Here is a 72,089-nt window from a genome sequence, read left to right as displayed (position 1 = left end):
GTTTACTATTAATAAAATACATCGAAATTCCGTACTTTGTGTGTGTGTGTGGGGGGGGAGGGTCATACAGACCCCACGAGAGGCATTTAGTGAAATGAGAAGTATCTTCGATATCTATTTATGTATAAATGAGTCTGAGCCAAAGTGGACCCAAATAATTCGTATCTTTGTGATATGCAAATTAAGTCGTCACCAATATAAGTCGTTGTTAACTAACTTGAATTAAATTAGTTCTTCTGTACTCCGTAGTACTTTGAAATTGTCCATATGTAATTCAGTATAATGGTCTCACTTGTGCAACTGTTTATCTTTTTGTCCTTCCGAAATGACTCTTGAGAGCTATATTAAGAAGCATGTAAAGATCAGTACAACGTATTTTTATCAGGATTCCTTCGTGAGTGAGTCGGCAGACGTATCGCATTTGTGGCCAATTAGTCCTGGTTCCGAGTTCAAATGGAGGACAATTTCTATCGGATGTAACTTGAGAAGCAGTTTTTATTCCGCTTTAAGCTTATGTGACCCCTTCCAGCATAACCCGGCTGTTGCATAATAACATCAAGGCGAAACAAACTTATTTCTGTCCATATATGATATGAATATATAGAGCAAATTATTTAAACCAAATAAACCTGGTTTAAACCAAAAAAACCGGGTTTTTTTGGTTTTTTCAATAAAAACCATGGTTTTTGCCAACCCTGAAAAAAAGTGACTTAGTTGCGTTACGAAATATAGCTGAGCGAGCGAAAGGGGTGAGAAACCCCGCAGTTTTTTTTCTTTCTTTCATTAGCACAATGGTTCACTAAGCTGCAGTACCAGTTCCATGGATCGAGTTGGGGGAAATACTAAATGCCATCCCAGTTAGGCAACTCCACTCTTCACGCACCTTATTATATTTTATTCGCAAAATACGCAAACCTAATTTAATGCTAATATATTAAAATATACTAGTTTAGATTTTTTATGACAACGATTTGTAATATAAGAAAACATAAAAGTATTGCAGTAACTCAAATTGTAAAAGCTGAGCAAGGGTTGTATTCTGAAAAGAGGAGGAAAAGAGAAAAACAATATCTGTGAAGGGTAATATTGGCTGGAACATGTTACCTTATTCTTAATTTGCACGGTGTGATTTACGTAAAAGTGGTAATTCGCAAATATAATCGAAAAATATGGATGACTATCCCAGTCATGTGTTTCTTTTATTTATATATTTAGTCAGCTTAGACAAAAGGTCTAGTGAGCTTTTGTCCTACACCCGCCAGTGAGTGATGGAAGGCGGTGTTGGATGTAAAAGTAATGGAAAGCTACAACGTATTGTGCTTACTGCTCATAAATCCTTGTTATTGCCAGGGTTGGCAGAAACCATGTTTTGTCGAAAGAAAAGAATTTGATTAAACCATATTGTTTTCACATTGTTACTTTTTGTTCAAATTGATTTCTTTATTTATTTAGGTTACATATAACTAAGTTTGTGTAGCCTTAACATCCTTATGCAACAGGAGGTTGATGAGCCCTTTCACAACATAAAAGGCTGCTCCGAAAGTAGACATCAATAAAAATGACGTAATAAAGTTAAGTCATGCGCTTAAAATACAAGTTTTCGTAAAAAGCACCTTGTTCGGTTTGGTGCAATCAGTACATTAGCATAATTACAATCTGATTTTTTACTAGGGAACAACAGAATTTGGGCTTCGCCCACTTCACTTTATTCTAATACGGATAGTATTCTGTGAATCTGGATTGTCCAGTTTCAGTACAGAGCTGGGCGGTATATATATATTTTACATCGAAAAGCTCCCGCTTTAATCGTGCCGGTGTGATTTTTCATAAGCAGATATTTTGCATATTAATTTTCCTAGGGTTATGCCCTAGGCTAAAGGAGACTGATGATAATAATAAGTGAAATGGTGAAATGAAAGAAATGTAAGGAAATGGGAAAACCCCGAGGAAATCAACACACATGGTGTTAAAATTTATTTTATTGTCACTGTATAATAGCCAGTTCGCTAAAACCGACGTTTATTTCTTAAAAAAGGCTGGAACTTTAAAATTAAAACTGAAAAGTCCAATTGATAAGATGTGGATGTAGCCAATAAGGTTTCGCAACTTCTAGTTCTGAAACTTAGTCGACTATGATCCTGCCAAGTTCGGTCACCAAATACCTGGGACTAGTTCTGTTAAATAAAAAAAAAATAAATAAATAAAAAAAATAATAAAAAAAAGCTCGCCCACCTCAATAATCTGTATAGTGATTTGCCATTCCAAGTCTTGTCGAGTCCATGCCATTCCAAGTTGCTGCACTCGCCATGCTCGAGAAGGCATAGCACAATAGACCTATTATCTTTGTATCCCATAACTTTTGGAACCTCATTTCACCTATTGAAATGCATGTCGAATATTATATTTCATATTCCTTCTTGTTATAACACATATCTATTGCAGAAATTTGCCAGTTTTTCTCATTCAGAAATATTATATTTCCAGAGACAGTGAGGCAACACGCGTCCAGCAAATTTGCTACAGATGCTGAGATCAAAAGACCAGTTCAAAGCTGGCTTCGTCACGCAACGGAAAGAATGAAAAGAGAGAAACGTAAGTAACATATTGACACTTTTAGGTTTGTAAATTGCTTGCTCTTGCTTAGTCGACGTGGTGAACGGAAGCTTCAAGCAATCAATTATAATACATAAAATTATTCTGTATTATAATGTAATGTATTGTTGATGTCGCACCAAAGACACCATTGTGCGACCCTACTTAATAGTTAAGAAAAGTCGTTGTAAAATTAATAATACACTCTCTTTGCATGTGTAACGCACCCGCGATAGGCATGGAAACCCATTTACGAAGTGGGATGTGTCTACTAAATACGTTTTATGACTTTTAAATGGTGTAGATGGCTATTGTAATTATTATAGTTCTGTATTTTTATCTTCATACAGGTCAGGCAGTCTTCGTTTTTAATGTTATTTTGCCATGTCCCAAGAAATCCTACACGATATACTTTCACATAAACTATAAACATGCCAAAAGACTGCTTGGGGGCGATCGTCCTTCGGGATTCTACAGGGTGTTTACTGGAGTTGACTTCTTGACTTACAAATTTTCAAAACACCACCATGGATAAAAAAAAGGCATACTATGATATTCAAGAAGCTGTAAAATGTGTTGATAAAGCTAGTTCTTCAATATTCTGATGGAAAGAATGCATAGAAACTAGTGGGTTAAAAAAAAAAAGGAAACACTATTGATTTTCTTTCTCGAATTACCAAGTTGTTTCAATGTTTGACCAATTAATTTTATCATCACCTACACCCAGATAATGGGACTGCCATCTTGAAGGGTCTCAAAGGAAATCTTTATATTTCTCCAGTATTAGACAATAATTTCCAGTACATTCCAATATTTCCAGTAAGAAAATCAAATACCAGTATTTCAAGTACCAGTAGACACCCTGTTCTACACCACAGTTGATTCACATTATCTTCATTGTGTGTGTGTGTGTGTGTGTCCAGCGGAAATCTTGTTCTTTTTTGTACGGTTCGGGTAATTTTTGGTCATCCCATTGCAAATACTTGTATCAATATTGTATTTTGTTTATTACTTAGTTGCTCCTTTCTAACTTCTATCTCAAGGTTTGTAACAAAGTAATGCTAGTAATTTGGCTTCATATGTTCCGTTTTCCACTTTTTACATGACATCTGATACAAAAGAAAGTAAATGAATTCAATGGATAGAGTTTTTTTTCTTTCATTGAAACAATTTTTTACTTACGTCAAGGGATAGTAATGTTCAACAATGAATAAAAGAGACAAACATCATTATCCAAAGCTCGAACTGGAATGTGTGTGTGCCTCGATTGGCCTGGACAGTTAGCTATGTTGCTTGTCTTTGCCTTTTGGCTTGATTACTGATTTAAAGGCTAACTTTATATATTCATCGCTATGCGAACTAAATCCAAACTTGGTGTGCTTTCTCTGCTTTTTAATGTTCGTTGTTGGTTTATAATTAATACTTAGTATTATATTCACTTCTTGTCAGAAGCGCGACTGATTCGCAGCATCACATGTACTTACATATTTCTAGCGAAAATATTTTTCAATTCAAGCAAAACAGGTCTCATTGTCTTATGACTGGATCATAATAATAAAGCGAGTAATTCCAACAAGTGTCATCTCCCTACTACTTTCCATACATCCATACGTATTTAACGTAATTATTAGATTTTTCTCTGGCTAATTTTTTATGAATATTTGCACTCACTTCGTCTTTTAACAGAATTTTTTTCCTTTTCCATTTTGTAGGGAAAGGGGATGAACAAAGCGCGATGTTGACAGGCAAATGAATACACATAAAGTGCGATGTGACTGAAGCCGGGATGAACATGCAAATGCTCACATTATAAAACCCTAGATGTATATTTTGAAAGGGTGAAAAAATCCCTTCATGTATGATAGCTTTTGAATAAAAGATTGTACGTGTGTAACCCATTTGTTTTATTAAGCATATCTTTCTTTGCTACACAGATGCTAGATAACTACGATCCAAACGTGACCTTCGGTTATTAATGATTAATTAGGTTCATGTTTCAGAAAAGGCAGTTTTTTTTCCCCTAGTTGAATCATGTTCCATTCTTATTTTCTTTCTATCTCTTGAGGAGAAATTTACAGCTGAACAACACTAAGTTAGTTATTATTACAAGTAATGTGGAAAAATACTATATGCAGATAACTTATATATTGTAAATAGCTACATCTTCGCTCTTATTTCGCATAGTCCCATATATGACTATGTTGAATCGTACAGATCACTTTGTCACAAGGAAGACGTCTGAAGGATTTGATGATGATACAATGTGGCGTCAAGCATCCACTGGCTACATTTTGCAGTTTATCCCGCCAACAAGGAGATTGTCCAAAGGCACCAATTGATATATTTTCTCACGAAATTTAAATTGACCTAACCATAGCTAATATCATTGGAAACGTTACTGCGGTAATAGAGAGTGCAAGTCAACGAGTCAAACATTTGCTTTTGAAATGTTTACCTATAGCCAGTGGCGTATTTAGGGGGCTGGCTTCCGGGCTTAAGCCTCCCCCCCGAAATCTTACTTAGTATAGTAAAGTAAATGAAATATCTTGCAGAATTTTCACATTTCCAGGGAAAGCCCCCCCCGAAAGATAGCAAAGCCCCTCCCGAAACAAAATCGTAAATACGCCACTGCCTATAGCCTATAAATATGTACCTGACGGGACTCACTGGGACTTTGAAGCGGAAGTTCATGTACAGGCCACCCTGTGGTATTGCACGATAGCTCTATCGGTAATTACAGAGTGAAGCTATTGGTTATTTTTAGGCTCTGGCTTTTCAAAGGCGCCTCTCAAGTAGCTACACGTGAAATTACACATATTCCGTTTGATTTGCACTGTACATTGTGTTTGCAAATCTGAAACCAGAGCCTGAAAACAGTCAATAGATTCACATCGTCATTTCTGGTGCAATGCTACACGGTTACACATGAGCTTCCGTTTGAAGTCCCGTAGGATTCTCATCAGGATTTCACGGATGTCTCAGGAGTCCCACGGGATCGTCCCGGGATTATCCCATTCGCGTACGTGGTTCTGCCTGAGGATATCCTCTGGTTTCCTACGGGATTCTTCCTGCATGACTCCCGCTGGAGTCCCACGGGTCGTCCCGTTTCCCGGGACAAACGCGGACATCTGGAATTCGCGTGTCAGTCCCATGGATGTCGCAGGAGTCCTATGGGATCGTCCCGGGATAGTCCCGTTTTCCCGGGCGGGAGGGCCATGGGACATCCTAGGGAAGATTTTGTGCTGTTAGGGAATAACCCTGTAGCAAAAGATTTGGCCCAAAAATGTAGTTTTTGAGTTAGTAAAACACATCGAGAATTCAGGAAGAAATGTTTGATAATTATTTTTCGTCGGATTCATTAGCAAAGGAACTCCTTGCGAGAAGTTGACAACAGTTGGAACTTTAAAACACAACAAGAGAGAAGTTCCACCTATCATGAAAACAAACGAGGAAAGTCCAGATTAGTCGTCTGAATTTGTTTTCTGTGAAAATATGACAACTGTAAGTTATGACCTCAAACGACACAAGAGCGTAGTTTCTCGAAGCACAACACACAGAGACAAAAATATATTCCAGAGATGAAAAAAATGGGAAATAATCATGTATTACAATAATACGAAAAGGGCAGTAGATTGTTTGGACCAGACAAGAAGAAACTACACCACAAAACGAAGATAAAAAAGATGGCAATATATTTTGTTTTTGAACACACTAGATGTAGCATGTGTAAACGATTTCCTGGTGTATGAGTCTAATATGCATCTCTTTTCCAGGAATTCATCCTAGAGTAGAATTTTCCTTTAAAAAAAGCTGACAAAAGAACTAATGTTACTCAACATGCAAGAAGGAAATAAAAATGCCCATATTCCGAAAACAAGAAAAACTGCATTGAGAATCTGAGCACGTAATTTCCTTGAGGACTAACTCGAACCACTTCCGGGAAAACGAAAGAGAAAATTTTCAACCAAAATTGATATATATTAATACGGTTTGAATATATATCAGAGAGAGAGAGAGAGAGAGAGAGAGAGGCAAGAAGCAAAAAAACAGTCGTTTGACTTTTAGTTAAGTTAAACTTTGTTCTAGTTCGATATGTAATAAAAATTTCAGAATAAAAGCATATTTTTCGTTCATTTGAAATGCGGGCATGAGAGAGAACAATGTTATGCATTTCTGTAGGAAAAATTGGCCGTGCATTAGAGGGTTAAATAATTTGAAGGTTAAAAAATAAAATTCGCTGACTCTACTTTATATAACTAACAAATACGATTTTTTAAACTTCGATTTCCATTTTCACTACAGAGTAGCAGGATACTAATTTACAAATGATGAAAATGAACCAGTTTATGAAGTACTATCAATACACCCCGAAACTCCGTTAATAATAGACGTCGGTCTGTATTCTGCCTCTGACTCGAATTTCGGTGGCATTGATGAGATCCCAACACGATATCACCCCTCGGAAAACCTTCAGTAGACAATGGGAGTAGGGGATACATGTATGTTTTAGGACACTTTTCCCCTTCCACCCCCTAACTGTCAAAAAAAATTATGAAGCCACCACTGACTATTGTACTTTAACACAGAAGGATAACCCAAAGTGAGATTGCATAGGCTTTTATAACATTTAAAATTAAACAAAAAATGAGCTAACTATTTTAGATATTTTATATTTTATAAATCATGAAAAAGTGTGTAATTTGTGGAGAATTAAAACAATTCCGAGAGTTCGCTAGAAATGGAAACAAGAGGGCTGATAACTGTAAAAGATGTTATAGAGCAGAGAATCTCAATAAAGAAGCTGAACATGGTTTAAAATATTCTGGACCGTTGATAGATTATTCACTCTCATCAAAAGAACGAGTGGTTGAAATACAAAATAAAATGCTAGAGCATGACTTTATAAAAATAATGTATCTTTTCTTTAAGAATATAGACACACGATTTAAGATTTTAAGACCAGCTACATTATCAGAATGTAAGTTTGTAGATCCAACATATAACCCCGTAGGTTTTACATTACCAGCACCACAAGTTATTTTATTTAAATATATAATACGTGTTGGTTTCCCACCATATTTTACTAGAAGGAATGAAATTACATCTTGTTATGACTTAACTAATGAAAGAAATATTAATAATAAATGTGTTGTATGTGGAATTCCTGCATATTATAATGAGAACTTTTGTTCCATATCCCATATAAAACTTCATGATTGGATACAAAAAAGATTGCCAGAATTTAAAGAAAAGGGATATAATATCACTAACTATAAATCGCCACTAGATGACTAACGTAATTACTAAACATTTTCTTTGAATATTTTTTTTTTGCTTTAACATTAGTAGACTGACACAATTTTGACCCTTTTTTGTGACCAGATTATTTAGACATAAAAAATAATGAAGCTGTACTATGCGCAAAATATTCCCATAACTACAATGCTAAAGTGAGATTGCATAGGCTTTTATGACATTTAAAATCATAAAAACTTACATCTAAAATATTACAATGTAATCCTATACAAAATATATTTACTGCATCTTAATCTCCAGTTTCTAAGCTTTCATTTGACACTTGAATCATTAAAATCCGTTAAAAATTAACTTTAAAAAAGTTGATGAGAAGGAATGTATAATAAAATAGCATTTACTGGAATAGGTGATCTGTCACTGATTCATTTGAACGATTCCAGTACCAGCACAGGACCATCCAATCCGATTCTCTTTCCTTCTGTTCACGCCAACATACATATATACATTAGCAAATCTCTTCCTTCAACACAGCTTCTAGGTAGCAATGGTAAGAGGGCGCTATATACCAATGACGTAGTCTCCTCCAGGGAGATAACGCAATACATGACGTCATTGAATCCGTGACGAAATATCTCTCGAGTCTCTTTTTCTCTTTCCTTCCCATCAGCAATCAATGATATGCAACACCATATATTGAATCAGTGAGTAACTCTTCAAATATGGTCACCTAACCGGCAAATTTAGTTAAAGCATAAATGTTCAAAAAAGAAAAAAGTCAGTGTCTCCAACTCAATATTTTTTTCGGAACGTTCCAGGATTTTAATTTTTCAAGATATAGCTTTAAAACATATAGGGATGAATTCACCCCATTACTGATAAATATGAAAATTGTTAAAAGCGAGTTGGCAACACTGGCAGCCACGCCCCCAAATAACGTTAAAATTCAATAGCTCGGTCCTTAATTAACCGATTTCAAAAATTCAAACGGCAAATGAATACTAATAACATAACCAATTTTATAAAATGCATAAATAGTTGCATAACCCTCAGAATATGTTTCCCATTTTTAATATCTTTACAAAATTCCATTAAATCGAAAAAATAAAAAAAATACTACCATAATTTAAATAAAATTTATAGACTATTTTAATGAATAACATTTTCCCGAAAACTCAAAAATAAACCCATAAAAAAATCCCAAAATTTCGAATTTGCTATAACTTCATCAAAAATTACCGATTTTCAAAATTCAAACGGCAGTCAATAGACAAATAAATTTCCTATCTATCGAATGTCTTATAAATTACATAACTCTAAGCATGTAATTATTAAAAACTCAAATAAATCCCTTATTTATACATGTATCCTTAAAATCTAAATGACATTATGTTCTGTATATCCAAAGGTCTTAAGTTTTTATAGTATTGATACTATAAAAACACTTATACACTTAAAACATACTTAAAATTACAAGTTCGGATATAGATAATGAAACCATAAAAACACTTATACACTTAGAACATACTTAAAATTACAAGTTTTATTTTTGTTATTTTTTGGATTCATTTCTAAAGTAAAACTGATGTATTTTATAACCATTATCTAAATCTTTCAAACCCTCATACTTAACAAACAGCTTATACTTTTTCAAATCTTTCAATACTTGCTCAGTTTCGTCATTATATCTTTGTGGTAATAACGTCTTATATTTCCCATCTAAATGTACTAAAACTCTTTGAACATAACGCTGTGTTTGAATCAATTTCCATAATGTTATCTCGTACGCTTTACCTTTTTCTAACTCATCTATGCGAAGGAATCTCAATGCTTTAAAATCATTTTTTTATTCAAATAATTAGCCATAGCTTTATTTATTATAAGGAAAATGTTCGTTTTATGAGAAATTCATAAAACCGATTCTCATTTACATACAGAAAATTTACATAAAATTTACATACAGAACTCAACAGTTGGATAATTATCTTTTAGACCAGTGTATTTGATATTTATTCCAACTTTAACGATCTCATCATTCATTTTACCTGTTAAGTGTTTTGTAAATCTAGGTGGAAGAAAGACCTTAAACTCTTCACATTCAACTAAAATGCTCTTTCCAAACTTAGTTTTAATCTTTTCAATTTTCACAATCTTATATTCTGTATTTAATTTAATTCTCTTAAACCAATAACTTGTTTTTGTTCAAGACTTCCAAGTTTATTTAAAAGCTCAATATGACTCGACATCGTATTTATTATATAGAAAATCAATGAACACTTCAATTTTTATCTTCACCAAAATTATTTAGTCATTTTCTATCAATTTCGTTTATGGGAAAAACTTCCATAAAACAATACAAACATACATTTAACTATCTAAAACTCTTCTACTACTTTCTCATTCTTGGGATCATATGTAAAGTTCTTTTGTCCAATTAAAATCACATAACATATAGTATCAGCAGCCACAGCTTCTGCAAAGTCTACTACAATCTTTATGTTTGTTCTCTCATTTACCGATACATTCTTCCTCTTACTACAATTAATCACATACATTGGTATGTTATCTATAAACTCTTTAGGATCATAGTACATTTCGGTATTGCCACATTTTATTCTCTTAAATGCAGTATAATCTTCGTACATCTTAAAATAATCCTTGTTAGCAACATCTAAGTTTCTTGATTCTTTTGGAAATACCTCATTCCTCCCATTCTTAAGATAGATATTCTTTATCTTACAATGATCAAACTTACTCTCATCTGCTGTTTGTTTGCCACTTCTATCAGTTTGGAACATTACAACTACGAAATCAGACACATCAAATTGTCTAAATTTAAATTGAGTAGTAACATCAAACTCCAAGAAAGAACCTACAACAGTCTTCTGAACACATTGATAAGTATGGAAAGAAAACATGTTTTAGGTTCTTTAAGAATATTCAACTTTAACTTGTTTTTATAATTAGATTCGTATTCAACCATAAGTATTCTTATCTCCATACTTTTTATTGTTATTTTTCCATCATGAGGAGCTGCTGCACCTACTCCTGATCCAGTCCATTTGTACAAGACATCGTTATTGTTGTTAGCTTTTGGAAATGTTATTCTCAATCCACCTTTCCACATAACCTATTTATAATCACTTAAAAAGCCTGGAATTAATCTTAATAGATACAAAACGCTAAAGTCCTTTCTTAGACCAAGTTTATCATCTGTTTCAAATCCTGCTTGTTTTAGATATTCAACTTCTGGTTTGCAAATCCTTAATGTTCCAATAGCTGTAGATGTTATTCCAGGTAGCTCAATCTTATCTATAAAAACTCCATGTTTTCTAACCTCAATTTGGGAAAAGAAGAATAGTAAGAAGTTATCTACAAGTTTTATAGTATCATTTGCACCAAATGTTCCTCCAACTGATGCACCAAAAACTTCAAAAGTCATATGACAATCTGCTTTGTGTGGAAGTATGAACCCAGCGCCCACATCGAAATCAAACTCAATATCTTTGTTAGCTTCATTCAAATTATTAAATGTTCTTGTGTTCGCTTTAAAACTCTGTAACTCGTAACTCTCAACACTATCCATTTATGATGAAGAAAATCTTGAAACAACGCTTTTATGGGATATACCTATAAAAGAATCATACATAATAACATTTAAAAACTTATAATCCCCATCCTAACTTAACCTTAGCATTTATAGCAGTACCAACCCCAAAAGCAGCTAATCGTTCACCAATTGACGCATCACTACTAAATGCTCTTTTCCATGCTTTAGTTCCTTATCTGCAATATGTCTTGACTCCCTATCTTTATTGTCTCTATAGTATATATCGTGTTCTTTACAAGCCTCATCTAATGGGTTAATACATTCATCACCTCTCTCTAACCTTTCTTGAAGCTTCGTAAAAAGCCCGCAAAATCTGAAGCCTGGTATATGTAACTCCGGTATTCCCTTCATGTTTAAAATCTTATTTATTAGTCCTTTTCCAAGCTTCTCAACATTCCAGAATCGTGGTGGTAATGTATTTAAGATCTTAATCAAATAACCTATACCTTTTGGATCATTAGGAATAAATTGTGAAAGCTTATTATTAATCATACTCACTATACCTACTTTCTCATTATAAAAATACATTAAAATTTTTATTATTACCAGCCTTTTCTTCTCCATCTATAACTATTAACCGATCAATTAACTTTCTCACATCATCCATCCATATATATTCTTTAGGTATCTGTGTATATTGTTGAATTCCTTCACCAGTCCTTTTAGGAGTTGGAGGTAAAGATGGTTTAATATAATTATCCCAAATAGGCTTGATAATATTAATGTACTTAGAACCTCTATTAGATGCTACATTTTTATCTCGATTATATTTTTGGAAGGCAGCATCTGATTCTATTATTATTTCCTTGTACTGTTCAAAATCATTATCATCATAATCTTCAATGATTTTATTAGTATTCATCGTTAATAATTCCCATAGACCTTCTGTTCCTTTATAAGTTTTACCATTAATTATCAAATCATCACCATTCACTTTAACTTCAGAATTTCCTATCTTATTTATTATTTTTCCATCTTCTTCTACAGTTCTTATTCCAAATACACTATCATTTCTTTTACTATAATATTTCGTTGCAATCTTACCAAATGATTGTGCTGTTGTTAAAGGCTCTACTCCTTCAACTTTGTCTTTAATTTGTTTTCTCATTTGATTTATTTCTCCTGTTATAGGCGTATCACTACTACTTGGGGAACTATCATAAGTTATCTTTTTAGGTGTTTTCAGTAGACTAGGATCTATTGAAGCCGTCTTGTGTACAACTGGAACAAGTTCAGTTATTAGATTTTTATTTTGTTCTGCTACTTCTTTGATCTCACTTCCCAAGTTTTGAATAGCATCAATTACAGGTTGTTCTTGTGTTTTAAATTTATCATATATACCTGCTCTTTCTTTCTTTCAAGATTTGAAGCCCTTTATCAAGAACTCCTTTAACTTGATATTCTTATTAATATCTTTCTCATCCATTTATTATATAGAAAACGAACAAACGTCAATAAACGTCAAAGAACATCAATAAACGGGAAAAAAGTCAAACGTTTATAAAGTGTTTAATCTTGTTCCTATACTTACCATTGTTTACCTTCCTTGTCATACCAATTACTATAAAACCATAATCATCTTGCCAACATTTTGAACATATCTCTTTAAATTTATCATAAGACATATCTCCTCCAACAAACTCATTATACACATGTTTAAGATAGGTATCATCTTGTCTGAATATGCATAGGAAGTTAACGTTATCTTTTATAAGCTGTTTAGGTATGATCTGTCAGGAAAGTAAATGTACACCTATTTTTCGAGTCTGGCATTCCTGCGCTCCATCCGTGGAGAGTATGAGAATTAAATCAATCAAATGTTTACTGAGGGGCAAAAAGAAAACATTAATCTGAATAAGACATTGCAGAAGGGCACAAGCTGTGAATACGAATAGTGCATTGTGTAAATAAAGGACGACACCGAAAGAGAAAGCCAGAAACAGCTGTTAAACTTACAAAAAAAGAGTAAAAATTGTCGAAGTGGGAACATAAAACACAAATACAACAAATACGCCGACAACTAAACGGTCACCATGCCATGATCTTGGTGTAGTGGTTAAGGTGCTGGCTTACAAATGCAAAGGACGCAAGTTCGAATCCTCGGCAAGGACATTTTTAAAAATTTTGGTTAATAATACATACAACTCATGAGAGATGGTAAAAGAGGTCGTATTTAGTTTTTCGTAGCAATTATTATTGGTAATGTTTAGTACTGATAATACTTTTTGTCTTTGCGTATTGCTTTTATTCTTGTCTTCATTTCGAAAGAGAAGAATATCCGAACAAATGCCACCAAAATTCCTCATATTTTGAATATAAACGCCATTTGCAATTAGTGAAGAATAAAAATTGAACGTTCCGATGTAGCTGCAAAAAGTAAAAAGAAAAACATGGAAGTGGACCATACTCATGGTTATTAAAAATACAATTTCTACATGCCTTACACCTCCCGACCACGTTTCTACGTTAGCAAGTAAGAGGTTTGTGTTTAGGTTAGGCTCGTCAATACGTTTTGCAAAGGGGCACGGTTTAGCTCTGACGCACCACAGGTGCGAGAAGGGAGAAAAACACTTTTTCTCTCTCCCTCTGTGTGTCTACTTATCTATCTATTTGTATATATATAACGGTATTTGTGAATGCCATAACCACCCTAATTTTCAGCGGATTGAGACGAAACTTGGCAAAAACATTAATTGTTGAAATATCTTGATGAGTTCGTTAACCAGAATAATCAGATGAAAATGTTCAAAATGGTGGCCCTTCAAACTCTTAAAAAGTTCCAAGGGAACCAAATTTCGCCCATAAATAGGTATTCAGAAAATTTGAATAAATTTTCCTCTTTTACTGAAATATTTGTGTGCAGAAACTTATTGAAATATTGGACCCGATTAATCGCCTAAAGAAGGTTCACGCCCTTTCGCTACGGTCAGTTTTTTTTTTTTTTTTTGCAGGAGGGGGTTATTTTCCTATCGGAACAAGATGATTGTTAGTGATGATATGAAATTACACATTGAAAGTGAAGTAACTTGTGAAACGTGTTATTTGAAAGAATAATATAATAAATGTGCATTCCTCTAACACAGAGAACTCATGTATTTCGAGTTCGGGAGCCTGAATGGCGAGGAGTGTTATTTGATTTGCTTTTTATTTACACATTGCATTGCAAATAAAGGTAGGCACCATTAGTGGTAAGTAAAATAATAATAATAATAATAATAATAATAATAATAATTATAATAATAATAATAATAATAATAGGTGTTGTTTGTGGCAAGGTAATATCTTAATCAATTCTTCTTCAAACGTAATGATTGTAACGCCATATCTCCCTTACAAACAAAATATTAGCAATTTATATCGAGAGAACGAGAAACTGTAGAGCGATGGGACCAACGTTGGACAGTATGCACTCATAGTACTCAGAAAAGTAAGCGATTTCAATGCAAAAGGAACGAAGAGTCATTGTCATGGGTAGTCATGGGGCCACGGCAGAGCCCTCTTTAGGCAAAGTGTCAATAACTTATATCGAGAGGTGATACTGGGATAGGACCAACTTTGGACACCGTGGACCCATAAAGCGCATCGAAAAAAATAGGGGGGGGGGCGCCAGCCAGCCTTACTTATTTCCACATAATAATATAAAATTATGTTGACGAAATACACACACGAGTTAGCTACTAATATTTCATATTATTATTATTATTATTATCGACAGCGTCTTTTCATTACGTGTGCGTGTTTGACATGAAGCCAAAGAGAAGATCCATCATTCGTAGAAAGAATAATAGTCAGTTACTTTAACTGTGAACGACAGCGAAAAATACGAAAAGAGTGGACTACCTGTAGCGTAAAGAAGCAATATTTTCTCTCAAATGGATAAAAAATCAAGCCGAGATTAATTCGAACTCGCATGGACGGCGCGAAAAGCCAGTGCTTTGTCCACTATTTTTTAACTGACTCACTGAACGTGTTTCAGTAACTTACTTATTGCTAATTTTACTTGCTTCACTCGTTTAACTTGCTTTTTCTAATAACTTATAACGACAGAGACACGAACACAGAAACATCGAGAACAGTTAAAAATCATAGATGCTCTCCCGCCGGGAATCGAACCCGGAACTCCATACACCAAAGGCGCACGTGCTAGCGACTAGACCAGCGGGAAGGGCACCATTCTCTCCCTGTGTCGTTAGGGATTACGACCACTGTCTTGCCAGCTATCACTTCTGTGGGTTGTATACTATGATCACATGTTTCTTCTCTGCTGCAAGAGTAAAACCATTATTATATGTAATACATGAGGTATTTAGACCTACATGCTCTTCATATAATGTAATAAAAGGGTCATGCTGGGAATAAGAAAAAGAACATTCCTTGGACAAAACGGAAACTATTGGCATCAGAAATATTTATCTACGAGGCATGCGCAGTAGTATATTTCAGAATAGTTACTGTTTTGTTCAGTAAACGAAGAAAGGGGTATAAAAAAGCAAATATGTCGCGTCAACGAGATCGACCAGATTTGACAGGGGCGGAAGCAGATGTATAGTAATACAACAACTTCGCTCAGTTGATACGAGCCGAGCCGGTTGATATCACTACCCGAGTTGGTCTTCTGCTTGGGCTCAAGAATTCGACCGTGCAGGTCTCAGCCTTAATTTTAAGAACTACAGTATAATTTTAAGTACTACAAGAAAAATACCTTTGACTCGACTCGGATTGAACTCGAGTCGAGTCGAATTTTGACTCGACTCCTGCTCATCCCTATTCGTATTTGTATTTTGTTTCCACTTCAACAATTTCTACTCTTTTTTTTCTTCGTTTACCTATTGTTTCTGGATTTCTCTGTCGGTGTCGTCCTTTATTAACACCATGCACTATTCTTATTCCCAGCTTGTGACCCGCTTCAATGTCTTATACAGTTTAGGCTTTTCTCCTTACATTGACTTGACATGTGATTGATTTAATTCTCACTTTCCGCGCACGACCGATGAAAATGTTTATTATTATATTATTATTATTATTATTATTATTATTATTAATATTATTATACTATTGAACTTGCACGGCAAAATTACTGTATAATACGATATCATTTCAGTAATTTTATTCCATTGTATGTTATTTAATTTATTAATGGGCACTAAATTGTCTCCAGATCAACGAATAAATTAACTACAGCATGCACTTTGGTGGAAATATCATTACATGAACATGTTTGGAACGAACCAATAATCTTATTGCAATGATATTTCCACCAAAGTGCATGCCGTAGTTAATTTATTCGTTGATCTGGAGACAATTTAGTGCCCATTAATAAACTAAATAACATACAATGGAGTAAAATTACAGAGATGATATCGTATTATACAGTAATTTCGCCGTGCAAGTTCAATAGTATAATAATAATAATAATAATAATAATAATAATAATAATAATAATAATAATAATAATAATAATAATAATAATAATAAAACATTTTCATCGGTCGTGCGCGGAAAGTGAGAATTAAATCAATCACATGTGAAGTCAATGTAAGAAGAAAAGCCTAAACTGAATAAGACATTGAAGCGGGTCACAAGCTGGGAATAAGAATAGTGCACGGTGTAAATAAAGGACGACACCGAAAGAGAAATCCAGAAACAGCAGGTAAAAGGAGAAAAAAGAGTAGACATTGTTGAAGTGGAAACATAAAATACAAACACGAATAGGGATGAGCACAAGTCGAGCCAAAATTCAATTCAACTCGAGTACAATTTGAGTCGAGTCAAAGGTAATTTTCTTGAATTGAGTTCCGAGCCAAGTCGCTGTTTTCGAGGTCTAGTTTCGAGTTGAGTTGAGTTTGATAATGGCTCTCTCGCTCGTTCAGCTCGTTTTAACTCGTTTTGAAATATTGGCCTGATCAGACTGGAAAGCAAAAGCCATGAGAAATGTAAGCAGTAATGTGGAATACTTTTAGTGTTGCTCACGACAGAGGTGCGTCTCATCTCGTAATTTTAGTCCATCTCGTGGGGCAATTTTAGTGTATCTCGTCTCGTCTAGATAACGAGAAGACAAGAGTTTATTATTATTATTATTATTATTACGAGACAGCCTCAAATGTCGTAATCACCAATATAAGTATATACTGTAGTTCTTAAAATCAAGGCTGAGATCTGCACGGTCGAATTCTTGAGCCCAAGCAGAAGACCAACTCGGGTAGTGATATCAACCGGCTCGGCTCGTATCAACTGAGCGAACAGCTCGAGTCGGCTCGGTTGGGATGAGCCGATGACCCGAGCCGGCTTAGTTGGAACAAGCCATCGACTCAGCTCAATTGAGCCGATGGCTCGAGCTTTCTCGGTTGGGATGGGTCACCTACTCGGCTCATGTGAACCGGTTCGAGCCAGCTAAGTTGAAACTAGTTCATCAGCACGTTTCAACTCAGCTCAACTAAGCCGATGGCTCAAATCGGCTCGGTGTGGTGAGCTGTTGGCTCGGCTCACTTCTCGATTCGGTTCGATATTGAATGAGCTGTAAGCCGAGCCGCTCGAGCCGTTGAGAAGCCCAAACCCGGTCCCAGCTATTTTGAATATGTTTGGATGAAGCCTATAACTTTTAACAATTTTTTGCTCGAGCCCGAATACTTGCCCCTTCGGAAATCAAACCCAGAACGTGACCGATGTCCTTGCCTCCTGAAGACTTCCAGACGACCGAGATCGACAGTCAATTAGCTTTTACTATTCAGATACAAACCGTATATCGTTTAAAGATTATACACGGTGTTGATATAATAATAATAATAATAATAATAATAATAATAATAATAATAATAATAATAATAATAATAATAATAATAGTTTTAACCTTGCCCTGAAATTTGACAAAACTTACTTAAAAGTAGAGATTTCGGGGAAAGGGTTCCGTACCTTCAAGACACACCTCTGCAACTACCAACATTTTAAACTAGAACCTTTTATTGAAGTTTCATGTAGAAAATATGTTTTGAGGAAAATAACTGTAATAAATATAACTGAATATCACGCGACAGTAAGGCATATAATAAACTAATTTTTAGAATATGCAGAGGTAAATATAAAAGCTTTGCTACAAAAATACCTACACAGAGCATAATTCAATGAGCTCTGAAATACAATGTAACGAAATAGCCTATGATATTCAGTCTACAGAGCAATTGTTACTTAAAGAATGGACATACACTATTTCGAGAATCGAGACAAGACGGGAAATGTTTACGATACTTTTCGTCTCGTCTCGATTCTCATCGCCAAAGAGAGACGAAAATTTTGATTTAGCCCTGACCCGTCTCGAATGTAAAATGTTAATTCTCATGTTATTTTATTTGTTTTAGAAACGAGATGAGAAACTCCTCTTCTCGTGAGCAACATTAAACCAAACCGAAATATTCTTTCCAAATGTCACGTTTCTCCTTGTAATGGTATGACCTGAGCGATAATTTAGCTTCTAGCTTTTAATCTTCTACGAGATAATAATAATTATTATTATTACTATTATTATTCCTGAAGATTTGATAGTTCAAGTATTGAAACATCCGAGTATTCAAATATCTGAATATAATAAAACGTATGTTATCGCTGATCAATCGCCATCAAAAATTCTAAAGTAAGAAAAAAAAAATTGCAACGTGCTTTCGCAGAAACACCTTGACCACTGAACCGCGATCGCTACGCGGTAAACGATCCGTCTTTAGTCTGGTTACGTTAGGTTTCTTTGTCTCCGCTTGCAAACTTGTATGTTATATTTTTCGATTCAAAATGTCTTTCGTATTTCTTTTATGAAGTCGGCAAAGTTTATATTAATAACTTGCGTTTTTCTTAAACCACTGGTTCACAAGTTCGTTCTTTCTCCACACGAAACTACAAATATGACAGATTGAATTATCATACTCCCCATTTCTTTCAAAGCAGTCAAAGACTTATTTCCGCCACGATACATATTAACCAAAATAAATTCATTTTTCGGAAGCGGAACTTTCACTTTCCGGATTTCGCAAAATTATGGAATTCAGTTATACTCCGGAATTCAGAAGAATTTCGGAACTCGGAAAGAATCCGGAATTTAGAAAATTCCGGAATTGAGAAAAACTCCGACTTACGAAAAAATCCGGATTTTCCGAATTCCGGAATGTTAACGAAATCAGAAATTTCTAAATTCCGGATTTTTCCGAATTCCGAAATTATTACAAAATTGGAATTTTCCGAATTCCGGAATTTGTCCGGCTTTACTTTCGGGAGTCCGAAAACTAATAATTCCGGAACGGGCTATCCCTATTTTATACACAACCTTACAGAACACTAAGCTAGTAGCTGTCTACAAACAAACAAGTAATGCAAAGCATGTTGTATACTGCAATACGTCATGTATTAAAATCCGACACCATGACCCTTTTATTACATTATATGAAGAGCATGTAGGTCTAAATACCTCATGTATTACATGTAATGTAGGTTTTACTCTTCCAGCAAAGAAGAAACATGTGATCATAGTATACAACCCACAGAAGTGATAGCTGGCAAGACAGTGGTCGTAATCCCTAACGACACAGGAAGTGAGCGTTGCCATCGCCGCTGGTCTAGAAGCTAGCACGTGAGCCTTGGGTGTATGGAGTCTCGGGTTCGATTCTCGGCGGGAGAGCATCTATCATTTTTAACTGTTCTCGATGTTTCTGTGTTCGTGTCCCTGTCGTTATAAGTTATTAGAAAAAGCAAGTTAAACGAGTGAAGCAAGTAAAATTAGCAATAAGTAAGTTACTGAAACGCGTTCGGTGAGTCAGTTAAAAAAATAGTGGACAAAGCACTGGCTTTTCGCGCCGTCCATGCGAGTTCGAATCAATCTCGGCTTGATATTTTATCTATTTGAGAGAAAGTATTGTTTCTTTTCGCTACAGGATGAATTTTCTCTTTGGTTTCATGTCAAGCATGCTCACGTAATGAAAATACGCTGTAGATAATAATAATAATAATAATAATAATAATAATAATAATAATAATAATAATAATAATAATAATAATAATAATATGAAATATTAGTAGCTAACTCGTGTGTGTATTTCGACAATATAATTTTATATTATTATGTGGAAATAAGTAAGGCTGGCTGGCGCCCGCCTCCCTAATTTTTTCGATGCGCCTTATGGGTCCACGGTGTTCAACGTTGGTCCCATCCCAGTATCACCTCCTGTTTTCTCGATATAAGCTATCGACATTTTGCCTAAAGAGGGCTCTGCCGTGGCCCCATGAGTACCCATGACAATGACTCTTCGTTCATTTTGCATTGAAATCGCTTACTTTTCTGAGTACTATGAAAGCATACTGTCCAACGTTGGTTCCATCGCTCTACAGTTTCCCGTTCTCTCGATATAAATTGCTAATATTTTGTTTGTAAGGGAGGTATGGTGTTACAATCATTACGTTTGAAGAAGAACTGAGGAAGATATTGCCTTGCCACAAACAACACCTATTATTATTATTATTATTATTATTATTATTATTATTATTATTATTATTATTATTATTATTATTATTATTTTACTTACCACTAATGTTGCCTACCTTTATTTGCAATGCAATGTGTTATTAAAAAGCAAATCAAATAACACTCCTCGCCATTCAGGCTCCCGAACTCGAAATACATGAGTTCTCTGTGTTAGAGGAATGCACATTTATTATATTATTCTTTCAAATAACACAAGTTACTTCACTTTCAATGTGTAATTTCATATCATCAGTAACAATCATCTTGTTCCAATAGGAAGATAACCCCCTCCTGCAAAAAAAAAAAAAAAACTGACCGTAGCGAAAGGGCGTGAACCTTCTTTAGGCGATTAATCGGGTCCAATATTTCAATAAGTTTCTGCACACAAATATTTCAGTAAAAGAGGAAAATTTATTCAAATTTTCTGAATACCTATTTATGGGCGAAATTTGGTACCCTTGGAACTTTTTAAGAGTTTGAAGGGCCACCATTTTGAACATTTTCATCTGATTATTCTGGTTAACGAACTCATCAAGATATTTCAACAATTAATGTTTGTGCCAAGTTTCGTCTCAATCCGCTGAAAATTAGGGTGGTTATGGCATTCACAAATAGCGTTATATATATACAAATAGATAGATAAATAGACACACAGAGGGAAAGAGAAAAAGTGTTTTTCTCCCTTCTCGCACCTGTGGTGCGTCAGAGCTAAACCGTGCCCCTTTGCAAAACGTATTGACGAGCCTAACCTAAACACAAGCCTCTTACTTGCTAACGTAGAAACGTGTTCGGGAGGTGTAAGGCATGTAGAAATTGTATTTTTAGTAACCATGAGTATGGTCGACTTCCATGTTTTTCCTTTTACTTTTTGCAGCTACTTCGGAACGTTCAATTTTTATTCTGTACTAATTGCAAATGGCGTTTACATTCAAAATATGAGGAATTTTGGTTTCATTTGTTCGGATATTCTTCTCTTTCGAAATGAAGACAAGAACAAAAGCAATACGCAAAGACAAAAAGTATTATCAGTACTAAACATTACCAATAATAATTGCTACGAAAAACTAAATACGACCTCTTTTACCATCTCTCATGAGTTGTATGTATTATTATCCAAAATTTTTAAAAATGTCCTTGCCGAGGATTCGAACTTGCGTCCTTTGCATTTGTAAGCCAGCACCTTAACCACTACACCAAGATCATGGCATGGTGACCGTTTAGCTGTCGGCGTATTTGTTGTATTTGTGTTTTATGTTCCCACTTCGACAATTTTTACTCTTTTTTTGTAAGTTTAACAGCTGTTTCTGGCTTTCTCTTTCGGCGTCGTCCTTTATTTACACAATGCACTATTCGTATTCACAGCTTGTGCCCTTCTGCAATGTCTTATTCAGATTAATGTTTTCTTTCTGCCCCTCAGTAAACATTTGATTGATTTAATTCTCATACTCTCCACGGATGGAGCGCAGGAATGCCAGACTCGAAAAATAGGTGTACATTTACTTTCCTGACAGATCATACATCTTATTATAATGGTGTCCTTTGGTAAAAAATGACTGCAAAGGACGTCAGTTCGAATCCCCGTCAAGGACTTCTTTAAAAAATTTTGTTAATAATACATACAGCTCATGAGAGATGGTAAAAGAGGTCGTATTTACTTTTTCGTAGCAATTATTATTGGTAATGTTTAGTACTGATAATACTTTTTGTCTTTGCGTATTGCTTTTATTCTTTTCTTCATTTCAAAAGAGAAGAATATCCGAACAAATGCCACTAAAAATTCCTCATATTTTGAATGTAAACACCATTTGCAATTAGTAAAGAATAAAAATTGAACGTTCCGATGTAGGTGCAAAAAGTAAAAAAAAAAAAAAAAAAAAAACATGGAAGTGGACCATACTCATGGTTATTAAAAACACAATTTCTACATGTCTTACACCTCCCGACCACGTTTCTACGTTACCAAGTAAAAGGTTTATGTTTAGGTTAGGCTGGTCAATATGTTTCGCAAAGGGGTCCGGTTTAGCTCTGACGCACCACAGATGCGAGAAGGGAGCAAAACACTTTTTCTCTCACCCTCTGTGTGTCTATTTATCTATCTATCTGTATATATATAACGCTATTTGTGAATGCCATAACCACCCTAATTTTCTGCGGATTGAGACGAAACTTGGCACAAACATTAATAGTTGAAATATCTTGAGGTCGTTAACCAGAATAATCAGACGAAAATGTTCAAAATGGCAGCCCTTCAAACTCTTAAAAACTTCCAAGGGATCCAAATTTCTCCCATAAATAGGTATTCAAAAAGTTTGAATAACTTTCCTCTTTTACTGAAATATTTGTGTGCAGGGACTTATTGAAACATTGGACTCGATTAATCGCATAAAGAAGGTTCACGCCCTTTCGCTACGGTCAGGTTTTTTTTTTTTTTTGCAGGAGGGGGGTTATTTTCCTATCGGAACAAGATGATTGTTAGTGATGATATGAAATTACACATTGAAGGTGAAGTAACTTGTGAAACGTGTTATTTGAGAGAATAATATAATAAATGTGCTTAACCCTAACACAGAGAACTGTAAATCATGTATTTCATGTTCGGGAGCGTGAATTGCGAGGAGTGGTTTTTGATTTGCTTTTAGTAACACATTGCATTGCAAATAAAGGTAGGCAACATTAGTGGTTAATAATAATAATAATAAAATAATAATAATAAAATAATAATAATAAAATAATAATAATAATAATAATAATAATAATAATAATAATAATAATAATAATAATAATAATAATAATAATAATAGGTGTTGTTTGTGGCAAGGCAATTTCTTCCTCAATTCTTCTTCAAACGTAATAATTGTAACGCCATATCTCCCTTACAAACAAAATATTAGCAATTTATATCGAAAGAACGGGAAAATGTTGAGTGATGGGAGCAACGTTGCACAGTATGCACTCATAGTACTCAGAAAAATAAGCGATTTCAATGCAAAATGAACGAAGAGTCATTGTCATGGGTAGTCATGGAACCACGGCAGAGCCCTCTTTAGGCAAAATGTCGATAACTTATATCGAGAGAACAGGAGGTGTTAGTGAGATGGGACCAACGTTGGACACCGTGGACCCATAAGGCGCATCGAAAAAATTAGGGGGGTGTGCGCCAGCCAGTCTTACTTATTTCCTCATAATAAAATAAAATTATATTGTCGAAATACACACACGAGTTAGCTAGTAATATTTCATATTATTATTATTATTATTATTATTATTATTATTATTATTATTATTATTATTATTATTATCAGTGGCGTATTTACGATTTTGTTTCGGGGGGGCTTTGCTAACTTTCGGGGAGGGGTTTGACTGAAAATGTAAAAATTCTGCAAGATATTTCATATACTTTACTATAGTAAGTAAGATTTCGGGGGGGCTTAAACCCGGAAGCCACCCCCCCTAAATACGCCACTGATTATTATTATTATTATTATTATTTTTATTATTATCGACAGCGTCTTTTCAGTACGTGTGCATGTTTGACATGAAGCCAAAGAGAAGATCTATTATTCGTAGAAAGAATAAGAATTGTCAGTTACTTTAAAGACTAGATAGATTCGAACTCGCATGAACGGCGCGAAAAGTCAGTGCTTTGTCCACTTTTTTTTAAACTGACTCACCGAACGTGTTTTAGTAACTTACTTATTGCTAATTTTACTTGCTTCACCTTTTTAACTTGCTTTTTCTAATAACTTATAACAACAGAGACACGAACGCAGAAACATCGAGGACAGTTAAAAATCATAGATGCTCTCCCGCCCGGAATCGAACCCAGGACACCATACACCAAAAGGCGCACAATCTAGCCACTAGACCAGCGGGGAGGGCACCGCTCACTCTCTGTGTCGATAGAGATTACGACCACTGTATTGCCAGCTATCACTTCTGTGGGTTGTATACTATGATCACATGTTTCTTCTTTGCTGGAAGAGTTAAACCTACATTCTATGTAAGGATCGTAGACCTACATGCTCTTCATATAATGTAATAAAAGGGTCATGCTGGGAATAAGAAAAAGAACATTCCTTGGACAAAACGGAACCTATTGGCATCAGAAATATTTATCTAGGAGGCATGCGCAGTAGTATATTTCAGAATAGTTACTGTTTAGTTCAGTAAACGAAGAAAGGGGTATAAAAAAGCAAATAAGTCTCGTCAACGAGATCGACCACAGTTGACAGAGGCGGAAACAGATGTGTAGTAATACAACAACTTGGTTAAATTGATAATTGGTTCTTTATTCTGTAGTAGATCGTATCACAACTTTACGGGAGAACAGAGAAAGACTTATTAACGCTGTCATATTGTAAGCTTTAGTAACACGATCATATAGACACAAATGGATGTAACTGTGAGTACTACAACTTGGATTTAACGAAAGCCGTTTAGATATTCAGTGGTTTGCAGGGTTCTTTAAGACACAAAAAGATAAGACACAATACAATTCTTCATACCTCAGCTTCCAGTAACTAGATACATACAATTTCTGGATAGACACTGAAACTGCTGTTGGATTTTAATACATGACGTATTGCAGGATACAAAATGCTTTGCATTACTTGTTTGTTTGTAGACAGCTACTAGCTTAGTGTTCTGAAAGGTTGTGTATATACTAGGGATAGTCAATTCCGGAATTATTACTTTTCGGACTCCCGAAAGTAAAAGTGGACAAACTCCGGAATTCGGAAAATTCCGATTTTGGAAGAATTCCGGAATTCGAAAAAATCCGGAATTTAAAAATTTCCGATTTCGTTAACATTCTGGAATTCGAAAAAATCCGATTTTTTCGAAATCCGGAGTTTTTATCAATTCCGGAATTTTCTAAATTCCGGATTGTTTCCGAGTTCCGAAATTCTTCTGAATTCCGGAGTTTAACTGAATTCCATAATTTTCCGAAATCCGGAAAGTGAAAGTTCCGCTTCCGAAAAATGAATTTATTTTGGTTAATATGAATCGTGGTGGAAATAAGTCTTTGATCAGGCATTGGCGACTGCTTTGAAAGAAATGGGGTGAATGAGAATTCAATGTCATATTTGTAGTTTCGTGTGGAGAAAAAACAAACTTGTGAACCATGTTTTAAGAAAAACTCAAGTTATCAATGTAAACTTTTCCGACTTCATAAAAGAAAAACGAAAGACATTTTGAATCGAAGAAATATACAAGTTTGCAAACGGACACAAAGAAACCTAACGTAACCAGACTAAAAACGAATCTTTCACCGCGTAGCGATCGCGGTTCAATGGTCAAGGTGCTTGTGCGGATGCATATTGTATTTTTTTTTACTTTAGGATTTTTGATGGCGATTGATCGGCGATAACATACGTTTTATTATATTCAGATATTTGAGTACTCGGATGTTTCAATACTTAAACTATCAAATCTTCAGGAATAATAAAAGTAATAATAATAAACTAATAATAATAATTATTATCTCGTAGAAGATTAAAAGCTAGAAGCTAATTATCGCTCAGGTCATACTATTACAAGCAGAAACGTGACATTTGGAAAGAATATTTCGGTTTGGTTTAATGTTGCTCACGTGAAGAGGAGTTTCTCATCTCGTTTCTAAAACAAATAAAATAACATGAGAATTAACATTTTACTTTCGAGACGGTTCAAGGCTAACTCAAAATTTTCGTCTCTCTTTGGAGATGAGAATCGAGACGAGACGAAAAGTATGGTAAACATTTCCCGTCTTCTCTCGATTCTCGAAATAGTGTATGTGTTCTTTAAGTAACAATTGCTCTGTAGACTGAATCTCATAGGCTATTTCCTTACATTATATTTCATAGCTCATTGAATTATGCTCTGTGTGGGTATTTTGTAGCAAAGCTTTTATATTTACCTCTGCATATCCTAAAAATTAGTTTATTATATGCCTTACTGTTGCGTGATATTCAGTTATTTTTATAAGTTATTTTCGTTAAAACATACAGTAGAATACTTTCTACATGAAACTTCATTGGAACGCTCTAGTTTAAAATTTTGGTAGTTGCAGAGGTGTGTCTTGAAGGTACGGAACCCTTTCCCCGAAATATCTACTTTTAAGTAAGTTTTGCCAAATTTCAACGGCAAGGTTAAAACTATTATTATTATTATTATTATTATTATTATTATTATTATTATTATTATTATTATTATTATTATTATATCAACACCGTGTATAATCTTTAAACGATATACGGTTTGTATCTGAATAGTAAAACCTAATTGACTGTCGATCTCGGTCGTCGAGAAGTCTTCAGGAGGGAAATACATCTTTCACGTTCTTGGTTTGAGTTCCGAAGGGACAAGTATTTGGGCTTGAGCCATATAGGCTTCAGCCAAACATGTTCAAAACAGCTGGGACCGGGTTTAGGCTTCTCAACGGCTCGAGCGGCTCGGCTTACAGCTCATTCACTATCGAACCGAACCGATAACTGAGCCGAGCCAACAGCTCACCCAACCGAGTCGATTTGAGCCATCGGCTTAGTTGAGCTGAATCGAAACGTGCCAATGGACTAGTATCAACTTAGAGGGCTTGAACCGGTTCACATGAGCCGAGTAGGGGACCCATCCCAACCGAGAAAGCTCGAACCATCGGCTCAATTGAGCTGAGTCGATGGCTCGTTCCAACTGAGCCGGCTCGGGTCATCGGCTCATCCCAACCGAGCCGACTCGAGCTGTTCGCTCAGTTGATACGAGCCGAGCCGGTTGATATCACTACCCGAGTTGGTCTTCTGCTTGGGCTCAAGAATTCGACCGTGCAGGTCTCAGCCTTGATTTTAAGAACCACAGTATATACTTCTATTGGTGATTACGACATTTGAGGCTGTCTCGTAATAATAAAAAAAATCTTGTCTTCTCGTTATCTAGACGAGACGAGATACACTTAAATTGCCCCACGAGATGCACTAAAATTACGAGACGAGACGCACCGCTGTCGTGAGCAACACTAAAAGCATTCCACATTACTGCTTACATTTCTCATGGCTTTCGCTTTCCAGTCTAATCAGGCCATTATGTCAAAACGAGTTAAAACGAGCTGAACGAGCGAGCGAGCAGTTATGAAACTCGACTCAACTCGAAACTCGCCCTCGAAAACAGCTTGACATTGATCGCTACGCGGTAAACGATTCGTCTTTAGTCTCGTTACGTTAGGTTTCTTTGTCTCCGCTTGCAAACTTGTATGTTATACGAGTATTTCTTCGATTCAAAATGTCTTTCGTATTTCTTTTATGATGTCGGCAAAGTTTACATTAATAACTTGATTTTTCTTAAAACATGGTTCACAAGTTTGTTTTTTCTCCACACGAAACTACAAATATGACATTGAATTCTCATACACCCCATTTCTTTCAAAGTAGTCGCCATTACCTGGTCAAAGACTTATTTCCGCCACGATTCATATTAACCAAAATAAATTCATTTTTTGGAAGCGGAACTTTCACTTTCCGGATTTCGGAAAATTATGAAATTCAGTTAAACTCAGGAATTCAGAAGAATTTCGGTACTCGGAAACAATCCGGAATTTAGAAAATTCCGGAATTGAGAAAAATTCCGGATTTCGAAAAAAATCGGATTTTTTCGAATTCCGGAATGTTAACGAAATCGGAAATTTTTAAATTCCGGATTTTTCCGAATTCCGGAATTCTTCCAAAATCGGAATTTTCCGAATTCCGGAATTTGTCCACTTTTACTTTCGGGAGTCCGAAAAGTAATAATTCCGGAATTGACTATCCCTAGAACACTACCTTTCAGAACACGAAGCTAGTAGCTGTCTACAAACAAACAAGTAATGCAAAGCATTTTGTATCCTGCAATACGTCATGTATTAAAATCCAACAGCAGTTTCAGTATCTATCCAGAAATTGTATGTATCTAGTTACTGGAAGCTGAGGTATGAAGAATTGTATTGTGTCTTAACTTTTTGTGTCTTATAGAACCCCGCAAACCACTGAATATCTAAACGGCTTTCGTTAAATCCAAGTTGTAGTACTCACAGTTACATCCATTTGTGTCTATATGATCGTGTTACTAAAGCTTACTATATGACAGTGTTAATAAGTCTTTCTCTGTTCTCCCGTAAAGTTGTGATACGATCTACTACAGAATAAAGAACCAATTATCAATTTAACCAAGTTGTTGTATTACTACACATCTGTTTCCGCCTCTGTCAACTGTGGTCGATCTCGTTGACGCGACTTATTTGCTTTTTTATACCCCTTTCTTCGTTTACTGAACTAAACAGTAACTATTCTGAAATATACTACTGCGCATGCCTCCTAGATAAATATTTCTGATGCCAATAGGTTCCGTTTTGTCCAAGGAATGTTCTTTTTCTTATTCCCAGCATGACCCTTTTATTACATTATATGAAGAGCATGTAGGTCTACGATCCTTACATAGAATGTAGGTTTAACTCTTCCAGCAAAGAAGAAACATGTGATCATAGTATACAACCCACAGAAGTGATAGCTGGCAATACAGTGGTCGTAATCCCTATCGACACAGAGAGTGAGCGGTGCCCTCTCCGCTGGTCTAGTGGCTAGCCCGTGCGCCTTTGGTGTATGGTGTCCCGGGTTCGATTCCCGGCGGGAGAGCATCTATGATTTTTAACTGTCCTCGATGTTTCTGCGTTCGTGTCCCTGTTGTTATAAGTTATTAGAAAAAGCAAGTTAAAAAGGTGAAGCAAGTAAAATTAGCAATAAGTAAATTACAAAAACACGTTCGGTGAGTCAGTTAAAAATAATAGTGGACAATGAACTGGCTGTTCGCGCCGTCCACGCGAGTTCGAATCTATCTCGGCTTGATTTCTTATCCATTTGAGAAAAAGTATGCACTCACAGTACTCAGAAAAATAAGCGATTTCAATGCAAAATGAACGAAGAGTCATTGTCATGGGTAGTCATGGAACCACGGCAGAGCCCTCTTTAGGCAAAATGTCGATAACTTATATCGAGAGAACAAGAGGTGTTGGTGAGATTGGACCAACGTTGGACACCGTGGACCCATAAAGCGGATCGAAAAAATTTGGGGGGCCCGCGCCAGCCAGTCATACTTATTTCCACATAATAATATAAAATTATATTGTCGAAATACACACACGAGTTAGCTAGTAATATTTCATATTATTATTATTATTATTGTTATTATTATTATTATTATTATTATTGTTGTTTTACTTACCACTAATGTTGCCTACCTTTATTTGCAATGCAATGTGTTACTGAAAAGCAAATCAAATAACAATCCTCACCATACACGCTCCCGAACTCGAAACACATGATTTACAGTTCTCTGTGTTAGAGGAAATCACATTTATTATATTATTCTTTCAAATAACACGTTACACAAGTTACTTCTTTTTCAATGTGTAATTTCATATCATCACTAACAATCATCTTGTTCCGATACGAAAGTAACCCCCTCCTGCAAAAAAAAAAAAAAAGCCTGACCGTAGCTAAAGGGCGTGAACCTTCTTTAAGCGATTAATCGGGTCCAATATTTCAATAAGTCTCTGCACACAAATATTTCAGTAAAAGAGGAAAAGTTATTCAAACTTTCTGAATACCTATTTATGGGCGAAATTTGGTTCCCTTGCAAGTTTTTAAGAGTTTGAAGGGTTGCCATTTTGAACATTTTCGTGTGATTATTCTGGTAAACGACCTCAAGATATTTCAACTATTAATGTTTGTGCCAAGTTTCGTCTCAATCCGCTGAAAATTAGGGTGGTTATGGCATTCGCAAAAAGCGTTATATGTATACAGATAGATAGAATAATAGACGCACAGAGGGAGAGAGAAAAAGTGTTTTGCTCCCTTCTCACACCTGTGGTGCGTCAGAGCTAAACCGGGCCCCTTTGCAAAACGTATTGACCACCCTAACGTAAACACAAATCTCTTACTTGCTAACGTAGAAACGTGGTCGGGAGGTGTAAGGCATGTAGAAATTGTATTTTTAATAACCATGAGTATGGATTCGAACACTCCAATTCCATGTTTTTCTTTTTACTTTTTGCAGCTACACGGAACGTTCAATTTTTATTCTTTACTAATTGCAAATGGCGTTTACATTCAAAATATGAGGAATTTTAGTGGCATTTATTCGGATATTCTTCTCTTTTGAAATGAAGAAAAGAATAAAAGCAATACGCAAAGACAAAAAGTATTATCAGTACTGAATATTACCAATAATAATTGCTACGAAAAACTAAATACGACCTCTTTTACCATCTCTCATGAGCTGTATGTATTATTAAGAAAATTTTTTTTATAAAAGTCCTTGCCGGGGATTCGAACTGACGTCTTTCGTATTTGTAAGCCAGCACTTTAACCACTACACCAAGATCATGGCATGGTGAATGTTTAGTTGTCGACGTATTTGCTGTATTTGTGTATTATGTTCCCACTTCGACAATTTTTACTCTTTTTTTCTAAGTTTAACACTGTTTCTGGCTTTCTCTTTCGGTGTCTTCTTTTTTTTACATTATGCACTATTCGTATTCACAGCTTGTGTCCCTCTGCAATGTCTTATTCAGATTAATCTTTTTTCTTTGCCCCTCAGTAAACATTTGATTGATTTAATTCTCATACTCTCCACGGATGGAGAGTAGGAATGCCAGACTCGAAAAATAGGTGTACATTTACTTTCCTGACAAATAATACTTTTGAATATGTTTGCGGAAGATAGAAACAGTCTAAATGTCTATGTCTACCTCTTGTAAAGTAATTTCTAACAGTATCTTGATTCTCCAAAATGTAATCGTCAAACACAACTAAAGAGTATTTTTCACATTCGTCAATAGGTACAATAGAATCATTACCGCTTAAGAACGTTGCTATTTGCTTCTTAAACTTTAGTTCTGCCTTTGCGAATCGATCTTTTAACTGCTCATACTTTGGCTGATTCATGCTCTTAGAATATATATAGAAGTAATTATTGTTTAACCAACCTGGCTGTAATAAAAAATTAAATAACAAAAAAGTCCTACCACACCCAGATGGACCCACTATAAGGCATCGAATATCATCAGGTATAAGTTCTTCATTTCTTTTCTTAACTGTTGTTTCTTTTATAATCTCTTTTACATCCCAATTAATAGTTTTCTTACTCATTTATTATAGAGAAAATCTCTCTCTTTTATGATCTTATATCTTTAAGTTGTTCTCTGATCTTAAGCAACGTATCTTTTATATATTCGTTATCCATTTCGCCATTTAATGTTATTATCATCTCTGACTGTTCTTTAAATGAGTTAATACAAGTGACAATGGTTTTATATTCACCTTTTCTTTTGCTTATGTTTAACTTAGAAGACAAACTTGTTATTATAGCACTTCCAGTTGCAAGAGACGTTGTTATTATCGAGTAAACTATTACAGGTATAAACATATTAATAAACCCAGTTGTTGCAGAAAGTATAACCGACAACGTGATCAAAGTGTAGTATGCATATTTAACAATTCGTAGTTTTCTCTTTTTCTTCTTTAAACTGTATTCTAACTTTTGAATGACATCTTCTATTAACTTGATTACTTTCTCTCTTGGAATATCTCTAGGTTAATCAAACTCATTCACTTATTATATAATAAATGGCTAAGGTATTTAAGTTAACGAGTGATACTTCTGTTTTAAAGAAGAAACTCCTTTACGAATTAGGCAACAGTAGCAACTATTTAAGTATAGGACTAGTTGGGTTTTACAGTACATATCTAACTCCAAACATAACAACAGAAAAAAACAGTTTCTCATATGGTGATAGACAAGTTTTTATACCAGAAGGGCAATATAATTTAAAATCACTTAATGAGTATTTAAAATCTCAACCATCAACATAACATTATCAGAAGATCATTTAAGAAATAGAGTTAAAATAGAAACTGATAGTAATGATGTTACAATTGGAGGTATAGGTACTGTCCTCGGGTTTAATGCTCTTGAAGTTTTAGAAAAAAACAAAACACATATTGGAAGTAAGTTGCCAAAGTTTCATCCGTTTGATACTATAAATGTTCACTGTAATATAGCAGATGGCATGTTTGTTAAAGATACAGAATACACACATAGAGAAACAGGAATTATAGCATCATTTAAAACAGATGCCGAGCTTAAACATAGTATTATTTATGAGCCTACTTATCCATTATTTTTCCCTATATCCAAAGACAAGGTTGACAATTTTGAGATAAGGATAACAGATGAGAATGATTCTTTTATTGAATTTGGTTGAGCAACAACAACTGTACTTTTACAAACTAAGATTTTCTCTTAAAATATAGGAAGATGTGTTCTATTAAAGGTTGTATGTTTAGTGTTCCTTGTAACGAACTAAAGGATTTAAATATCGATCATGTATTAACAAAGAAACAACTTAGTGATAAATCTAAGAAAATTAAAGAAGGTAAAGGAATGGATTTAACTCTAACTACTGCACAAATGAAAAAGATTAAGAAAGAGCATATGGCTGGTTTTATCTTTACAATTCCAGCCATTTTAGCAGCTTTAGGAGCAGTTGGCTCATTAGCAGGTGGTGCAGCAGCGATTACTAAAACTGTATTGGACGCTAAGAAGAATAAACAAGAACTTGAAGAACAAAAAAGACACAATATGGCTATGGAAGAAAAGCAGGGAGCAGGTAAACCAAAGAAATCAAAAAAAATAAAACCATTGACCAACTTCGATATAGAGAGGTTGGTTAAAGAATTAAAGATAAAACGATTTAGAGGTGTATTTATGAGTGATGAACTTCCACAAAAACACTATGTACATGAGTGTGGTATAGTTAACCTTGATAAATCAGAAAACATTGGTACTCATTGGATATGCTATTGGAAAGATAACAACATAAAGTACGTGTTCGATTCTTAGGGTGGTGTTCCTCCTAACTAGTTGGGTTTTACAATATCTCTCCAACTAGTACAATATCTTGGTACCGAAAACTTATTTTACAATGACGAACGAATACAAGACTTTAATTCAGTTATACGTGGTCATCTTTGTGTTAAGGTTTTAAATCTTCTAAATCAAGGGTATTCTTTTAGTGATGTTATGTATATGATTAAAAATGATTAAATATTATTAAGTTTAAGTACTTTTATGGTTTATATTCATAAAAGTTTTGTTTTAAGATAAATATGGAAGCTATACACAATAGATTTTTAGATTATTTTGAGAAGCATGAGGATGAACTAGATGCACTAGTTAGATTTAATTTTAATTGGTATTTTCGGGATGTTAGTAAGATAGACTTAAAAGATAAAAACAACGCATATACAGTTGTTTAGTTATGGAAAATGTTAATACCTAAATTTTTGTATACGGAAAAAGAGTTGGTAAAGTTATATCCAATAATTACCTTAAAGGATATGTTATCAAATTATAGCACCGCACCATTAAAATGCAGTAATTGTGGTAGTAAGTCATTAACAAAAGGTAGGAGTACATATATTTGTGATAATTGTTCTGTAGCGAATGGTTGGGTTTACAGTACTTGCGAAGGAATGAGAGCTGCTTGCGTAGGAAAACCATGCTATGATACTATAAAAAGATTTAAGTTACAGTTATCTCGTTTACAAGCTTTACAGGATAGAATTATTCCTGAAGAGGTGTTCAAGGTGTTAAATGATGAATTTAGAGACATATCAAAAGATTTAATATCAATAAAAGATGTTCTAGAAGTACTAAAGAAAAACAAATACACAAAATATTATGATGATGTTTATTTAATACACTATCACCTTACCGATCAAAAACCATTAAACTTACAACATATGGAAGAAACACTTATAACGGACTTCGAAAACTTATACAAAACATTTAAAGAACTGTATCCGAAAAGAGTATTGTTTATTAACTTAGAATGTGTATTGTACCATCTGTTGAAAAAGCACGATGTTCATGTTGATATTGATTTTAAACATTCATCTAAATAAATAGGGATGTTAAAGAAATGTTTTGAAAAATTAGGATGGACATTTTCTGTATAATAAATGAGTATGGATATATTTGGTAATGTTAAAGATAGAAAAGATAATGTTGATATTAGTGAAGAAAAATTTTAATTTTTTGGAGAATTTAAATGATGTTGTTAGCGTAAGTCAACTTAGATCAATAGAAGCTCAATTAGAGAACGATAGAAAACGATTTGAAGATGCATTAGAAACGTTACAAGACACATACGTCAAGAAAGAAGATTTTCAAAAGGTTAGGATGGATACTACTAAACTGATTGTGCAGAAAGAAACTATACCTGTATTATATCAATTGAGAATTAAGAATGTTAAGGAGCCAATCTTTAGAGTATTCAATTTCACTAATGGTTACACATTTCTCTACAATGGAAAAATAATGCACATGGAATTAAGTTTGGATAAATACTTTTTTGACATATATTTAGGTGGTACTTTGATTGAAAATATACCTTTTAACTTTAACAAGAATGATATAATTACAATTAAACCAAATAAAAATTCAGCTATGGAAGAAGGTCAATTTTTGTTTGTTATAATGTACATAGAAAGAGAGCTTTCCTAAGGACGTTTGCTATATATTAAATATGGATATTTTTAGTAATGTTAAAAGTATAATGGACAAATCTAGAAACGTTTTTACATCCTAGGTTGATTTTAAGAATAAAAGATTGGCTAATGTATCTAATGCTATTGGTAAACAAGATGTTGTAACATTAAAACAGCTTGAATCAGTGAAAGAAGAGTTTAATTTACTTACAAGAAAAGAAATTGTTGAAGTTCCATGTCGATTGGCAGAAGATGATCTTGGGAAACCAGCCTTTTTTGTATATAATTTAGCTGCTGCCTACAATTTTCTTTATAGAGGTAGGTTAATGGATATAGAACCAAGTCTTAATAAACATCTTATAGACTTATTTTTAAATGACGTTTTAATTGAAAGTTTTCCATTATACTTTAATATAAATGATCAGTTAACAATTAGACCATCCAAAGATTCTGAATTGAAAGAAGGTATATTATTATTGCTTAATATGTATATAGAAATAGAAGATGAAGGTGAAAACGAATCAAGTGATGATGATGATAATGTTAAAAGTACAGTATTAGGTAGTGATAAATTTTAATTTTTTTGTTGATTTTCTATATAATAAATAATGATGATGTATTGTGTTAAGTGTAAGAAATTGACAGATACGGAGAAAGATACATTAGTACATTAAGATAAATAAAGAATTGAACAAACAAAGAATGGAAGATATCTAAAGAAAGGTATTTGTTCTGTATGTGGTGTTACTAAAACTCAATTCGTTAAAAAGCCTAATTGACTAGAAGGTAAAGGTGTTAGAGAAGACATTATAGAAGAAATTCACAAACCATCTAGAAAAAACTTTGACAGATTAAGTGTAGTTATAAAAGGTATCGATGATCTTTGGCAAGCTGATCTTGTTGAAATGGATAGTGGAGTATTAAAAGGTGTTTCCAAATTAAATAAAGGTTATAAGTATCTGCTAACAATTATAGATGTGTTCTCGAAATATGCGTTTGCTGTTCCCGTTAAAGATAAGAGTGATAAAAATGTTACAGAAGCATTCGAATCCATATTAAGAACGAGAAAACATAGTAACTTACAAACTGATCAAGGTAAAGAGTTTTACAATAAAGAGTTTAAGAAGTTAATGGAGGAAAATAAGATTAATCATTACTCAACCTATAGTGGTAAGAAAGCTTCTGTTGTTGAGAGATTTAATAGAACACTTAAGCAGAACACGTGGAAAAGGTTCACAACACAAGGAAATTATAAATGGATAGAGATATTACCAACATTGGTTAGTGAGTATAATAATAGAGTACATAGAACAATTGGTTTAAAACCTATAGAAGTTAAAAAGAAGAATGAGCGAACAATATTGGAGAAAGTGTATAAGAAAGAATATAAGCGTGTTAAACACAAATACAAATTAGGTGATCATGTTCGTATAAGTAAATCGAAAGGGTTATTTGGGAAAGGATATACACCTAATTGGTCAACAGAAGTATTTGTTATTAGTGAAGTTATTCCATCTAATCCGCCTACATATAGAATTAAAGATTTAGAAGAAGAGGATGTACAAGGTACATTTTACGAACCAGAACTATTAAAGACGAAACATAAAGATGAATACTTGGTGGAAAAGGTTTTAAGAAAGAAAGGTGATAAAGTATATGTTAAATGGCTAGGTTTTGATGATTCACATAATAGTTGGATAGATAAAAGTAATGTTGTAATGTAAATATAAATGTTGTCTTTTATGGTTATTATTCCATAAAAGGCGAATAAAGGTTAATTCAATGCTACTAAGCTATGTCAAGATCGTGATGCTCTGGCAAAAAAAATAAAAAATAAAGATTTTCTATATAATAAATATGAGTACTATGGATAGTTCTTTTAGTTTAAACGATATTTGCTATGAACAGATTAAAGATAACTATTGGTATGGTATTTTTGGTGATTTCAAATTGATTATAGATAAGAGTACAGGATATTTTAATGCTACTAAGTTGTGTCATTGTGGTGGTGAGAGGTTTGATAACTGGTTAGAAAATAAACAATCAAACGAGTTATTAGATTACTACAACAAACTTCGAAGTTCCCGGGATTCTAGGAACTTCAGAAACTCATCTTACACAGTAAAACTAGCTGGTAACGAAATAAACAATCTAATCTCAGGAACATATATGTATAAAAAGATATTTCTCGCTATTGCTTTATGGGTATCACAAGACTTCTATGACAAATGCTATGATATTATCGAAGACTATTTCGTTTCTAATTTTAAACAAATTCAAGAAGACCAAGAAGAGTTGCAAAGAAAAGTAGAAGAAATAGAACAAACAATGGAGAGATTAGAGATTCAAAACGAGGGCTTAAAAGAAATCGCAGCATCATATACAAGCAATAATTTAAAAGATAATTGTCTAATCATATATAAGAAGAACAAACATAATGATCCTTTCCCTTATTATGCTATCAGATCTCAAAAGAAAAGTCTATATAAACCTCTTAATGAAGCAGAAGAAAAATATCTGAATCATGTAATAATATATGAAAAGTTTCGAGATCCTAACAGTATTAAGCCATTCAATCCAATGCAGCAAGAACTAGATATTCGTAAAGGTAAGGGTAATGAGTTTTGGACACCCCTATCAGAAGAAGAATTGGTTAAAGAAATTGATTGTTTATATGATCGGATATTATCTGATAATTAAGGTTAATATTAGATAATTAAAGTTACAACTTTTATGATATAACAATCATAAAAGATAATTAAGGTTAATATTAGATAATTAAGGTTACGACCTTTATGATATAATAGTCATAAAAGGTAATTAGTTAAACATCAAACCAACCATCTGTTGTAACATTGAATGCTAAATTCAATATACTACCTAAATCGGGATTATTATGATATTTTCTTATTATAACTCTCCAATCTACATAATGTCTAAATAAATATATAAACTCTACAGAGAGGTTTTGATAAATTGAAATGTTATGCCAATGAACTCTGTCTTTGAACTCTGCAATAAATTATTCTGTTAAATTTTGAAACAATGAAATTATTTCCCAATCTACTTTGTCAGCGTAATCTCTTATAAGGTTTTCTGATAATTGATGAGTTCCAGATAAGCGCCCCCAAGAAACTTTATCTGCATGTTCTCGTATAAAGGCTTCAGAAAGTTTGTTTCCATAAGATGTAGCATCAAAATCAACTTTATCTATAAACTCATTAATAAATTCTTCAGATAGGTTTTGATTATACGATACTTCTTTCCAATCAACTCTATCTGCAAATTCTTTTATAAACGCTTCTGATAAGTCTTGGCTTCCTGAAATAATCTCCCAATCAACTTTATCAGCTAATTCTCTTATAAACTCTTCCGATAACTTTTTCCATGAACATATTTCACTCAAATTAACTTTCTGCAGATATTTACGTATGAAGTCTTCTGTAATGTGATCATAGTTATATTCCTCCTCATAATCATCATAACCTATAGATAACCATTGTTCATCAGTCAGTGAATCTAATATTTCATTAGACAAATTCATAATATTTGCATAGAGAATGTTTTGTTTAAGAAATGAGTTGTTTTCTTTAGTGGCTTTCTTGAACAAATGATCTAACATACCTATGGACACGCTAAAATTTATTTTGTCTTCATCATTATAACCACCAATATCTAAATGTTTACATACACAATCAAATATAGGTTTGTAAGATAATATTTCCTTAGCACTAGTCATGTTCGTTTTTATTCTTAGATTTTTAAATTTATCTCATTTTTGTTGGTTTTCTATATAATAAATATGGAGAAAGAATTTGATTTATTACATGATAGACTTAAACTAATTCATCATGATCTTAAACTCTTAGCAGCACTACTAGAGAAGCAAATACTCTTAAAGGAAAAAGAATTATTAATAATGCAACAAAAAACATCTGATTTGAGTAGTGATGATTAATAAAAATATGGTAGTGATGATTATGACGAAGGTGATGAGTAAGTTTACAAAAATGATTTAATTTTAATATGTGTATATGTGACTTTGATGGGTTATTCTCATCAAAGTCGTGTTCTAATACAACGCGTAATATGTAGGCAATGGCAGGAGTGTACAATGTTAAGCGTTGTATTAGGATATATGGAACTAAAAATAGTACAAAAATGAACAGAAATAATCCGGCGAAGATAAAAATTGAGTAGTAAGATTTTCTACATAGTAAATAAGATGAGTAATTTAAATAGATTTACTGTAGTAGAGTTAAGGCAGCAATGTAAAGAAAAGGGAATCAAAAGATATTCCCGATTAAGAAAAGCATGATGATGAACAAAACAGAAGACAGATTAGAGATATATTCCCATTTAAACAAGAAGTAATTGAAGAAGCGAAACCAACACGTATACCAATTAAGATAGAATTAGAAGAAACAGCACTCAAGAAGCGTTTACAAACCATTAAAGTTGAAAACATAGGTGGATATAAAGACCCAATAAAATTTTTGATACAAGTGGAAGAGTTGCTATTAACAAAATCAAAGAAGAATTAAATTTCAACCCTGCTAAAGTTAACCTTGTTTTCATTTGTGACAATATTAAAGATAAAGAAATACAAGAGCGCAATTTTAAAACATCAAACGAGAGAATATTAGAATCAACTGACTTAAATGAATATATATCTTATGCAAAACAAAAACTTCGTAGAGAAATGGAAGAGTTTGAAGGTAGAGGATCAGGATGGACATTACACCAAATTAAATACTTACAAATCAGGTTAAACAAGTATGTACCATTAAGAGCTTCTTCCCATATTGAACTTCCTAAACCAATTAAAGATAAGAAAGCAGTGATTAATGTTAAAAATAAAGACAATAAATGTTTCTCGTATTCTATTGGAAGTTACTTAAAACCTGTTGAAATACACACTGAAAGACCTTCACACTATAAACAGCTTGTTAATGAGTTGCAAAAGAAGTATTGTGACAACATTGAATTCCCAGTACAATTAAAAGATAATCCAAAATTTGAAAGAAGAAGTAATATTTCCATCAATGTTTACAGCTATGACAAGAACTATAATGTATATCCACTTCAAATCACATAAAATAAGCAGGAAACTCATATCAATTTATTATATGTAAAAGAGGAAAAAAACAGTTTTCTTTGTTGGATAAAAGACGTATCACGATTAATAAGAAGTCAAGTGACAAAACATACTGAGAAGTTATACTTTTGTGATAGATGTTTAACAAGACATTGTAGAAATGAGAAGCAATTACAGAACCATGAGCTATATTGTAAAGAACACGAGGCTGTTAGAATAGAACTTCCGAAACCATACGACAATCAAATAGAGTTTCAAAATTATAATCGCTCATTAAGAGTTCCATTTTTCATATTTGCCGACTTTGAATGTATCTTATGTAAGCTAAAAATAGAGCATAATTGTAGTAAAACAGTAAAATATCAAAAGCATGAACCAATGAGTTTTTGTTACTATGTCAAATATTCAAATGGGAACTATAAAGCCCCTGTTAGTTATATAGGTCCAGATGCTGCGAAAGTATTTGTTGAAATGCTACAAAAAGAAGCAATAGAAATTATGGAAATATATAACAGGGTAGTTGATATGACCCCGCTTAGTGAAGAGGAAATAGAATCTTATAACAGTTTGGATACTTGTGATATATGTGAGAAAAACTTGAATGACTTACCACCAGCTGTTGAGAAAAAAATAAATATATTAAAGAAAAAAATACAGTTCTACAAGGATGAAGATAATATGAGTGAAAAAATAAAAGAATGGAAGCATGACTTAAAAAAGTGTTTGCATAAAATAAATAAAAATAAAGCAAAAGTAAGAGATCATGATCATTTAACTGGAAAGTTTAGAGGTGCAGCTCACAGTTATTGCAATTTAAACTATAAACATCTCAACTTTGTTCCTGTATTTCTACACAATTTAACTGGTTATGACACGCATTTGTTTATCAAGGAGTTAGCTTATGATTCACAAAAAATTAAACAGATCGCAAATAATGAAGAAAGGTACATAACATATGAAAAATATATAAAAGCAAGACCAGAAAAAGATGGAATAAATTTAAGATTTGTTGATTCATTTAGATTTATGCCTAAGAGTTTAGCAGAGTTAACTAGTAATTTAAAACCAGAACAATTTCGAGAAACATTAAAGTTTTTCCCAATTGATAAACTTGATCTAGTTAATACTAAAGGTGATTATCCATTTGAGTTCGTTGATTCATTTGAAAAATTAGAAGAACCCGTTCCACTATCTCCAGACAAATTTACAAACAGATTAACAGGAGAAAAAATGAGTCCTGAACGTCATAAACTTCATGTACGAGTTTGTAAAGAATTCGATCTGAAGTTAGTGAGGGACTTAACTGAACATTATAACAAAACAGATGTCCAGATATATTTGAAAACTTTAGAGATGTGTGTTTAAAGGCATATGGATTAGATCCTCCTTGGTATTATACAGCACCAGGCCTATCGTGGGATGCAATGATAAAGATGACTAAAATTAACTTAGAAATGTTGACTGATTATGATAAAATACTAATGTTAGAAAAGGGTATACGAGGAGGAATCTCACAATGTAGTAAAAGATATGTGAAAGCTAACAACAAATATATGCAAGATTATAATAAAGATGAGTGTTCAACATACCTAGCATATCTAGACGCAAATAACTTATATGGATGGGCAATGAGTCAATACATGCCCTATAAAGACTTTAAGTGGGTTAAACCTTGCATAGATATAATGAACATTCCAGATGATTCAGAAACTGGCTACATATTAGAAGTAGATTTAAAGTATCCGAAGTATTTACACAACAAACATTCTGATTTACCATTAGCTCCAGAAAACATGTGTCCACGAGAATCTAAACAATCAAAACTACTAACGACACTTTATAATAAGGAAAGATATGTAATTCACTATAGGAACTTAAAACTATATATGTCACTTGGAATGAGATTAAAGAACGTGCACAGAATATTAAAATTTAAACAATCAGACTGATTAAAGAAATACATTGATTTAAATACAAATATGGGAACGCAAGCTAAAAACAAGTTTGAAGATTTTTATAAGCTCATGAATAACTCGGTATTTGGAAAAACAATGGAAAATATTAGAAAGAGGCAGCCCATACAATTAGAATGTGATCCTGAAAGAGTAGAAAAATTTATTGCAAAACCTAATTTTGATTACAGAACAATATTTACAGAGTATTTATGTGCTATACATATGATAAAAGTGCGATTGACATTTAATAAACCAATATATGTTGTTATGAGTGTGTTAGAACTATCGAAGCTATTAATGTATGATTTTCACTATAACACGATGAAGCCGAAATATGGAAACAATATAGATTTATGTTATATGGATACTGATAGCTTTATATATGAGATTGAAACTGATGACTTTTATAAAGATATAGCAGATACAATTGATCAATTTGACACGAGTGAATACAAGGAAAATAATATATATGGACTACCACTAATAAACAAAAAAGTAATAGGTAACATGAAAGATGAGAATAAAGGTAAGATAATGACAGAGTTTATTGGATTGAGATCAAAGATGTATGCTTATAGAGTAGAAAACAAAGAAGAGATTAAAGCTAAAGGAGTAACTAAAGCTGTAATATCAAAGGAGTTGCAGTTTAATGATTATAAAGAAAGCTTATTTAAAAATGTTAAAACGTATAAAAACATAAACCTCATTAGAAGTTATAAGCACGATATATATAGTATAACCGTTCATAAGTTAGCATTAGGTTCTTCAGATGATAAAAGATATATATTACGAGATGGGGTAAATACATTAGCTTGGGGTCATTATGGGATAGAGTAAAAGTGTAATTATAAGTAGTGCAGTGTAGTGTAGTGTAGTGTAGTATAGTTTTAGATGTAAGTTTTTATGATTTTATATGTCATAAAAGCCTATGCAATCTCACTTTGGGTTATCCTTCTGTGTTAAAGTACAATAGTCATTGGTGGTTTCATAATTTTTTTGACAGTTAGGGGGTGGAAGAGGAAAAGTGTTCTATAACATACATGTATCCCCTACTAATGGGGTTCTACTGACACGTTCACTCGTCCAATACTAGTTAACATCAGTAGCTTTGCTGTTTGCTTCTCATCGATCTTTTCCACAAAAAGTGTGCCATTCCTCAATTTCTTAATGGCTTTAGCCTGTTCGGCGTGGTAAGTAATAATTTTATAAATAACAAAAGGGGATAAGCCCTTAAAAGCACTCGGACGGTTTTCATCAGAAGCGGCACTATCATCTTTATCTTTAATTACAAGATATCGTATGACTGGAACGGCTACACTTGTCTTTTCCACAATTTCACTCTCACTTGGTTTGGGTTTCTTCCGTGTGGGAGAGCCCGGATCAGATTTTAAATTTTTGGTACCCATAGAAGTGACATTTTAAATAAACATTGAGAAAGGAAAAAAAGGGTGTGAAGTCACACCGGGACGTTAACGGGAGAACTAACGCTACACCCTGGCAATCCCTTCAGTACGCCCACAACCTTTGGATCAGGGTGGGGCCGACGCGGTCAAGGGGAATGGGAGCGCAAGAAACCACTCCCGTCAACAGAAACGCGTGGCCCCGGAAAAGGAATAAATCAAAACAAAAGGAACGAAACCTGTCCAAGAAAAAAAGATAGACCCCACCAGCCTAGAAAGAACAAAACAAAACAAAAAGGTGCGGGTTTTTTTATCTTTTTTTCAATTTCTAGTTTTGCAATTTTTTTGTATCTTTTTTAAAATTTCAAAGACAACACTTCGGACAGAACAAACACTGAACAAACACAACAGCAGCCCGGATGGGTGCACATTCTTCCCATGGAGGAAGACGTCCACTAGACCTTCCTCTTCCCGACTCGCACCAACCACCCGCGAGTCCGGTAGGGGTATTCGCGGCTGATAGGGCATGCAAGCGATGCAGATGAGGGGTGATATATGAATAAAGGATGAAGCCGCCCACTCAGCTTCACCCCCTCCCCGCCAATGACGGTCCGCTACATTGAGGGGTACCAGACAACAGAGTATTCTAAATTGTCAGCCTATAATGTGTCAGTATTTCGAACTCACTATCATAGTAATACCCTAGAACTGTGCGAATAAATAGAGAGAAAAACATGCGGCTTGATTCTAGCAACTCTTGATGATTCCCCACAACTTACGTCTCTTCGGGTCTCTCTGGTTTCCTATCTTGGAGTGTATATATGTATAAAATGTAGGTTTACGGAATAAATTTGTGATTGACTTAACAATAATATGGTATAAGTAATCAATAAATATCGGAATTTACCTTCCGATAATAAAGTATGAAATGCATAGTATGATATGAATAATAAAGTAGAAAATTGAAATGCAAAGTATGCTTCTTACACGTAGTACCGGCACTCCATAATGATAACATAATGAAATAAAGTGCTATGTGAATTGAGTTCAAAGTGGTAACTGAAGTGTTTAAACACATCTAAGGAATATATTTTTTATGCCACATAAAGTGCTTTTTTTACTATCCTTGTTTCTTTAGAGCCACCGTCGCTTAGATCCTACTCGCTACGGACATGATACCACCCGAACCCTCCTGCTGCGCTCCTGCCACGACTCGATTAGATGTGTTCGTTTTTTTAATACCCATCCAGTACAAACTAGTTTGCATTTTTCAGTTTGTTTGTTTTATGCATCGTTTTCTTGAAAGTTATATCCTCTTTTACAATAACAAAGTAACGAAAAAGTAGTATTGGAACAATACTTTACTTATATGATAGAGTTTGCAATACTGAACACAGAAATGCACTACTTTTGCGCAGTAATACAATATGGCAGGTATGCCACTTTTAGTAATTTAGTACTAGATTTAATGATTTTTCTATTAAACTAGTGATCTAGTACGTACTTAGGTACTCTAGAGATAGTACTTCGGTAACGTAAATCTGCACATTCTAGTGATTTTTGGCGTTTCCTTTCTGATGCATCGAAAAGAAAGGAAATGGTTCTTAAAATAATAGGAAGAGGTACATTGCAGTTCGAAGGAATATAGAAACTTCCAACCTCCAACCTTTGGTAAACAGCGGCTATCTTTGATCCGCTATCTCATTAGGTAGGCCGATTTGAAATAGGGTAAAATTATATATATATATATATATTAAGGAACTGAAGAAGTAATTATACGGTACATTTACGTTTTATCACGCTCACAGGTACAGTTTTTACTTGCTTCCAAATGAATTTGAGGAACATAAAATAAATTAAACGTAAGTACCAGAAAATAGAGACAACACAAATATTTTTATCTGTGACACATTTGTTGAAAACTTTCCAATAGCACAGAAGTTTTCCGTAAACTTGCCTATTGTTCGTCATAGCAAATAATGTGAAAGTTTTCGATTTTGTATTTGCGGAAAATTCAATACAAACTTGGAATGTTTGTAGCAAATTAAATATCATTTGCAATTTTTATGAAATAGTAAATTTAATGCAACAAATCTCATACAAATGTAGTTTCAAAAATTTGCAACAGCAAACACTTGGCAAATTTCAGACAATTTGCTTCCACCTATCTAGTGCGCTTGACAGTTTCGATTCAAACTTGGAATGTCTTAGCAAATTAAATATTATTTTCAAGTTTTATGAAATAGCAAATTTCATTCACCAAATTATATAGGCCTACAGATGTAGTTTAAAAAATTTGCTACTGCAAACTTTTGGCAAATTTTCTTCAAGCTACCTACCCACAATTCACCGCGCTTGGCAGTTTCACGAAAGAGACGCCATATTTTTGTTTTCTTTGTGTGCACGCCTAGTTATTGTATTGTTGTATATTGTATATACCTTGGGCGTGTGAGTGCTGTACAAATTGGTAAGTGCTCAGTACTAGTTGAATATTCTTTTATTTTGTATAAAATGAAAAATGTTACACGAGTAGATGTGAATTATACGATGTTCGTGTAGCGCTTGCTAGCGAATCGAGTCGGACCTTTCAATCTGAAAGCGGATGCAAATATTTTACTCTGAACGTCGTGCATTATACAGCTTCTCTTTGCGGGGTAAAAGTGAGGAAAAAAGTAGTGCAGCGGCGCAGTTATGCGTGTTATGCGCAATGCAATCTGATCCACAGGATTGATGCTAGCTTTTACTATACTGGGTTAAGTGTAGTTACGCCAAATCATCTTAAGAAAATTTACAAGTAGAATTGATTAATTTCTGTGTGAAGAACCTAACATGAGGTGAAAACAATGATTTAATGCACAAAGTGACGTGCAGGTTTACTTTTGGCGCACCACAGGAAATAGTTGTTGAAAAATTGATTTCCTTCTTATTGTCTCCTAAAAGATTTGCGCTGGGTTATATTTGAAAATCTCTCACTTGGAATAGGTAAAATTCAAATTCCTTATAAATACGCATTCGTGGTGTATGGCATAAGAACTAGTCCAAAAACACAACCAGCCTGTGCTAGATGGCCGCAGGAAGCACAAACGCTATCTAGCCAAGCCAGGGCGGTGCAAATAGTGATGGGTAAATTCCCGGGAAGATATTTTTCGGGAATATTCACTGGGAAGATTCCCAAAATGGGAATTTATGTTCAATCAGAAAGGAAACTGGATTATATTACTATATTATGATTTCAAAGTTGAATTAATTTTTGTATCACAGCATATTATTACTGTTGTCCACAGAGGATTCTTTAAAATGTATATTCTGAACGGTACCATGTTACTTTGTTAAAACTTTATTATATTTAGAAAGGACGCATAAATGTATATTTGTTTACAATATGTTCTACTAATTAAATATGTGTGAAAAAGTAAATTAAATTAAATAGTAAATTATATAGTAACAGTTTAAATTTATATCTAAGTGGATTTTCTCAACTTGACTCTATTGCTGATATTATAAGCACATTAAACTTATAAATGTTATAAACTAATTAGATTGGGTATATAAGTGTATGTGGTTCATGTCCTACGGTCCCAAGGTGGGCTTACGCATTTACTATGGTCTGGGATTCGATTCTCCACCGTTCGTATGTCTTCTTTAGCTTTTAATAACAGGATGGATCGACCACTAAAGCTGTCCATATAGCCGCTGGACAACACGGTTCGGAGTTCGATCAGAACGTTCTGGGGAACCGACACAAAGCTAACTCTAATTATATTCTCAGCGCTGATACAATTTAGAAATGTAGAAATTATTACGTTGCATAGGCGCAGTGAATTTGAGCCGAAAAGAAAATTATATTAGATTATTTCTAAAATTAACAAATATAAATTTTAACCATAATTGTTATTTCGAAAGTATACTCAAGATTTCACTTTTGATTTTAATTAACACTTAAACTTCACGAACAAATATTAGATTACTTTCAGGCACTTCAATTGGATAACTGATTATGATGATTATATTTTAATTTTCGGCCCATTTATTATTAAAAACGCGGATGACGCGGTTGCCACGAATTATTCATTATATTTCGTTACATTGTTGATTTCCACAATTCACTGTCGCTGTTCACTCACTTTGGCACTTGAAGGGAAACTATTTTGGTGATTCCAGGGGGGGATGTCCTAAAGGTTGCGGGTTGCTTTCCTTTCATCTTCTTTGCAATGGACAGGTTCGTTTTGCTGTTTATCTACTCCATGTCGCTGAGACAACATTTAGATTTACGTTTCTAGACGAACATTTTAAAGTTATTGATAATCTTCGTTATAATAGCGTTAGTTCAATGTTACAGCATTTTGATTTACTACGTTTTGCACTTAATTAAAATAAAACATTATTTTAGTTTTGAGTTGCTCGTTCATTCCAGTCGTTCGCACCAGTTTATCGTGGTCACTTCACCGAGTGTATATATCAGACTAAAACACGTTTTCTCTCCGTCTCCTCGCGTTGCTAGGCAACAGCTCAGTTTGCTACCAGTTTGGTGATGTCAAAAGTTAAAAATAGCTATGACAACCCAGAGATAGGAATTTTTAGAGACGACGTTTGTCCATTGTGCTGAATTTTAGCTCCTTATTTGGGAAGGCGAGAGGAACTCTACGATCTCCGTCGCAGACGAGACGCACATACATATATGCATATTGGTTTGTTGGCAGAGAGAAAAATTCTTGAGAGCACTTTCATGCGAGGTTCATTTAAAATTTAAAAATTTTCTTCATTGATAATCGATCAACTAAACTGTATAGTTACAGGTAAATGCTAGAAGATACATGTCTCACCAATTTATCAACATTTGCACATACAAACAAGGCACGGCGAACAGAGTTGCCACACATTCCGAAATAAGATAAAGCTTTGGGAATTGTGGCGTGCCATTTCGAAATGAACACATATTCTTAAAAGAATTTCTGATATAAGAAAAAAGCTATTGAGATGCAGCGAATACCTAAATTATATATTTTTTTAAAAAAAATCAGACACCAGCATCAACAACACCAAACGATTTTGGTCTTAGGTCTAAAACTTCTAGCATACATCTAGTAAGGTACAATGATGTATCAGGTGCAGAAGTTGAGGGAAAAACAGAAAATTTTAATGAGTTATTTTGTAATAAATTATAAACTGCATAATCAACGTACTTCACTGTTCAATCCGTTTGCTCGTCCATTTTATCTCATTTGTCTATCACTTCTGCACTTTTATTTTCTCTCCGGCCTGAGAGCCTCTGGGCAGGACAACATAAGCAAAACCTTTCTGCGTTCGACGTCATCTATTATTTCTTTTCCGCTTTCGCTCATTTTTCATAGATCCGTCAGGGAAACCAGTTTTCCCTGTTCTTGGAAAACAGCCCGTCTCTCTCCCATTCATAAATCTGGATTAGAAAGTTATGTCTCATCCTGAAGCAATATCTCGCTACCCTGAAACATATGAATCCTCTACGAGAAAAATATCGAAGACATTACTTCCGGTTCAGTATAATGTCAAAGTTGGTATTGGAGGTTGGATGGCCTATCTGCCATCAGAGGTAGCCAAAACGTGATTTTTTTAGTTCACATTTACATACAATGTAAGTAAATCTTTCATTACGTTTCTGTCGCTGTTTCATTTTTAACATCGCTAACATCAAAAATAATACAAGAAGACCACATCTGTATCAGTTAGCATTAGAACTAATAAATGAAAACCTGAAAGCTCGTTCTGAAATCTCAACTTTGAAAAAAAAATTTGCTGCTGTTCTTGGCACAATATAGAAAGCAAAATACCGATGATGAACCAGTCTAACATATCCGAAGAGATACCTGCTACACCTCCTGGTCAAGACAAAACACAACTCGCCTTGAATGTAATGATTGTGGAGAAAACGTGTTCAGAAGTCAGTCAACAATTACTACTACTTGCAATACATGCCAGCAATCTCAGAAAGAGGGCAGTGACATGGAGGTTGATTTATTTTGAACTCGCCTGGCATCTACATATTGTGGAAAAAGCACTCAATGATTACTGCTCCCTGCAATAAATATCAACATTATCACAGCTAGCTCAGTGACATGGATGTTGATTAGGTTAGATTCTGTTCTTTTGTGTTTTGTTCAGTGTGTTCACTCATACAGTGTTGTAATTTAATTTAAAGCAAAAGTAAACTTTTGGTCAACAATGATTTGTTTTAATTTACTAAACCTAAATGCTCCAAAACATACACTTTGCATCATGCACAATGCTGAAATATGTTATTAATCGATGGCGGCTGAATTGACGTCGTCGCGAGTGGAAACGTGAATTGGCAGTACGTAAGCGGATGAAGGTTAAAGAACGTGATATTTAACGAATTTTATCGCAAACTTTTTACAACTAAGATGTTTCTCATTTGTATATTTATCACGTGTGTAACTTGACTATACCATTTTATATACAAACTTTATTTTTCAGTAAATCGTTTCACATATCTTCCTATATCTTATCACTAACAAAATATGGACTTCATCTAACAGTTTTCACAATTATGCATAGCCATCTTTTACCTGTATGAAATAGCATGTTTCCCCAAAACTGAACTTCGACTATAGCAATCTTCATAGATTTGACACGAGCATTTCCTCCCCATGTGTATTAATATATCTGTTGCAAAATATAAACTTATTCAGTCTTTTGTACACACTTAGAACGCTTTAGTTTTAATATGTTTTCTCCTGCGTGTTTTAACATATGCATTGGAAATTGTGAGCTCCATATAAATCTTCTTTTCAACTGTGTGTATTCATGTGTGAGAGATTTTCTACTGTGTATTAAAATGTCCTGCTAAACTTAAAAATACACAAAATACTTTTCTAAACTCGTCGTATGTGTGGTTTACTAAACTGCCTAAACTTGTCTGATGAATTTATCCCATGTGGAAGAGAGGACGACTTGATTTTTTGATCCCTTCTTTTCTTCAATTTGCCATAGTTTCCGTCAATCAGCATGAAAAATGTCTTGGGAAATAAAAAATATATGCGGTCAAAACGGGTTTGCGCAACCAGGTATCAACCAGCAAGATGCAGCCGAATCGCAGATGATCCAGAAGGCCCTAGTGTTGGAATAGACATGGAACATGTTTGTTCCGCTGGATCTACACTTGTAGCTGATGCGGAAGGTGCACCCTGATTATCGATGTCGCTTCAACTTGTTACCGTTATCTCCATTACATATATGTAGACTCAAGAAGGGGTATATTTGGAGTCATTATTTTCAGATAAACATTTACTTGAGGAATCGTCATTCGAATGTTCCTCGGCGTCAGCCATTTTTCACTATGCTACAATCCCTGTGACGGCAAGGCTGAAGTGCAGCTCGCGGAGTAGACACGGCACCAATTTCCAGTAATATCTGCCATATTACGAACTTAAAACATGTCTTCCAAAACACATTCCGTCACAAAGTGGAGGTATGTCACTTGAAGGACTTAATGTTTCTTTTAATATTATTGTAAACCTATTTCGTAGAATATTCATCGTGAACTTATCATTTTTATCAGAACTTAACATCTTGTGAGTACGTCAAACCTTTCTATATCCTATGTATAGTTACATGTCTTGCCAAAGCTGATACCAAACTATATCCTATTCAACACCATTTGCATGTTTGGTTATTGAAATGTTTTAATATTGCCGTTTGCAAAATGTGAACTGCCTGTAAATATTTTTTTACACTCTCGTTACGTGTGGTTATTGTCCTGTGTGAATTAACATGTGATTTACTATCTGTGAACCTTGACTAAATGCAATCTACGCTCTTTGCATCTCTGTGGTTTTTTACTTTGTTATTGAAATGTCTTCTAAGTTTGAGCGTAGACTCTACATTTATCCACATTTTCCGCGTATGACGTTTTCTTCCTGTGGGTCAAAACGTATGAACGTTGAATAAATTCCATTCCAGTGGCCTTTCTCGTGTAATATTTTTCTCTTGTGTGGATTGACATGTGTCTAGTCAAACCTGAACGTCGATTAAATGATTTTCCGCACACTTGGCAAGTGTGATTTTTTTCTCCTGTGTGGATTAACATGTGAGTAACCAAATATGAACGTTGATTAAATGCCTTGCCACACTCTTGGCAAGTAAGCTTTTTTTCACCTGTGTGGATTAACATGTGTCTAACCAAATATGAGTGTCGATTAAATGACTTACTGCACTCTTGGCATGTGTGATACTTTTCTCCTGTGTGGATTAACGTGTGTCTAGTCAAATCTGAACGTCGATTAAATGATTTTCCGCACACTTGGCAAGTGTGATTTTTTCTCCTGTGTGGATTAACATGTGCGTAACCAAATGTGAACGTCGTTTAAATGACTTACCGCACTCTTGGCATGTGTGATGCCTTTCTCCTGTGTGGATTAGCATGTGTGTAGCCAAACTTGAACGTTGATTAAATGCCTTACCACACTCTCGACATGTCTGACGCTTTTCTCCTGTGTGGATTAACATGTGTGTAGTCAAATCTGAACGTCGATTAAATGATTTTCCGCACACTTGGCAAGAGTGATGCTTTTCTCCTTTGTGGATTAACATGTGTGTAGTCAAATCTGATCGTCGATGAAATGATTTTCCGCACACTTGGCAACTGTGATGCTTTTCTCCTGTGTGGATTAACGTGTGTTTAACAAAACTTGAACGTCGATTAAATGCCCTACCACAAACTTGGCACGTGTAAGCTTTTTCTTCTATGTGGATAAACAAGTGTTCATCCATACTTGAACGTCGATTAAATGATTTTCCGCACACTTGGCATGTGTGATTTTTTTCTCCTGTGTGGATTAACATGTGCGTAACTAAACTTGAACGATGTTTAAATCCCTTACCACACTCTTGACATGTGTAATGTTTTTCTTCTGTGTGAATTAACATGTGTGTAGCCAAACTTGAACGTTGATTAAATGCCTTACCACACTCATGGCACGTGTGAGGCTTTTTTCCATTGTGGATTAACATATGTGTAGCCAAATTTGAGCGTTGATGAAATGCCTTACCACACTCTCGGCATGTGTGATGCTTTTCTCCAGTGTGGATTAACAAGTGTCTAGCCAAATCCGAACGTCGATTAAATGATAAGCTGCACACTTGGCAAGTATGATGCTTTTCTCCTGTGTGGATTAACATGTGTGTAGACAAATTTGAACGTTGATTAAATGCTTTACCACACTCTTGGCAAGTATGATGTTTTGCTCCTGTATGGATTAACATGTGCCTAACCAAACTTGAACGTACACGAAATTTCTTTTCACATACTCCGCAGATGTGGGTTTTCTCACTTGTATTCAGTAACTTACCGCGTAACATATTTGAGCTTTGACTAAAGCGTTCATCAGTGTCTTGGTACATATGACTCTTTCCACTTTCCTGCGTCAGCATATGTCTTGACAAACGCGATCGATGAAATCCTTTGCCAAACTGCATCGAAGTATGAGATTCCTGATCTGAATGAGAAATGGCTTTCTTTAATATAATAAACGTATTCTCTTCTCCGTGGGAAGCATATACATTATCGGGCCTGTAACATATTCAACAAACAACGAAATGTGATTGGAGATAATGATTAAGTAGCAACAAAAAATTGTCATCATTGGCTATATTTAATGATAAAATTACGCTCAATTTGTTTTATTACATGAAATATTGTAGAAATATGAACTGGAGTACCACTGAGAAGTCTCCATATCTTTCTATTTTCAAAATAAGAGCCTATAGCTTTTTCAATATATCAAATTGAACAACCATTTGTATCGTGGCGGTCAAAAGTCATTGAACATGTAATGGTGACTGCTTTGAAACAAATGGAGAGTATGAGAAGTAAATCTGTCATATCTGTAGCTTCGTGTGGAGAAAAAACAAATTTGCGAACGAAAGGTTTAAGAACAACTCAACTTATTAATATAAACTCTACCGAAGATTATTCACTTATATCATCATAAGTGAAACACGAAAGTCGTTTTGAAAAAAAAAAAAATAGTAACATACAACTTTCCAAGCTGAGGAAGAGAAACTTAACGTAACCAGACTAAAGATGAATCGTTTACAGCATAGTGATCGTGGTTCAGTGGTCTAGACGCTTGACCAGTAAACTGGAGATTCTTTCACCCAATACACGTCGAGCAATTTTTTTCTCTACTTTAGGAATTTTGATTGCGATTGATCGGCAAACAGGCTTTTATCACATTCAAATATTTGAATACTCGTTTGATTCAATACTCGAATTATCAAATTTTCAGGAATAATACTAGTAATAATAATAATTATCTCGTGAAATATTTAAAAAACAAAAACTTATTATCGCACAGGTCATACCATTACAAGCAGAAACGTGATATTAGAAAAAAGTTTCGGTTTTCTGTAATGTTGCCCATGAAAAGACGAATTTCTCATCTCCATTCTAAAACAAAACGAACAAAATTGGGATGAGGCTTAACATTTTAATTCGAGATGGGCCAAGGGACAAGGCTAACTCACAATATAGTCACGCTTTAGAGATGAGAAACGAGACGAGACCAAAAGTATCGTAAACATTGCTCGTCTCATCCCGATTCTCGAAAGGGTATATGCCACTCTTTAGGTAACAATTGCTCTTTAGACTGAATTTTATATATTATTTTCTTACTTTGTATTATGGTATAATATAAGCAAAGCTTATATAGTTACATCTGCAAACTCCACAAGTTAGTTTATTATAACCCTTAGTGTTCAATAATATTCATTTGATTTATTACAGTTATTTTACTGAAATCGTGCAATACAATATTTTCTACAGGAAACTTTAGCGGAAAGCTTTCGATTAAATTTGAGTAGCTGCAGAAATGTGTCAGGAAGGTACGGAATCCGTTCTCCGAAACCCCTACGTTTAAATAAGTTTTGCCAAATTTCAGGGCAACTTTAAAACTTTTAATATCATTATCATTATTATTATTATTATTACCATTATTACTGAAATGTTGTAAATTTAATAGTTCAACCTGTTTCACCCAACTCCCGTTTCGGGAGTATTGTGCTGAACAAAACACCATGTGTATAGGTTTTCTCCGTGTTCTGCTTCCTTCCACTTTCTTTTTCGAATATTTCTTTCATTCTCATCATCGACTTCTCCTGTAGCTTATCCGGCATAACCATTACTTAAAATAAATTTTCTTACGGCTCTTGTGAATCCAGAATCCCTAGTTTCTACACGAAATTTGTCTCGAAACTTTCCGTTATAACATTTGGCTAGTTGTAGGGACGTATGGAGAGGGTATGTCCTGATGGTCCTGACAATTCTCCTATCCCGAGTATTTTTTTAACTTTTGGGTAACGCTACCGGCGATTTTACAGGCTTTAATAATATGCGTCCTTGTATGGAATTTCTTATCTATATTATTATTATTATTATTATTATTATTATTATGACTGAATATTTGATACCTCAATATTACGTCCTACTGCAATGCAAATAAGCATACTCAAATTACGAAAATGAAAATAAACTCTTTTATCCCTCTATAAGGAGGTATTGATTTATAAGAGATACTTCAAGAGAGTTATAAGAGAGGAAAAAGGTGTCAGCTACTTGACAATATGAAATTCGAAACTTCGGATGCTTTAAAAGAAGCTAAGTAGGATTTGTCTTCATCACGATACTCTTTCTAAGTAACACCCTTTATTTGGGTAAAAGATGTTTGATTATGGATGCGTTATAATGAAATATCATCAAAATATACAACTGAAATAGTTACTATTTATAAATTTTCTTGAACAAACATACGGAACGTGTTGAAAATGGAGAAGGAAAACATTATTATTGCTTCTAATATAAGTAGAAGAACAGTTAGTAACAATTCAGGCAATTTTATGACTCATATGTCTGAAGAATGACGCATTTTTATTCAAGAATTGTTCCTAGAACAAGCGAAGTTGTCAGACAGTAGGAATCGAGATTGTGACGTCATGTAATTAGTTTTCCCTGTGAAAGAAGACGTTTCAACTCTAACTTGTAAGAACAAGAGAAATTGACAATTTTTCATTTTATTATACACCAGAAATATTAACATTCTAAATTATAATTTTTTTCTGAATATCCTCGGAGAGAATCGAATTGCGGACCCCTAACACACACAGCAAATGCTCAAGCCACTACCCTAAGAACGCTCTTTTAATTACGAGTTGCGAATTGCTCTTTTATGTAAGAGTTTCTATGTAGCGAATTGCAAACGTGCTTTTAACCATGAATCACTGATTTTGGTCAAGATAACTTAGTGTAGTCCAGAGAATTCAATATTAAATTTTAAAAAGACCCAAAGTATTTCCGTAACTTATCTCTATTATATTCGGTTATTCTTGATTTACAGGTGTTTCCAATAACCTTGAACGACAGGGACACGAACACAGATACATCGAAGACATTTAATATTTAAAAGTGTTTCTAATCGGGAATCGAAAGTGAGACACCACATAATAAACAATCTGATGTGTGGGGTGCCTGGTTCGTTGCCAAGGCAAGTAAGGTTGAGACGGACATCGTGCTTGTGGGTTATCTCGGGATACTCCGACTTTGTCATTCCAAGAATTCGTCCATCATAATTCACTTGCTTTAATCATAGTGTTCCTTAACCTAACAGGCATAATCGTTGGACATTAAAGGTTTTAATTTTCAAGCTGTTAACTCAAACCATTCCGAATCGAAAAAGTTGAATTTTCTATTGGTCATTAATGTTTTCTCACAAAAATTATGTAGAAAAAGTCCCGGGAATCATAATTCCATTCAAAAATGAAACTGCAGACTAGTAATACCTAAACCCAAAATGTAACCATTACATATCCTTTGAAACTTTTCCAAAATCTGTACGGATATTCCGGAAAGTGCCACAGTTGGAGTTGTTCGTTGAATCGGTGGGTCAGTCGGTCATGGGTCAAAAGCATATGACCCTCTGCGACCCTCCACCACCACCATGACACACTACGACCCACCACTCACCATGAAGCACTGCTATCATGACCCAGAAGTATAATTCTTCTGTAGGAAACTACAGATATCAAAGATTTAATTCTCATAAGCTGCATTTGTTTCAAAGCAGTCGCCATTACCTGGTCAAAGACTTAAGTCTGTCACGATATATGCGATATCAGAGTTAACCTGGTACATACCAAAATACTTATTTTGTGCTATATGGAATAAACATTTCATTATTATAAGTGAAAACAGAGACGGGTGTCACTAATTTTATTTATATATCATTACTTTTTGTGTCAGAGAATTTAAAAATCGGAAAAGATTCTTTCAATTGCAGCTACAAGAAACTGTGACTATGATTACAAAGAAACAAAGGAACGATATAATAACTTTTAAAATTTTGCACAAGATACGTGATTTCCTTATGTATACCAATTTCAAATTGCGATTTTATATAATCTGATACCTTGAGATAGTAAAATTTTGCTTATATTGATATGTAGCTACGTAGTTACATCTGATACATTCTTATTAAATAAATACTTTTGACAAGCATAATGTTTTCATTTTCTAGTAATTTTAATCTACTTATTTGAAATACATGATATAACGATTCCAGAATTCCACGATAAGGTAATATTGACAACCATTAAAACTTTCGTTACTCTTAGATTATTACTAGTGCTTTTATGTTTGTGCTCTAAACATAGAATTTAGATTTGTCATAACCCGGTGTAATGTCATTCGCAGAAATCGAAATATATACTGGGTTTGGAATCCTACTATTACACGGCTTTTGCAAACAATGCCCCTCGAGTGTTATTAGCATCGTGAAACACTCTAGTCATTATTGTTTTTATGTTAAAAGTAAATAGGGCGTGCTACGATAAATGCTACACTCTGAATAACGAAATATTAAAGAAATATGTTATGCATCACAATGTAAAATACAAGGAGCTGAACAGTTTAAAATTAATAATTGAATATGTTGAGCGTCTACATTTAAGTGGCATTTTATCACGTTACGTTCACTCAAACGGGGATTAAATTCGTACGTCTACCCGGTCCCGATGCTGGGAGTGAAAATCGGGATTTTCCCGGCTGACCATATACAAGCTTTGGTTTGCTAAAAGAACCTTCAGTGCTTTGCACGAACGCCTGGTCGTCGCTGGGAAAGGCACCCACGAAGGCGAGTGGGGTGCATTGTTGTAAAGTAAACACACGTTATACTCTTATGAGTGCTCCACATGTACGGATTCAGCTTCGCAAGCTAAATCGCCGTTTGCATGCGCGAGAGCCAATTTTTTTAGTTTATCATCAGTGATTGTACGATATTTGCATACATCTTCGTGTAAAATATTTTTTCTAATATTGTGCAGAAATCAGCAGTGAAGTGATTAGTAGAAATGTTTTAGCACCTTCTACATTCGTTTGTAATTTCAGTATTGTGTGACAATTTTTCTCTCCAAATCATTGAAAAGGACGGAATAATTGTGCCGGCTTGGACGATCGCTTATTACTATCAGCAGAAAACTCCAGAGGACTCTTGGGATTATCCGACGTGGAACGTATCAGTTCATTATAATTGCAACGCCCCTGAAGGAGATGACCGGCCGAAGATTATTGTAAGTAAAATTTTAATTTTTCAATTGTGCAACACCGCCACCTGAATTAAAAGAAAAAAGAAGATAAAGGTGGAAATAAAGAAGTCGAAACGGCCGTAAACATATACAGTAAAAGCTACTTGTTCATTTGTAACCGTTTGATGTTCTTTTACTTTGTATGAATTACATTCAGTATTGTTAGATTTTGCATACAGTTTAACCAGGTTTTGTGATTTGCACCGCAAGATAATTTTAGTTTTTTAATATCTGAGCTTAATTTGATAATTTGCTCACTTTTCCATTTTTACGATACCTACGCTTTGTCTACCGTTCTCCCTAGCTTCCGTTTATTATAAGACGTAGGTACGGAAGAAATCTTGATTTGTGGCAGCAAAGCTGGGATAAACGGAATAAACTAGTCACAGAGAGAGAGAGAGGGACGTGTAAACTTTTGGGAAAATGGCGAAAATGAATATGAGCGTTACGATTATATTTACAAGATTCTAACAACGAGAAGATACACGATTTTACGGCCACAGGAATAACCCATGCAGTCAAAACAAAGAAATAGAAGTGTAAAGGTATTCGACAAAAGCTAGCCTCCACTAACCACTGGTCAATAAAATTTAAGATATTTAGAAGAAATGCAGAAAACAAATTATTAATAACAAAACAATGTGTTTTCAGAGTAAAATATAGCTTGTAGCAGGCGATATTTGAACGTGGGTTATTTCAAAAAATAACACGACATAGTTCCGATGTATTCCTGCGAGAGCTTGCACATATGATTTTCGAAGTAAGCTTTACACTCCACGAACATTATCTAACAAAGCTACGAAATGTAATTCCCGAATGGATTATTGGTGAGGACACATCCTTCAAGAGGTAGAACTGGCTTCGTAGATTTATGAAATCAACTTTCTAATCATCCCTAAGGAAGTAGTGTAAATATCGCAAATTTGGGAGATCACTCTTTAAATCATCGGTTCCTTCCTGTTCCTCCCAGCCATAGGTAGGTGGGCAACATGGAAACTATGAAATTTTTCTCTACGATGGAAGATCAGTTTTAAAACTTGATAACATTCCTTCTTCGTAACTGCCTACATACTATATCCTTGGTCTTCGTTTTCCTGGTATTCCTTTGGTCTTCGTTTTCCTGGTATTCCTATTGCATTTCCCGCTATCATCATGGTGATACAATCGGAGTGCAGAATAAGATGGCCAAGCATGCTTTTTCTTTTTTTTTCCTATTATTTTCATGATCTGTTGTCCTTCACTAGCGTCCCTTAGTCCTTGTTCATTTCTTTTTTCTCTCCATGTTATACACAACATTGTGAGCCAATACCAAATTTAAAGTGCTTCTAACGTGGATATTTTAGCTTTTCTCAATGCAAATCCTCGATTAAACCTACATATGTGTAGACGCAATAGTAAGTTCTGAAGATTGTGTTTAATAACTTTTGCCTGATCTTGATCTACAGATCCAAGGTTTTTTTCTGGAGCCACATGTTTAGCCATTGACATATAAAACCCGTAAATAAAATTAAAAGTTGAAATGGAACCGGCGGCAACTATATGGCAGTGTGCAGTTATATGGCTGTTTTGAACATACGCCTTAGATTGTGCCCGTATTTCGATAGCATGTGAGACTCATTCTAAATATTCTCCGTTCGATTCGCCTACAGTTTGTTTTCCAATGAATTAAGAATTGTAAAATATGTTTCGTATTGATACTAAAAGCAACTTATTCCATAAGAGAAGAGAAAAACCGAAACAGAAATATGGGGCAGGAGGGAAATTCAGACTGTCCATGCTTAAGAGTTAAAACTTTGTTGTTCTGTCCATCTTTCTCTGTCTCAGCAAGATACACATTATTATATTAATTTTGTATACATTAATTTTCCTCTTTTAGAACTCAACGTGAATATAATTTATCCTATCTATCTAGAACTTCGCTAAGTGATGCCTAAATATTCATTCTTTCTTGCTCCAATTGGAGAAATATCCTGGCGTGTCATGTTCGGTGTCTAGCTATAAGATATACACTGAAAGAATTCACCTGGATGAAGGAGCTACTATTTCTTAGAACGCCAACCTCCTTAAATGTTAGCTGACTAGGACAAGTAATAAAAAATTGGATTAGAAAGAAATAAGTGAATATTTAAGAAATAATTGTAAAAATTCCGATTAGTAATGTAGCTAAACGCAATCATAAAAAAATAAATAACATGGTGAAAATTAACCATAAAAGGAAAAATTGGAATAATACATTCCAAGTATTAAAATTAGGAAAGGGGAAAGAGAAAAATTACACAAAGGAACGATGGAAATTGTTACAGGTCATGGTTTCTGTAATGTTTATACTAGAAGATTAATTATCAAATATGATTAAACATGTTACTGCATGGTAAAAGTTATAAAATTGCCTTCTGCCAATTTTGGTCACTCACTACGGTACCTGTGATTACTGCAGGTGTGTTTTCAAACCTAATAACTTATTGTGAAATAGCTATCATTTCGCTGCGTTTTTTTCTTTTTTTTTATTTGGAAGAAGAAGGTAAGATGAATATTGTGTAGAAGCTGTACCGCATACTGTATGAATAGTGTATAGAAGCTGTACCGTATAAAAGATGTAAAGAGTAGTTACCATCTTTATCTCTCAAGAGTTGTGTATTTTTAAGATTCCTGAAGGCAATGGTTTCATGGTAAATTCAAAGTGAAAACATAATAGTGTCTGGAGGAAGGTAATATCATTATGTCGTTTCAATAAGTTTCTGGTTTTAAGTTTGTTAAAGTTGAGTTCTGTGGTTAAATACAATTACTATTGATGCGAATACAGTTACTTTTCCTATTTACATTCCTGACTGGGTATTCATTCTCACTCCGTTTGCTTGTTTGGAAATAGTTCCGCAGGTGTGCTAATGATGACACTAGGAAAGTAGTACCCAAATCATGCGCTGTCATATGATATTATTGCCACCTCGCATACACTTTCGATATTTCGTGACTTTTTACGTCACACTCAGCTAAAATATTAATTAATCGTTTAACAAATTGTTCATTACCATAAACAAGTAATAAAAATATCATTTAATTTATCTTCACGATTCTCATACTACTTGGACACAAAATAGAAAATATCTATGTTGCAAGTGCTATGTTGTTACTTGCTAGTATCCTATGAACTTTGAGCTCTCTGCAAGTCCTAATCGAACAAATGTCAAGCATGTAATACTTTGCTGGTAAATTGTCAGTATTTTGAGAACCTGTAATTTCAAAACGAACTTCGAAAAAATCTCAGCCTTCCAGTTTTTTTGGCCAACTGGTAATACTACTTGAAATGTAAAATTTAACTAATTTTTAAGGTTTCACTCGTGATCTTCCTGATTTTGTATGAAATACCTCAGCGTTTATAGCTTCAAGTGCAAAAATATGGAACTGTCCAAAAAGGCAGTATGAAGTATGATAAAAGCTATCAATACACACAAGTACTGAAAATATGGTAGAAAACTCATATCTTGGTGGAATTCAATCAAAAATAGCGTGAAAAACTTTTAAAAATTGAGAAAAACTGCCAATTAAAGAAAAAGAAATATACGTGGAAACACAAAATATATCAAAAAACTGATACACAAGTAAGCTATAAACCATTAGCTCCATAACTTTCTCGTCATTCTTGGTTCCACGTACTCTCACGTTCCTGCACTTTTGATTGGATAATTTAATATATTCCCCCGAGCAAGAAATATAATAAAATTGAACAATTTTTTTTAAAGCAGTTTATATTTTTCACTCATAAAACCTTGGATTCATATCCATCATCGTGCCCTCCTAATGCAAACCTGCAATCCAGAATGAAATTCAGCTTAGACAGTGTAGTTTTCTATGCTACTAAAATATTTTGTTCGAAAGGCGGGATGTACTTAGTAATTTCGTATTTACGATTATATTCCTAATCTGGACTGTACAGGGCTAATTTATAAATAAAAAAGTAACGCTTCGCTGGCATTTTATGAGTACATCTCATTAACCCATAATGAAATTTGACTTAACATCGTTCTGAAATGAATTTAAATAATAATGATGATGTCAGGCTACAGGTGTTCTATATAGAAGAACGAAAAGTCCATTATAAAATAGTTTCCAAATGTACTGCGAGAACATTATCTGATAAAATGCTGCTGCCCCTTAACAAAAATTGAAACAAACGTTACTCAGAAATCGATTAGTAGTCATAATGACCACCTCCCTTTAAACGAAAACTAAAAAGAAGCCGACGTTGTGCACATTTTTAAAGGTACTAAAATTCTATTTTGTCAAAAAACATACTTTGCAAAGTTATTTTGTATTGACAAATCTATTCTTAATCTTCTGTTCCAAAGCTTTTCTTAAATAAGGAACACAAAATCCTGCGGGACTTGTATCTAGGGCCATTCTTACTTGTCTAAAATCAAAAAGCAGAGTAACAAAATTTATTTCACTCAAATAATAACAAAATCTTGATCTTAAATTACATTCTCTGCAATTAGAAACAAAATAACTGGCAATACTTGTTAAATTTCGCAAGATGTTTCAAACAGATTGGTTGGAAAATTTTTCAAAGTTTGTACCTGGAATATTCTTACATTCGACTATATTATCAAATAAGATCTCAATTCATTTCACTCGCCTAAAAGAAATGAAACGGTCTCAAATTATACCATTCGCAGAGTAGGAGCCGTTCTGAACCCCAAATTTAAAATAAGTTTAATGTTACGATCAAAATTTCTTTCATTGTTTGTCAGTACGGAGATTAATACTTCCTTCTTCATTAAGAAAAATACTCACGAGTTTCTTGCCTCTTATACTAGGAATAGCAGTATGTCAAATATATACCTCTACGATAGGCTCAGATCACCGCCAAAAAAAAAAAAAAAAAAAAAAAAAATCGAATTGGAAAGCGCTTGAAATAGAACGAGTTGAAACTTTCTTTGTATTTTCCACCTAAGATATTCTTACAAATTTCTAAATTGTAGAAAGCACAAACTCCTAATTTGTTACACTTAACTACTAAAAATGAAAATAAATAAATTATTTATTCCGTAAAGTTGGTTGTAGAATAGCTGCAAGTAAAAGGAAAAATCCAAAACAAGGAAATCCGAAGTCAGGAAAATACTTCCATTCCTTCTTTTTGAAATATTATCAAACGTGCGGTTGGTAATAATACTTAATCCGCTTCTCAACACAAAAGATATAATTTGAAATTGTCTTATCCGTAAAAACTGAGGGAAACACATTTGTTGCTATAAGATACAATATAAAACATACAATTATGTCCGTAGGTAACAGAAACTAAAAATTATCCTTTTATATTTTTTTACCTACTCTAAATTTTCACTTCTCATTTATGCGCTCTGAGGGACTAAGTTGGAGATGTTTCACTTCAAATCACGTTATCGCTACCCGATGAGTGAAATAATTAGTTATCATTTTCTACATTCTAGGAAGGGATAATAATATCCTAGGCAAGAGCTATACAATTATACCCAATCGTTTTATTTGTAACATGTTTAGAATTTGGATCTATTCATGGAGTGCGTTCTTCTTTTCACCATAGGGGTTATAATTTGAAATCACTCCAATTAAAAGAGAACTGAAATGACTAAAATTTTTGAGGGACTTACAGAAAGAATGGGCCTAGATATGAATCACAAACAATTTCTTACTTTTTTATTTGAGGCCCGGAATATTCCCGGGTTTTTTCCTGGCCTAAAAAATCCCGGGATGAAATTTATTTCCATTTCTCTACTTTATCTTCCAAATTATAAGAACAATATGACTAACTACTTTATTTTAAAATAATATGAATTACTTCTAAACTTTAAAGAATTTGGACGTTAAAAAATTTAAAATTATTTGACTGTACTTTATATAACTAACAATATGATTTTCTTAAATTCCATTTTCATTTGAACTAAAAGTAGTAAAATTGTTTAGTATAGGGGCCAAAAACTAGCAAAACGTAGGACAATTTACGGAACAAATGAGTTGTCAGTGATGTACAAGTACTCAAGAAAGTACCGAACACAATTTCTTTTAGGGGGTACGGGATTTTCACGAACCGTAAGTGTAAGAGGAAGTGATTTATGTGAGAAAAGAAAGCGAATTGCTGGTAACGAAGATAGAAAACCACGTGCCCTGCGGGGCTCTATCCCGCCCTCACTGGCTACGCTCGCTCGGCAATGCTGTCTGAATTTAATGTTGGTAACGTAATTTAACATATGAAACCATAAAACAACCGCATCAGAATAGAATATCGCAACACGCAGGCGCATATGCTGGTCCACCAAATAAAAACAATAGCCAAAATAGCAAAGTACTAAATTACAAATAATGAAAAGGAACCATTTTAAAAGTAATTTAGAATTACGTAGAAATAGAGATGTAGCACTATTAATAAACCCTGAAACAGTGTTAGTAATAGACGTCGGTCTGTCTCCTGTCTCTGGCTTGAATTTTTGAAGAGGTACTCGGACTTCAGTTACATGTAAATTAAAGCATGACATTTCGAGAAATGGGCAGGAAGAGAGGTCGTGTGGCAATATTACATGCAAAATTATAAAGATAGGAATTTTTCCTGCAAGTACTGCGAACATACATATTTATGCCCAAATGTTGAAAAAATTGTGGGACATGTGTCTTCTGGCAGTTACCCAACCTAATTTGATTATAACATGTAAAAATTTAATATGTTTATATCAGTGGTAGAGTCAAGTTTCGAAAATCCACTTACATGTAAACTTAAACTTTTTATCCGTTTAAAAATATGCGGACTTACTATACCATTTTTGAAACATATTTTCTTTCGTAGAACATATTGTAAGTAAATATCCATTTTTGCGTACTCTCTAAATATAATAAACTATAAATAAAATAACATAACATCGTTCAGAATATACATTTTAAAGACTCCTCTAGGGACAAATGTAATAATATAATCTGATATAAAAACAAATTTAACTTTGAACTTATATACACAAACAGAATGCATTTTTATGTGTTATTGTTCATAAATTCCCGGAAAACTTGCATTTTTGGGAATCTTCCCGGGAATATTCCCGAAAGATATCTTCCTGGGAATTTACCCACCATTAGCCTTGTCATTTTCTCGTCATAGGACAGTTTGTGCATGTGGATAAAAACTTCGCCGTTGTTCGAATTGCTAGCGCGTGCCATTTGTGCACGTGGTGCCGAGTTCGATTCCCGACGTAAAAGTGCTAAAAGTTAATTTTAGAATCAGTTACTTTAATTAATTACCCGTCATCAGCGCAGAAGTTAGAGGCAAAAAAAAAGAGAAAATCTATTATGCCAATAGTTTCGAGTAGCAAGTTCTTAATTATATGATATTGTAGTTAAATTCTGAATTGCAAAATAAATTAATATCAGTATAGAATATGTATTGTGGGAGAGCTGCAAAGTGGTACTATTCTATTTTAATTGGAGACACGGTGGCTGAGTGGTAAAGCTCTCCTAGTTCGTTTAGCTTCTAAAATCATAAAAAACGTAAAACTGAGAGAAGGCGTTTAAGTTTGTACTAGGGGTTAATTTGCACCATTGCGAAATACAGCTTAGATAGGAAACTATTACCACTGGAGCCTCCTGTGTTTTAAATTTAGGTGAATTTCTTATTTAGGTAGATGCTGGAATGGATTGTTTGTTAGAAAACAAATTATGAACAGTGGCAGATCCAGAAAAGTAGTATGAGAGGGGCTTCATTTAAAAAGACTGTTTTTTTTCCTTTTTAAAAGAAATCACTAGACCTTTGGGGACTGGGCTTGCAGCTTATACACGTAGGAATCACTAGCAATAGATTTTTAGGCGAATCTTTATTTTGACTCAAGCAGTGACTGCAACGATTTATCTGATCCGGTGTTGGGAGCAGTTTAGGAATGATTCCCAAAATGCTCCAGTTTGCTCCCAGAACAGGATCAGTTGAACCGGTTATAGTTACTGTCCAAGTCAAAATAATGTACAATTTTAAGAATTATACTATAAAGACAAGGGGCAAAATGTTACTAAACAATATTCTATATCAATCCAGGTGAAGTGGTGACTATCAATGTTGATATCTATACGGGGACTACCAGCCCACCTACGTCCCACTCAAGTACAATAAAAACATCCAAAAATAATAATATTTAGTCAAACCACTACTATAAATCTAACGTAAGAAGGAAAAAAATTAAAAAAAACATTCATCACTAATTATAAATCAATGAAGCATGACAATGATATATAAATTACATTTCAGCAAGATGATGGAACTGCCAGCAGCAAAGCAAATACATTGCTAAATACTCAAATGCAAAGCAAATCAAGAATAAAAATAATATCAATTAAAAAACGAAAGCACTCGCCGTTTCGCCATACCAGAAAACTCATGAATAATGAACTCATAGTTTCTGATTTCCGAAAACCTAAGATAGCAACAAGACATGCGCAATACTCAACTACACATTACTGAAAATGTTCCTTTCTGCACAGACGTCGATTTATTAAAGCGAGCAAATTTGTTATTATGAAAAATAAGACTAACCAATAAACGCTCAATTTTACCATACGTCGGGAATATCTTCAGCGTTCGACCACAACCATCAGAGGTTTTCTCTAACTCAATTCAACCACAGTGCTGAAAGGCGATATGTGTTAATATCCGAATCTAATACAAACTTATTTAAAAAAGACAAGTTCAAATTCTTTGTATTAAATTCATGTTACGGTGTCTCAATCGCACTTGCTAACTAGATCGTCGCCATGAAACGAAAATTCAATTACCCGGTCACCGCATTCCACCAGCAACATCAGACACATACAAGCAGACAGAACATGTGACGTCACAGTACCAAACTGCCATATGACTACAGAGACACTTAATGGGAAAAATATGAACTACCACCAATCACTGAACTAAGACGTTACATCAAAAACACGAACAATTCCAAGTGACTCACGCAGAAACAGTGCCAGGAAGTGACTAAACATGTAAGAACCGATTAAAGTCACTGTTTGAGGTCTAATTGCAGGTTTGCCAGTAAAGAAAAAAAAATCTTGCAATTTTGGGTGCGTTTCAGCCTGAAAAGTACAAACCCCGTAAATCTTTAACTGATAAGTGTTCGGATCATATTCTTGGACAAAGGACCAAATCAAATCATTTTACAAAAATTATTTTTTTCTCGTCAGTTGGCACTTTTGTGGGACATATTTTGAACTATTAGAATGTGGTTCCATAGTCGGTACCAGAAAATACATAAGTTCCTTTACAAATATCGACAACCCAAAGTAAGTACTGATACCGGTACCATCATTATACTGTCAATCAGGGTGGAAAAAAATCATGATTTTTTAAAAATCATTTTTGTTGATTTTGTTGATTTAAATCTTTTTTTTTTTAATTCAAATCTTTCTCCTCGTATAATACAGGTCGCGAACTGAAGAAAAAATATTAGGAATTAGTTTTAAATATTAATTATGCCATTTAAGTGAAAGTATTGGGGTTGAATTTTGAATTAATCCCCAATCGTTAACCTATTTCAATCCCAAACAATGTTTCTTCAACATTAAGGAAAAAGTAAACCAACATTCATCAACATGACACTTTTCTTTTCACGAAAGTTACTGATATTTCGCAGGGGCATATTTAAAAACCGGAACTACCTAGCGGCATCAAATACATATAAAAAACATAAATTTCGCCGAAAATTAAATAATGTCCTATGGAACCCGGAGTTTCAATGCCACGTTTACAAAAGCTATTCATTGACTTCTAGCCTTAACAAATAGGATCCAGTTTCTACTTCGTATTCCTATTTCTGCGAGATGCATCTTAATATTGTCCTCCCATCTACGCCTAGGTCTTCCTAATGATCTTTTTCCGATTGGTTTTCCAGTTAAGACTTTAAAAGCGTTCCTACTTCCTTCCATTCTGGCTATATGACCTGCCCACCTGAATCTCCTAGAATTGATGACCTTAGCAATGTTTTGTAAACCATATAAATTATGTAGTTCTTCATTATGAAGTTTCTGCCATTCCCCGTTCACGTTCCACTTGGGTCTGAAGATTCGTCTCAGGATCTTATCCTAAAGTACTTTCAGTCTATGCTCTTCCCTCGTAAGCGACAATGTTTCGCAACCATATGGAGCAAAAGGCATTATTATCATTTTATATACAGTATTTTAAGCTTCAAATTTATCGTCAAAATTCGCGACGACAAAAGATTTTGAATTGATTAATAACAAGAATACCCTGCTTTTAGTCGACATTTAAGTTCTTCGTGAATATGGTTTAGGTCGGTTAATATTGATCCTAGATATCTGAAAGTATCCACTTTATCAAAAGTATTATTCGATATTTTAACGCATGCAAAATTTGCAGTATTATGATCCCGAGGGACTTCTATGTATTTAGTACATAAATTTCGCTTAGTTTTAATTTCTTTAGGTGGGGGGATCGGACCTCTCTATATGCGCTCCTATTATCTGGAAATAAAAAAATAGACGTGTACACAAGAGAAGTTTCGGCTTAAATGTCCATGGAGATTTCCCCGTAAGAATAGTCAACGATTTAAAAACCTTATGTTACGAGAAGAAAAAAGCAGTATTCATCCGTTATCCGTTCAAAACGGGATTTTCCCTAATTAGCCTTTGCATGATACTCGTTTTCATACTGTGCTTGCACAAATTTGAGTCTCATTTTATTATGATTATTATCTTTCATAATCGAAATAACAGAACAGAAACGGGATTTTATATATTTTCACTTTAAATTAATTTATTTCGGATTTAGATTTAAATCAAGGATTTTTATTTAGAAAATCAAGTGATTTAAATCTTGATTAAAATCAGACTGATTTAAATCAATCCACCCTGATATCAATTTTAATAAAACGCATGCAGTTTTGTGTAAAGTGTAAAATGTTTAAATGCTGAATGAAAACATTGCATGGAAACGTATGTTCAACATGAAACATTTCAATTTCAACAATTGCATTACAGTCCAACTATACGCGCTAGTATTCTACGAAACTGACTTAACTTTGACGGAAATTCTTCTAACTTTAGACTGTTTTTACAGTAACTGCTTTCCATACCACTTCAACAAACCCTCCCGGTAAATAGAACTGATGCTAACACCCAACATTGTAGCCAAAATACAGTTACATGTTCTATCTTACATTGTAATTGAAACTTCCTGTTTACAGTTCATGGTTGTACCGAAAGAGGACTATGAAACTCTTTTCATATTCGTGCAAACTAACGACCGATAAAGTAACCCCGTGTTACGTTATCTAGTAACCACTGTACACGAAACGGAGTATCAAAATTCAATGTGTCAAATCATGGCACGGAACTAGAAAAATGTTTGGAAATGAAGGGATCCATATAATTAAGAAATTACGTCCCTAATGTATTGTGGTACTTCCGAACACAAATACGCAAGGAAAGAAAGCATTTCAGAATGTTACCTATAAAATACTTAGGAACGTCAAGTACACATTCAATACGCAGGACATGTAAGTTTATCCTAAATAAAGTATTTTGCGCTGTCCTCGTTTACCAACATTCCGCGTAATGAAATAATCTGCACAGCAATGTTCTTTTTACTGGCCATCTAGCGCATGCTCGTTAGAGTTATTTGTACATCGATTCATATTCATGTAGATTTACTAAACCCCTAAAGTGATCCTATATTAAGAAATGGAGGTCCATACCCTAGAAATGATTGCTGGAAATTTAAAAAGTAGACTTCCTTGAAAGAAATTAGTGCAGCTATGAAATGGATTTGTGTATGAACCTCTACAATTAATGAACATCCATTGTTGGTAAAAATATTCTTTATTTTGTATTTTGCTAATGTCTTTCTAAGCCCTTCAGAGAAATGAGGCTAGACCCATTTGAGCTAAATCCTGAGTAAAATTACAAACGTCCATAGTTTTTGTTCCAATATAATACATTCCACGTTAAATTTGGAAAATTTTAGGATGAATATTATTCTCGCGATTTCTTATTTTACAAAAGTCTCTATATAAATAAAACAATATCGTCGAGTACCTATATTTTAAATATGTGCAACAATTTGTGAGTAATGTGTAATCAATAATAAAAGAATCAATTTTTTTTATCAAGATATAAACTACATAAGACTTGTATGAGCAGTAGTTTATATCTTGAAAAAATATTCCTTTATATCTTAAAAAAAAAAAAAAAAAAAAAAAAAAAGATTCCTTGTTATTATTTGGTATACAGCTAGTGTATGTGTGCCACGTCATCCCCAAATTGTAGATTACTATTTTACGTTCGAGATTTCTCCCATATATAAATACTTCTTGTGAAGCATTTCTTTTAACCAAAATTTTCCGAACCCATGTAACCGTATTATCAATCTGAGCCAATTAGTAGATGAAAAAATGAACATTACCTTTCTGGCCGAACTGAATTTAAATTTTTTGTGGTTAATTGTTGGGAGTCATTAGAGTACGACGCGCAAGTCTCCTGAACCACTATTTTTCGTAGCGTTTCTATATTCCTTTCAAATGCAGGATCATCATCTTCTGTTAATTCTGATTTCACCCTATCAACGTTTAGTTTCACATCCAAAGAACACATAGCTGTATCCTTGTCCATTGTTTGCTCTCCTTCCGTTGTACACAATATTAACTCTTTGTTGTCAGTCATCAGTTCGTATGTCCACCCTTTGCCTTCGAGTGGATCTTCCTGAGGTAAGTCATACACAATTTCTTCTTTGCACATCAATTCCAACTTAACAGACGCCTCTCCAGCCATTGTGAATTGAAATATAATAAGAATTTAACACTGGTCTTATACTTCCCTTATATATTTTTGCCAGTTAATGAAATGATTTACGAGAACTTTCAGAAAAGTAACTTTATTTGTCCAATCTTCTTCTGCGGTTGCGTATTTCTTTCGTAGAGTGGATTCTAGGTTACTAGAATTAATAAGGTTTGGTTATATCGGTAAAGGGACGCTGATTGGCTGGTAACACGACGTCACTGCAAGAGCAGCCAGGAGGACGACAAAGTGTAGAGGAGCAGATAGTGGCGTAGGGTGCTATGAGACACTGAGACACTGTCTACCCTTTCAAATTAAAAGAACATAGTTTTAGAATTTCTTAATTAATAAGAATCAATATACATTTCATGTTGTAGAAAAATATAGAAATAATAGTCCGTGATAGGTTGGTTAATAGCAATAGTGGTAGAATCTAATTTGTAAATAATTTTAATTGTCAAAACTGGGAAATTAAAGTTCTGTCGCCGTCAAACAGGCCACAGAGAGACATCACGAAATCTGTCTCAACGCGGCTGAACAAATCAGTGGAGCTCCTACTTGAAAGTGGCGCGCTAATGTGGCTGTGTGGGGTTCTTGCTCGCTGAAAGTACCTGGTAATGAGACATGTTTCAGCTGCAGCTTCTTTTTAAATATTCAATCATATTTCAGAGAAAATTTCAAGAAATAGAAGAAAAAAACCGAATTAATAACTACCGGAA

At 34.1% G+C, this 72,089-nt stretch overlaps 1 protein-coding gene and 1 long non-coding RNA gene across 2 annotated transcripts in view; one reads left to right on the top strand and one right to left on the bottom strand.

Annotated features, from left to right (window-relative positions):
* The window catches only part of LOC145689043 (uncharacterized), a 6,834-nt gene extending 2,348 nt beyond the window's left edge, over nt 1-4,486 (top strand). Inside the window, exons 2-3 of the long non-coding RNA XR_014132071.1 lie at nt 2,485-2,592; nt 4,305-4,486. This is a non-coding gene — a long non-coding RNA (uncharacterized LOC145689043). The remainder of the gene's footprint in view (nt 1-2,484; nt 2,593-4,304) is intronic.
* A 47,587-nt stretch (nt 4,487-52,073) lies between these two features.
* On the bottom strand, nt 52,074-71,560 carry LOC145690824 (uncharacterized). The gene is made up of 2 exons (XM_081766136.1): nt 71,000-71,560; nt 52,074-53,518 (listed from the first exon to the last, which is right to left on the bottom strand). Exons 1-2 carry the CDS (start codon nt 71,362-71,364, stop codon nt 52,213-52,215), a joined length of 1,671 nt encoding a protein of 556 aa, XP_081622262.1. The 5' UTR covers nt 71,365-71,560; the 3' UTR covers nt 52,074-52,212.
* Nucleotides 71,561-72,089: the final 529 nt, after the last annotated feature.

The sequence above is a fragment of the Thermobia domestica genome, chromosome 7, assembly GCF_964235325.1.
Source record: "Thermobia domestica chromosome 7, izTheDome1.hap1.1, whole genome shotgun sequence".
Lineage (NCBI taxonomy): Eukaryota > Metazoa > Arthropoda > Insecta > Zygentoma > Lepismatidae > Thermobia > Thermobia domestica.
The sequence above is the reverse complement of the archived record's forward strand: the minus strand, read 5'-3'. Positions and strand labels throughout refer to the sequence as shown.

Excerpts from the sequence above, each read along its gene's own strand:
- LOC145690824 (XM_081766136.1), bottom strand. The coding sequence starts at position 71,364 with ATGGCTGGAGAGGCGTCTGTTAAGTTGGAATTGATGTGCAAAGAAGAA. Across the intron at positions 53,519-70,999 it reads AATTCAGTTCGGCCAGAAAG|GCCCGATAATGTATATGCTT; the intron begins GTAATGTTCATT and ends AATATGTTACAG.